Source organism: Accipiter gentilis, chromosome 12 (genome assembly GCF_929443795.1).
Source record: "Accipiter gentilis chromosome 12, bAccGen1.1, whole genome shotgun sequence".
NCBI lineage: Eukaryota > Metazoa > Chordata > Aves > Accipitriformes > Accipitridae > Astur > Astur gentilis.
Window position 1 is genome coordinate 24,795,926 of NC_064891.1, and position 70,946 is coordinate 24,866,871.

General features: G+C 47.9%; 2 protein-coding genes across 2 annotated transcripts; one reads left to right on the forward strand and one right to left on the reverse strand.

Moving 5' to 3' along the window:
* Positions 1-311: 311 nt before the first annotated feature.
* On the reverse strand, positions 312-37,035 carry CDS1 (CDP-diacylglycerol synthase 1). Its single transcript, XM_049815180.1, has 13 exons — positions 36,628-37,035; positions 27,823-27,950; positions 24,113-24,209; positions 19,464-19,561; positions 16,973-17,112; positions 15,490-15,548; positions 11,478-11,560; positions 9,924-10,011; positions 8,771-8,839; positions 7,809-7,961; positions 5,087-5,206; positions 3,005-3,108; positions 312-1,811 (listed from the first exon to the last, which is right to left on the reverse strand). Exons 1-13 carry the CDS (start codon positions 36,718-36,720, stop codon positions 1,682-1,684), a joined length of 1,362 nt encoding a protein of 453 aa, XP_049671137.1. The 5' UTR covers positions 36,721-37,035; the 3' UTR covers positions 312-1,681.
* A 19,178-nt stretch (positions 37,036-56,213) lies between these two features.
* On the forward strand, positions 56,214-59,944 carry NKX6-1 (NK6 homeobox 1). Its single transcript, XM_049815187.1, has 3 exons — positions 56,214-56,886; positions 57,536-57,708; positions 58,753-59,944. The coding sequence occupies exons 1-3, from the start codon at positions 56,277-56,279 to the stop codon at positions 59,002-59,004; spliced, it is 1,035 nt and encodes a 344-aa protein (XP_049671144.1). The 5' UTR covers positions 56,214-56,276; the 3' UTR covers positions 59,005-59,944.
* The last annotated feature ends 11,002 nt before the right edge of the window (positions 59,945-70,946 follow it).

A 70,946-nucleotide genomic window follows, 5' to 3' on the forward strand; every position in this document is an offset into this window, starting at 1 on the left:
ATAATTTAATTCTGTCAAATACCTGACATGAACAGGAACTACTTTAGACCAGATTTTGTTTCATAGCCATGTACAGGGGTGCTTTTCCATACACAAGCTGTACTCACACTACTATGGCCTAAGTGCAAAACAGAGTGCACGGTGGTCTTAGCTGCATGGTTCAACAAAAAGCAGTCAGATTTTACAGATACACCTTATCACCCACCCTAGTTATTTTCTCCATGGTTTTATCCTCAAGTAGCACCACCCATTTAAAATTTTCACCTTTTTGATATATATATATACACACCCTTTAATATTTTTTTAATATATATATATATATACACACACACACATATATCTGGCATCGGTACGTTCACCACAGGAGAAACTTATTTACAGTTAGTCAGAAAAATTAAATTGTATCAAGTTACAGTATACCAAAACAAAATTGGCATTTGTGCTTTCTGTTTGTAGAGGAGTAATTTTTGTCATTTCAAAAAAAGTTTATCTTTTTATTTGCATCAAGACGTCACATGATGAAAAAGTTAGAAAACAGCTAGGATTGAGAATTACAGAGCATCAGCTTTCCTCATATGCCCCACTAAGTCTACAGAATAGCCACTTTCTATAAAAATTCTCCATTCAAACACCTATGTGGTTACCCAAGCTTGCTTGAGGATCTTCTTAATAAATAATAACACAGAGCAGAAGAACCATGCATCCTGTCTTGCACTGTGCACATTCATGAGATAAAAGTTTCTGCCTTCACTGAGTAACACATTAATAGAACAGCAGTTAAACTTCACTTTTTACTCAGGACCTCAAAGTGCTTTTAAAAAGAATGAAATACCCCCATTCTACTTGGTAGTTAAGAGGCACAAGGAATAAGGCTTGAATTACTGTCTTCAGACACTGACCAGGCCGCGGAAACCCAGGGCTTAAACTCCAGATTCTCTCCAATCTGTTCACCGGGTTGGAGAATCCCATTTTCTCAGGTAATCTCTACTCTTGGATGTAGATGCTTGTTTATAATCTGTAACATTAACATAAAAAATAGTGGCTCCACAGCCCAAACAGCCCAGCTGTACTTCAGTAAAGGTAGTTCTCTCTTGAAAGCATGAAATAGTTTCATAAGAAAGCTGTTTGATTAAAAACAGAGCTAAGTTTAACCTTCATAGCAACTTAGTAAATACAGGTAGTCTGATACAGCAGGCATAAGTAGCTCTTTCACTGGGCTAACAAGTATTTTCTGGGCAGTTGTAATTTCAGCACAGGGCTACATAAAAGTGACCACCTGCCTCATCTGTTTATGCTTCAGTAACCACAGGAGAACAAAAAAGTATTGCTAAGATATACAATATTAAATAACTCATTAAAAACTAAAGGTGAATTTATTTTTTTTTTAAAATACAAGGCCTGTCAGGCTGGGCGCTGAAGGCAGACTGCTGCCATCCACTTCAGGAACTAAAATATACAGCATGTGTACTGTTACTTTGCAAGCATTTTCATTGTTTTAGGAGTAAGAGATCTTCTGTGTCCTAATAGGAAGTCATAGCATTCACATTCATTTCAGGAAACATTAACCTCTGGCGGACCACAAACTACTCTTCCTTTAGCTATTATCTATGTGCACGTTTGCAATGCTTTTTCACAGGCTTCTTGTAAATGGAGGTTTCTTCTAGTCCTCCGTTTTGACAAACTACCCTCTCAGAGATGGCTGCAGGATCCCTTTTTCGACGAGGTGAGATTTCAGGGTTTTATACACGCTTAGTTGTTGCTCAGGCTGAAGTATCAACAGCTGTTTCAGTAATTTGCTGGGATTTGGACCCCTGCCAATGAAAAAAGAATATTTTTTTTTGTGAGCAGGAGCTCTAAAGAAACTTTTCAACAGCTTTCCATTTTCCTCTTGCTGCACAAACAATGCCTTCCCTTTTTTGGGGACACCAAGTTACGGATTTCTCCCAGTCTATCTCTTCAGGATGCATGGGCGAGCATTACTGGCAAAGCATACTCCTTAGCTCAATTTGAACAGAAACTAAAAAGCATTTCTTGTATTTGCTGTCAAATGGGGATATTAAGAAAGCTTATGACAAGTAAGATTCACTGATTCATCCTTAATCACTATAATCAACATTTTTCATCAACAGATCTTTTTTAGTTTAGTATCTGTTGCCAGATAAGTTGTGTACTATTGAACTAAATGGAAAGTTGACTAAGTCGGTAAAGAAAACCACAAATTAAACCAAGCTTTTCTAAATAACAGCCTCATTTTCAGCTAGTCACTTATTTACAATCTACTTCTAAGATGGACCAAATACAAGGCAAAGTATCTGTTGTTAATTAGGTATCTAATAATTATTTAGCCATATGCATTTACAAAACTAAGGACATGTATCAATTTGGACATCCACAGCCCCTTGATCCCCTCCCTGCCCCAGGAACTAAAATGACTGACTGTAAGAGAATTGTCATTCCCATGATTTCTTCTTGAAAGCTGGTGGGGTTCAGGGAAGTTGAGCAGTATTTTTAAGTTGTCTCCTCTCATTAACCATAGTGTTTTCCTCTTACACAGAAAATCCCAAGTTAAGTGACTAAGAAATACTGAAACTTAGAGGAAGAACTGCAGTCTTATAACCTACAGGCTCTTCAGGAACCACACAGGGAAAGCAGATGCTGCAGCAACCCTCCTGCCCAAAACCCCATCCTTATACCTCCCTGTAAAGGAGGTAAATTCTAGTAAAACTTCTAAGAGGCTGTTATGCAAAACTTTCTGGTATTTAGGGTACACAGGTTACCTTTAACAGTAGTCATAGAAACGTTAAGGCATAGCTTGAACCTGGCACAAATCCTAGGCAGTGACATACGTTTTCTTAATAGTTCTGTATTTGAAATCATTGCATAAATCGGATTTTGAAACCTGCAATCTCTGCTACGCTAACAGTGCGGGACATTAATCATATGAAGGAACTATGGTGCAGCTCCTATGCAAGCTTAAGCAGTTAATATTGTAAAAAGCTCATACCTTATGAAGCTGGTGATATAGACATGAACAAAAGTGGCCATCAAGTACTGACAATCAAAGCGATCCATTATCCCACCGTGCCCAGGGATTGTATCTGCGAAATCCTTTTGGGTGTGAAGGATGGGGAGAGCCGGGGGGGGGGAAAATCATGGTCAGTGATTCCGATGAAACACACTCCGATGTATCGCTTGACAGCAGCACATTAAGGCCGCAATTAAGCTACAGTTTCACTGCATTGAGCCAAAAAGTGCAAGAGCCTCCTTTGCTAAAGTACTTTTTAACTGCAAAGGTGAGTCAAGGGGTGAGAAGAAAAAGAAGAGATGAAGCACCCTGTCCGTAGTATCACACAAGAGGACAGTGGTAGGTCAAGTGCAGGTTTGCCAGTACTGAGTACACTTGCGTGCCTATACATACTTCATTTTATAGCAAGCCTCTTAAGCTAAAGGCTGTCGTCTCTTGCCTCTGCAGAATCTAATTCTCCTCTTTTTCACTTTTATTGCTTTATCCTCTACTGGTAGCTGCCGCTGAAGCACTTGTTACCAGGGAATATATATTTGCTACAAGAGAAGCAGTAACCTGTGGACTCTTTCCACTGTCTAACACAGGCTTTGCAAGTCATACTGCCCATTCACCTGCTGTTTTTTTCACTGGTCTCTTGGTAACCATAGTTAAAAACCTCAATGTGTGCATACACTATAAATATAATTAACTGAATCAAAAAACCCTGTAGTGAAAAAATTATCGCTACTTAAAAAAAAATATTTCTGATCCAAACAAAGCTCAATACACTACCTTTGTGTTACCCAGTCTTGTCTGTAGAACAGGTTTATCAGTCAAACTACCCACATATATCTTTTTTGTCATCCACACTCACTTGTGCACTCACTAGGTGAAACCCCTGACCTTAGTCATGTGGGGCGGCTGCCAGCAAGTTAAACCAGTCCTGTGCTGGTGCCACTCCAGCACTCCAGGGCTGAGCAGGCATGGAGTGTCTAACCTAACCTACGTGCTGCCTTCAGTAATGATTCCACAATACCCCTGTCTTCCCGACAGTCCTTTTGTCACCACCTCGGGGGCCAGAAGTATTAAAAAAAACCCTACTTTTTAATGTTCTACTTTAAGAATAAGTGCTGCTTTTCAGAAGCATTTTTTTCCCCCAAAAGCCCTTCTTCACACAAAGTCCTTTGCTACCTGGATGTACAGGTACAACAGCGGATGAGGCTGTAGCTAGCAAAGTGCTGGACAAGCTGCTTGGACCGGCATAAGAAAGAGGGGTAAGTACAAGCACATGTATGGGGGTTCAGCACAAACAGAGAGGTTTATATGCTTCCGTACAAAGCATGTGCCAAAATTGGTGGACAAAGGGAACAACAAGAAGAACAACAAGCGGCAGGATAAGAATTACAGCAGTCCTACCAAGACATAAAGAAGGTCAGAAGAAAATTTGGGGCTGCCCTCTTCCCATACTCCTGCTGCCACTTAATACCAGCCAGGGACAACACTGCCACAAGCGACAGCACACACCTTGCAATAAACAGAGGTTAGCATGTCACATCATTTGCCAATACACACTTTTGTTACAAGGCGGCACTGTATTGGCAAAGGCAGCCAAACATCTCACGCTTTGGTCAACCTGACAAGTTAGCATCTGAGTACTACACAAACACTATTGGTAAAACACAGCCAGCCACAATCCAAAGGGCAAACGGCAGTCGGTGCTTCTTAGGCATCTACAGATTGCCTTTCATGTCAAGTATAGTATCTCACATCTTGCTTCTCTAAACCACTTCTGCAATGTGACTTGGATGAGTAATTATCAATCAAAATATGAAACCAAATTATTCTTAGATTTCCAACACTAAAGTCACATGTTGATGATGCAAAGTTTTAAGAATAACATGTACATATATCTGATAAAACTAAGTACTGCTGCTGATGCTAAAAAACAGCTCAAACATCATCGCACCTTAGTAGAAACACTAGGTACTACAATGAATGATTAAAAAACCCAAACAAACCCACCAATTTATCTAATTCAAAGAGAAAACCAAACAAAATTGGCTTACAGGAGTCGTTACATACCTTGATTTTGAAAGCTCTTTTAAATCCACTGGCAAAGAATCCTCCAAATGGCCCAATTAATGAGGCAAATGTTGACAGTGCAATGCTGTGCATCTGAAATGGGTACATATTCACTGTTTCCTACAAGAAAAATGATTAGCACTGTATTTCAATATGTTTGCTTGTAGGCATTTTAAGCTTAAATATTTTTAAATGGGGCTCGTACAGAGCAAATTTCTGCAAAGCTCCAGTTTTCCTGACACAAACTAATACTGTAGAGAAAGGAAAAGTAGACACACTGCAGAAAGCTGCTGAACGGTCTGGTCATGTGAACAGGATGAAGTATTTGGGGTTGCTGGAGCAGCTGACTTTAACAAATGATGTGGTTTTCAGCCAATCCTTTAGCTGATCATAAAGAACAATACTACTAATCCCGTAACGTATGATGGGACTCTCTAGTCTTTCCTGGCTCCGCTTTTCCAGCTCCATTTCCTGTAAACAAAGGAGCTTTCCACAAATTCCTAGTATTGCTCTAGTAAGTGACCCAATGCTCTCCACAAACTTGTCACCTTCACGCAATTCACTGTCACTTCTTTCAAGTGCTCTCACAAGATAGATATGAATTTCTCACTAGTCCATCATACTGTCACCTTTGTGTATGTACGGCAGTAATGGGAGATAAAAGGTTTACCCCCATTAATACTTTTTGGTTTGCATTTAAACAGATATTTTTCCTCTCAGCCTGTTCACAGACTTGAAATTTGTTTTGATCCTTTCAAGTTCTTACAGATAAGAGAGACTTCATTGGCAACAGGTATCTGTTTTCCTTCCTGACACAGATTAGGGAAAAGGGGGGGGGGGGGGGGGGGGGGTTGGTTGGGTTGGTTTGGGTTTGTTGTTTTGGGGTTTGGTTTTTTTTTTGATTGGGGTTTTCTGGCTTGTTTGGGGTTTCTGTTTTGGGGGTTGGTGATTTGGGGTTTTTTTTGTAACTCAGCTTTGAGCACTTTCAAGTCAATGGTACAACCTCCAGCCTTTGAGGGAATGCTATGCTGGCCTCATCCCTAAGGGCAGAGCACACCTCGCCTGGAAAGTCTTGAAAAATACCATCTGTAGCTGAAAAATCCTGTACGTTCTGTTTCTAATTTGTATGACAGCTGGCCAACACCAATTAACTTCTTGACTAGTTTGTGCAGTTATCTTAAGACACCTTTCTTTTAGGCTAAACTATTCAGTTGGTCAAACAGAAAAGTTTATGAGTTGGAATTAAGTCAATTTTGTTGAAAGAACATCTCAACATCTTTTGACACCAAGCAAAATGTCTTCCAAACATAACATCTGGTCATACTTCTGAGAGAGAACATCAGGAATTGAGTAACAGAGGGAAAACTAAAACCAGGCTGTTGCCCAAACAAGTAGATTCAATTTTACTTTCTATAAAGTGCTAAAACTAATTCTCTCCTCAAAAGGCTCGTTAGAGCCTGGACAAAGTACTCCAGAAGTGCCCATGGAACTACAATCTCTATTTAGTGTTAACTGATAGCTCTCTATTAGACTGGCACAGAGCTGGGCATTCCCATCTCATTGTCCTTTACCAAATACACAATATAGCTGGACACAGTAAGATTTTTCTCTGCTCAGTCCACATCATGCTTTTCTGCAGAAAAACCTTTATTAAATTTGCAATCAATGCCACAGTCCCTGAGGAAACAGTAAATTCATTTGGTGTGAAAATCTAAGAGTTTATCCTAGATGTAATCTTGCTTTTCCAAGTACCAACTGTAGCCATTAATTACTTTTAGTCTTAGGTTTGGTTGCTACAGTTTCCAGTTTGTGCTTTCTTCTTGTAACCACATCAACTTTTCTCCTTCAGTGTTACACCCATGTAACCACAGGTAACATTCATTGCCTTCCCCAGTGCTGTGCACTCACTCTCTGTGCTGAGTCACTGCACAGGAGAGGGCAGCACTGCAGAACCCGCTTGTTCTGCATTCATCCCAGTCACCTCCTCATTGTCCTAAAGGAAAGATAATGACAGACCTCTTTGTTTCTCTTTGGTATTCTCTCCCTGTTGGAGTGCCTCTGGAGCCTGTGACTTCGGAAGCACTGCTTTGTATGGTAGGATAATTGATGACCTATTTCCTGACAGGTAAAGATACAAGAGCTTACTTTAAAAGAATTTGCAGGCTGGGTGTGAGGAAAAGGGTTGGTGACTACATTACTCATACTACTACTGGAACTATTACTGGTAGTCCTTTTTTACTCAGCACAGAAATAATGGGATTAACACACAGGATGGTACGTGGTGAAGAAAGTACAAGTCTAATCCTACTAACAGCAGTCACACACTAGCTGAAAACAGAATGAACTTCTACAAGATTACTTAAGCTTGCTACTAATTTGGGCCATAACAAGCCTTGGCCCACTTTCCACAAAAATGTAAAGGTTGCTCTTCAAGAATAGGTTTGTCTGCAAAAATGCTTAAGTGACATCCATTGCCAGCACAAAGAGAATACTGGCCACAAGAACACAGGTGGGTTTCCTTGGGTTACTCCAGCAATGCATTTAAATTCTGCTTGGGTGACCACCTCCCCCGTCTGAGCAACAGAGAGGCTCATGGTACTGATTCAGTTCTTACCCTTCAAGCCTTACCAGCATTCATATACCTTCTTAAAAAGGTTTGGAAAACCATTCAAGCTGCAAAGTACGATTTCAATTTTAACCAAAGCCTTGATTTTTTCCTTACCCATCCCAACACAGCCTGAAGCAATGGTGGCACAGAGTACTTCTTCATCTGAAAGAGCTCTGAAGGTTCACACTCTGTCACAAATCTGTTGGTTTCGCTGTTATATTCCACAGGGCAGACAAAGTACTGATGTTGAGCCAAAAAGTAGGAAAACTGAAAAGAAAACAAGGACTCCTGAAATAGGCATTTGTTGTTACAGTCAAAAATCATACTGTAATGGATGACTTTGTCATCACAAGCTGAGGATAATGAAAATCTTTTTAATAACAAAGAGACCCAGAATGGAGTAAAATTAGCCTGTTTAAGTTAGAGAATGCCTCAACAAGGCAGACAAATGTGGACGTTCAATGCACTTAGTGATGATTTCCCAACTTGTTTTCCTTTTCATATCTCTCAAATTCATCTCTACTGGATGTTTCTGCATTATGAAATCCCAAAATGTTAGCCACTCATCATTTCTTTGCAGTTCACTTCTCCATTAAAACTTGAACTATTGCTTCTACCAAGTTTGGCTGTTACGAGTTCTGCTGACCTTGGTGATAAATTACTTACCAGAAGAGTTACTGTATGCTGTTACTATCTTCTGTGCACATGGTCAACATAAACTACTTCTCAGAAGGAATGTCATTATAAAGTATGTAATAAAAAAATACTACTTTAGAAAGATAAATAATGCTATCTATAAACTTCAATTTCAAAACAGATGCAACTAATAGATAAACCAATTCCAGCTATATTAACAGTAATGGCAGAAATGGTCACTATAACCTATTCAGGAGAAGTGCAAGCCTTGCCTAGCCTTTCTAGCTAGTTACGAAATGGCAGAATTCTCTAGCCAAAAAAACCCCTAACTCTTAGGTTTTCAGCAGTTTGAGATGACCAAATTTGTCAGTAATTTTAATTCAATAAAAACATGAAGTTGAAGACTGAACCTACACAAGGAAAGTCCTGTGTTTACTTACAATAAATCCAAATACAACTGTGGAAAAGAAGCCTCCAATGAACCCTTCCCAGGTCTTCTTGGGAGACAGCTAGGCACAAAAGAGATAGCGTTAGCCTCATCAGTTCCATCACTGAACCCTTTTTTACTCTATTTCTGGAACTTGTTTGTGAAAATCAAGCTCCTACTCGGTTTTGCAAAGATATGTGTGAAATACTGAATGTTAGCAGCCGCAGCCGCTGAACGTGACAGATAGAGAAGTATGGCAAGGACCTGTCCAAGACAAGGAGGGAAAGTGTCACAGTTTGGTTGGTGCCACTGGGCAGCTTGAGGGAACAGAGAGCTCCCTTCCCATCTGCTGCTGCTGCTGTCTGGAGGCTGCTGCCTGCCTCTGGCCACAGCTGACCCTGATTAAGCAGCTGAGCTCCTTCAAGCAGGAGACTTGGAAACCTTCGTGAGCATGCTATGGCTCTGTTAGAGACCTCTGCTAGCAAGTGCACATTTAGATAGCAACAGAAGCCTGGGCGTTAGACAACTACTGCTAGGGACGCCCCTCGGGAGACACTAGCTTCCTACATACAGACCGGCAAACTAATACAGCAAATAACTGCAGGCCTCAAGAGACCAGCGTAGCAAACTATTTTCTTGATCAAATTCTATCACATTTTCAATTTAGGAGCAGTTTAATATCAGAACCAAGTAAATACCCAAAAGTTAACATGGCAACATCATGAAAATAATAATTCATGGCTTTCTGTAGGGTCTTGTATATTCTACCAGAATAGGAAGATTACTACTTGAGCCCTTCCCAGTGCTACGTCAGCAAGGTCAAATGAGGAACAGGTGTCTACGACTTAGAGGCTTATTTCAAATTACAGTTTCTGTACAGTAAGTGTGCAGTTAAACCTGAATATGAAATCCAAAAATGTAGCAATCATAAATGATGATGCAATAGACTTGAACTTTATTATACTGCAATGTCAATAATACGTTCACATTAATCCCAGTTTCCACTTACAAATCTTCAGAAACAGGATAGTCAATTTGTTTTTTTAGCAAAGATGTGTATCATGCAGTACAGCAGAAAGTATTTTTTCCATGAACATTGTTTTTGAACAAGTATCAAAAATGCTATAAATTGTAAAAGGTTGTTAGTGAAGTGCATAAGTACATACCTTAATTAAAGGAGTTCTGCCAAAGAAGAATCCAAAAATGTAAGCGGTAATGTCATTGCAGATAACACTTGAAATTGGAACCAGAAACCTAGAGAAAGACATTAAAAGTTTCATGGATAAAAAGAAAAGCTGCCCAAACCTAAACACAGGACAGAAATTGAAACAGCAGCATTTCTTTCTGGGAAATTTTTCTGCAGTATTTAGAAGGAATTACATTTCATAACGTGCTCACCTTGTTGCGCTATGACCAGCATATTTAGCTATACTAGTTTTAGTCTTCAGCCAATCAAGACCATTACAAATCCATGTTAGTTCAAGTTAAAATATCATTTTGGTGCATGAGCTTAAAATATGAACAGGCTGGCTTTTTCCTATCAGGCTTGAAGACTGGTACCACAGTTAAGAAGAAATCAACAGATATAGACATGTTAATGTTATTGGTAACATCAAAGCAAGCAAATTCCTTGTAAAGTTTAATGATACCTAAATTTTAAAAAGAAAAGTTTTCCTTTTTTTCCTCTTCTCAGTTTGGAGCAGCCTGTGTTAGCTTTCTAAGTGTTCTTTGCATGCAGACAGCATGTGAATTTGTTACTCAAGTCTGTTAACCTCTTCCCCCCCCCCCCCCCCCGCCCCTTTTCGAAGCAGGGATGTATTAATAAGCTAAAAGTCAGATTTTGTGGCCATCTGCCAAATTGCCTAGCACCAGTGGAAATATGAAATAGTAGCTTAGCAAGGCAACCAGGTTCAGTCTTTGGCACATGATTATGCTTTGTCAAAGGCTTTGGGTTTTCTTTCTAACTATGAGCACATCTTTACTGCAATAATCTCCCCAGTTGTACATATCAGGAAAAGAAAAAGGAGAACATGCAGTATTGTGTCCTTGGAAGAACACAAATCATCTTCCATGTGCTTCCTCCTTCCTCCTCTTGTAATTTACCCTGTCCCTAAAGAAGTGGGAGGTGGGAAAACATACCCTCTCTTTCAGGAGTGGTGTTAAGTAATCAAGTTTAACTGCGTCATTAGAATTTAATATATCACTGGAAATGGGGCATTAAGATGGCCAAACAATATCCAAGATTTAAACTCTTAAAATATTTCAATTAATCTGAATTTATCTGAACAGGGGAGTGAGCAGGGAGGGTGGGAGAGAAGGCGGCAAGATTGGCTATTTCAAATTAAATGGTCCAACTTCAATAGCTCTGAGCAACCTGAAGCTCCCAAGTAACTGAAAAAGAATTGCTGGATATTCATCCATTCAGGGAAATGCTATGGAAACTATTTCACTAAGCATGCAAGCAATCCTGTTCCTTGCAAGTAAATGAAGTGGTTGTTCAAAACTACCATATTTGTGGCTGCTAACCTAAAGAGGTTTCTCCTTCCCCTCCTGTATCCTTTACCTCATTGCTCCCAACTCCCCTTCCAACTAGACTTTAATGGTCTTTTAATTTGTGCTGCTTTAACTGTTCCCACGATTATTCCATAAGCAGATCTATGTAAAAGAACCAACCTTTCAATGCAGTAGACTTACAAATCAGTTTATTACTGTCCCCTTACCAGATCATGCCTTCAAAGAGATTTTGGATGACAAGATGAGATTGAGTTACAGTGATCAGCAAAGTGACATGAGTCCATGCGAACTGTTAACAATGCAACAACACAACAGTTAGTGAAAACACCGATCCATACACCTTGATAAATACTGGCATGTCAGCTAGAGGAGCTACTTAGGAGCTCACAGGAAAGACCAGTTCTAGTGATAATGCAAGAGATGTGTGCATACAGTATATCACAAGTTACCTGGCTTTCTGAAGCAAGTACTGAAACTTTAACAGGTTTCCCCATCACTTACCTCCACCCGGAATTTTTTAACATGCAGTTTAACATCTGATTTAATAAGACATACACCTTCAGCATGAAAGCAGCAAAGAAATGTAAGCAATGTGATATTCTGTATATACATATAACAGACATGTTAGAACTGTAACAATAAAATGGCAATGAGCTACTCATGAAAGAGTCATGTTACACAGATGTGGATATCTCTCATAACGGAATACCAGTCCTCTTATGAAACATGAAAGTTCTCAGGATTAGCAAAACCAAAGTGTTAATTTTTCTGCACATGGTCATTTAAACAGTTATTTTCTTCACATTAGTGTACATATTTGGTGTTTATTCCGTAGCACCAGTGTGCAATAAACTGGTTTCCAAACAGCTTACCAATAAAGATTCTCAAATAGATTTTATTTTCCAAAAACTTTTAAATCAAGAACTGGTAGTTTTTCCACAAAACACCAAATTTAAGCACTCTACATGTCTGGGCAATTTAACACTCAGAGAATTAAATAAGTAGGACATTCCATCATCTCATGTGTTTTCCTATGGCAGCCAGCATCTACTTCCAGTTAAGACAACTCAAGAAGGCTGAAAGGGGGGGGGGTGCAAAAACTGACTAAAGGTTTCTGAAAATATTACCTGCTGATTAATTAAAGCATCTCTGCAGCAAAAGTTTTAGTATTTGTACAGTGTTATTGGAACACCACCTAAACATGGCCACCAGAGATGAGGAAAAGGCTGAGGTACTCAATGCCTTCTTTGCCTCAGTCTTTAATAGTGAGACCAGTTATCCTCAGGGTACTCCACCCCCTGAACTGGAAGGCAAGGATGAAGAGCAGAATATACCCCCCATAATCCAGGAGGAAATAGTTAGTGACCTACTACGCCATCTGGACACTCACAAATCTATGGGACCAGATGGGATGCATCCGAGAGTACTGAGGGAGCTGGTGGAGGTGCTTGCCAAGCCACTCTCCATCATTTAGCAGCAATCCTGGTCAACAGGGGAGGTCCTAGACAACTGGAGGCTTGCTAATGTGACACCCATTTACAAGAAGGGTCAGAGGGAGGATCCGAGGAACTACAGGCCTGTCAGCTTGACCTCGGTACCAGGGAAGATTGTGGAATGGTTCATCTTGAGTGCGCTTACATGGCATGTGCAGGACAAGCAGGGGATCAGGCCCAGCCAGCATGGGTGCATGAAAGGCAGGTCCTGCTTGACCAACCTGATCTCCTTCTATGAGCAGGTAACCTGCCTCGTGGATGAGGGAAAGGCTGTGGATGTTGTCTACCTGGACTTTAGTAAGGTCTTTGACACTGTCTCTTGCAGCATACTCCTTGAGAAGCTGGCAGCTCATGGCTTAGACAAGTGTACTCTTTGCTGGGTGAAAAACTGGCTGGATGGCTGAGCCCAGAGGGTTGTGGTGAATGGGGTGAAATCTAGTTGGTGGCCGGTCACAAGTGGTGTTCCCCAGGGCTTGGTGTTGGGGCCAGTTCTGTTTAATATCTTTATCAGTGATCTGGACGAGGGGATCAAGGGCACCCTCAGTAAGTTTGCAGATGACACCAAATTGGAAGGGAGGGTTAATCTGCTCGAGGGTAGGAAGGCTCTACAGAGGGATCTGGACAGGCCGGATCGATGGGCCAAGGCCAATTGCATGAGGTTCAACAAGGCCAAGTGCCGGGTCCTGCACTTGGGTCACAGCAACCCCATGCAGCGCTACAGGCTTGGGGAAGAGTGGCTGGAAAGCTGCCCGGCAGAGAAAGACCTGGGGGTGCTGGCTGACAGCCGGCTGAATATGAGCCAGCAGTGTGCCCAGGTGGCCAAGGCGGCCAACGGCATCCTGGCCTGTATCAGAAATAGTGTGGCCAGCAGGAGCAGGGAGGTGATCGTCCCCCTGTACTCAGCACTGGGGAGGCCGCACCTCGAGTCCTGTGTTCAGTTTTGGGCCCCTCACTACAGGAATGACATTGAGGTGCTGGAGTGTGTCCTGTCAAGAGAAGGGCAACCAAGCTGGTGAGGGGCCTGGAGCACAAGTCTTGTGAGGAGCGGCTGAGGGAGCTGGGGCTGTTTAGTCTGGAGGAGAGGAGTCTGAGGGGAGACCTTATCACTCTACAACTACCTGAAGGGGGGCTGTAGTGAGGTGGGTGCTGGTCTCTTCTGTCAGGTGGCTGGAGATAGGATGAGAGGAAATGGCCTCAAGCTGCGGCAGGGGAGGTTTAGATTGGATATTAGGAAAAATTTCTTTACTGAAAGGGTTGTCAGTTATTGGAACAGGCTGCCCAGGGAAGTGGTTGAGTCACCATCCCTGGAGGTATTAAAGCACATCAACAAGGCAGTTCAGGACATGGTTTAGTGGGCATGGTTGATGGTTGGACTCAATGATCTTAAAGGTCTTTTCCAACCTAAATGATTCAATGAAAACCAAATGGCTACTCTCCTTGTCTGTCCAAACACTGTGTTACCACACAGTGGATACATGTCTTCCCTCTGTTTTCCTGCAGTTCTTAGGTAGTAACACCCTAATGTTTTCTGGGCAGGCACCAAGTCATATGACTGACACCACTTTTTTTTCTGCCTTCTTTCCAGAAGGGGAAAAAGGGGGAGAGAAAAAAAAAAAAAAAAAAAAATTTAAAAAAATCATGGAAAATTTACCTTGTGCCAATCTGAAGACAAGGACTTATTTTGTAGGTTAGAAGATAAAGACCACCTCCCCTAGAAAAGCTGCATCTCCCTGTCAGGCAATTTCTCCCACAATCACGGTAAATTTTTTTTGAGTAAAAGATTTTTTTGTATGCTCATACAGGGCTCAGCTAAGTCCTAGTCTAGGATTAAGGATCCTCAATGGTAAAGTGCTACCTAAAGCACTGTGGAAACAGAAGGGTTAACTGCAGTCCCAGAGCTTTAGGAGATCTCTAAGGTTGCACAATGCTCTGACTGGTCAAGTTCTTTAAAGACAGAAGCTGTACTGCATTACTGTTTTACTGTTGCTTCTAATCATTCCTATATATAGGAAGTGGGGAGGTTCAGTGGGACTTTTGGGGTTTGTTTTGGTTTGGTTTTGGGTGGGTTTTTTGTGGTTTGTTTCTTTTTACCTGTGATGTTACAAAATCAGTTTTTGACCTATGAGATACACATAAGAAAAAGGTTCATGCTCTTGCTTAGCTACTATGTTGTTTATCAGGTGGACAAATAGAAGAGATGAGAACACCAGTTTCTTTCAATAGGTTAACGATCTATTGAGGCACAGCAGAGCAGAAGACCAGAACTGCTGTTAAGTGTCACAGAATAAATCTTCCACACAGGGGTTAAGATCAAGTTCCCTTCACAGTACTTCAGTGAGGCCTCTACAAAGTAACCCTTGAGTCACAAGAACCACTCCCACATTATGCTGAACTATATGGCTTCAGACCCAACTGGGAGGGAGATGCACACCCCTTTCTCCAGGAATCTCTTTGGTATCAGCCTAAGGAAAGTGTATCACATTGTATATGCACAAGCCCTCACCCATGACAGCTTGTATTGACTGAAAGGTCATATCCCGTGATATAATAATAAGCTGCAAGGTGAACAGATAGCAAACAGCCCAACACCACTTAATTTCATGTTACTGTCAGTTTAAGCACATTTTCCACACCCTTTTCCAAGCTATTTTATGAACATAGGGACATGACTGTTTCCAGTGACATTCATAATGTGAGTGACCACAGCAAAGTGGGTAATACACACCATGTAAAACTGCAGACGATAATGTTTCTTCACTAAACTCAAAACAAACATGCAGAAGCCTGTAAAACAAAGCAAGTGTAGTTTGTACCATCTTATATTTAATTACACTAAACTGTGATATACCAGTAATTCTCTTCCCTTGAAGCAGCTTTTAATCCCTCTGCAGCTGGGAGTGTTTGCTTGTATTCAGTTAAGTGTACCTATAGAATTATTCTCATTAGAGCACAAGATTTAGTTAACATCAGTAAAGAGCATCCATTTAATTACAAGGCCCCATCATAGACATCAATTTTTAGGGGAGGAGACCATCACCTTTAAAAAACGCTCAAAACACTCAAAAACCAGGTTGACAAGCTGACTGAAGGAAACGTTCTGGGGGGCTAGCAGAGCCCCTGGGACAACTTTGTGTGCCTGTAGGGGTCGGAGGCCCTCAAAAGACCCTTAACACTGGGGATAGACCTTCAGTGACCCCACGATCCCAATGCGACAGCTGCTAAGGGGCTCTGCTGCGCTCTGCCTCCTGCTTTTGCTCATGACTGGTTTGTCTCATCTCTCTCCTCACCGCCCTTCAGTGGTCATGAGGCATTAGTTAAGTTAGTTTCCTCAAGCCAAACCCAGCTGAAAAAAAGTCAAGTTTTGCAAAGCTGGTTTCAATTTTGCGATCTAAGCACCCAGTAGAATTTTTATCTGGTTTTAAAAAAAAATTAACGGTAGATAGACTCACAGTTCATCATGAAGATCAGGTTTCTTAACATATTTTACAAGTATTTGTAGCATAGCAGTCTCCTGTCCCTTAGGCCAATCCGAGTCTTCAACTGATTTAATTTTAGGCTAAAGTAATATTAACTGCATTGCTGAAAACACTGTGGACTATATTTACATGTTCATAAAGCAATACTCCACAAGACTGCCAGCTTATGTCTCTTCTTCCTAGAGACGAGACCTTTAAAAAGTCTTTCTTTGGATAAGGAAAAAAATCTATCCATGAGGCAAGCATCTGAATATCTTGCAGACAAAATAAAGTCTCAGTCATTTTGAATAATCAGTTTAAAATATATTAGTAAATCTTATTGCTGTAGACCTCCCAGAACTCTTGCACAATAGAGCACCAACCCAGCACAGCGATTACATATGCAAGTCATCTCCACTGACTGCCAAAATAGCGTTCACGTATTCAGGTACTGAGCCCCAGTTCTTCATAAATCGAAATTACTTAATGCTAACTTCTCTTAAACACTATTAGCTCAACTTTCTGAAGATCATCTACTTGTTTAGGCTGCTTTCTTCTTCTCAGTGAACGCAAAATTTATATTCATCTTTTCACAGGAAAAACGGAACTGCAAACACCTAATTTCCCTGAACATCAAGAGGAAAAAGAAACTAAAAGTGCATAAAGTTGGGGAACAATTTTTTTTTTTTAAGAGAAATAAGCACAGAAACAAATGCAGCACAAAGTTTCATTCTTGCAATTACCTTCACTTACCCGTTAAATAGAGCGCAAAAGATATAAACCTGTGGTAACGAATTAGAAATTGAAGCTGTTCTCTTCTCTGAACAAATGTAGCAAAGTAATCAGCTACAGTCTCTCCATAAAAGAAGTAGTTCACACAGAGCAAAAAGTACCTACAACATAAAACAGCTAGAAGTTATTTTAACAAAATAATATATATTAATTATCATTCTTAAAAACAAAACAAACAAAAAAACACAACAAAAAACACCACATAAAAGGAAAACCAGAAGGGTAGAAAAGACATGTGATAAAAATAAAATTCAAATATAAATCCAGTCTTATACTTTTGGGTTAGTGCCTCCTCTGATGAGCCAATTTTTGTAATTTACTTCTTCTAAAGCAACTGCACTAGAAAACCAAGCACATTTTGCAGGGTACTGTTGGAAGATTTGTTCATCCTTAACTACAGTATTGAATACTCCACACCTATGCAAGTTCTTTTCAGATATTCTAAAAGTAGAGAACAAGTATCCGCTATCATCGATAGCAATTCTGCATGTTCTTTTCCTGTATGCTAACAAGGGTAGTTTATGGTTTCTGCCTTACAAACAGGAAAAAAGGTACTTGCATAACGAATCATCTGAGGACAGTGAATCTGACATGGGGCTTAAGGATCTGAAGGTAACTAAACCTGTCATCTGGCCTGAAGACCCTCATCTGAAAGTTACTCCTGCATCTCCTGCTCCACTCCACCATGCACTTTGCCTTTTAGCTTTCTTGACCGACCAATAATCTCACAGGGTTAAATCCATCAACTAGCTAGTAAATGCAGCTATGACTACCAAGTTTTTCAAAACAATTTTGTGGGAGTGAGTCCACAACAAAGGTTCAACTGAGGTGAAATGTCACCTTCAGACATCTCTTTTTGAACGATCTTCAAAGAAATTCCTTTCAGTCAAAACAGTCAGTACACAAGTAATTCTGTCACAGGTTTTCATACAAGTTCAGTTACTCAGCTTCCTAGAGTTAAGTCACAAATGGGATCCTCAAATGCCAAGGCAGCACTCAATAAAAACCAATAAATAGCAAATCCAAAACCACTAGGAGACGCAACATACTAGGCAACATGCTCTTCGGCTTATTACCAAAGTCAGCCACAGAAGATATAAACTTGTGATTCAAGACTGGATCTCCAGATAGTCTTAGAATGATCCATACTCATTCTCTTCCCCCTAGCAAATGTTAACACTCACTTTCCAAGGCTTCACATGTCTAAATAAGCCAACTAGTTGATGTTCGGACAACTAACAGGATTCTCTCATCTCCTTGAGATGTCTTGGTGTTTAGTCTCAGTGGCAAGATGTTGGACTGAAAGGAGCTTTGATGTTAACTAGTGTGGCAATGCAGAGGAGTTGATTTTTGTGCTCCGCATATGAAAGTGACGGTGATCAACTGCCAAAGTAGGCTAAGTGGTAGAGCGCACACTTCCTCCTCTAAAAATTTGGGGAAGACCACAGAATCATTCATTCATGAGTCTGCTCTAGCTGCAGGACCAGAAGCCATGGAATAAAGCAGACTATAGATAAGTCCCCCGGGTAACCCAGGAGTGACCAGAGGGGAACTGATTAGCATTTACAGAAGAGACGACAGCTGGAATCCACCATATTACACAGTAAAGTTGCTTCTAGAAGTGAAGAAGAAACATGGCAAGAGACAGGGAATAACCTAGCTATTTCAATTCCTTAAAAAACCAAACCCAACATGAAACCAAAACAACACAACGTAAGTCATGTCTGAAGCATTACGTCCTTAAGCACTTTAGAGACTACATGTGCCCAACAGCTTACATAATACTGACTCCAATCAAAAGCCTTTATTTTTCCTCCCAGAGCTCAGAAGGAGCTGATGTCCCCAGTTCTATCCAGCCTTATATAAGCTAGACATTGTCACAAGTATCTGGGATTTGCCAGAAAAATTAATCTCATCTTTTGGCTTTCAGAAGATCCCCCAACACTGTATTTATGCAGTCCTGTGATTAAGTGTATGATTGGAAAGGATTTAAAACTTGTATGTTATTATTTTAATTCTTTGTGTGTGTGAAGAGGAGCCTTTAAGATACCTGTTCTATATATTTCTTGTGCAAGGTTAACAGCCAAGAAAGAAAAAAAAAAAAGAAAAAAAGCAGTTTAGGTAATACATATCAGAAAATTATTTGGCTATGCACATTTTTAGATAGCTTACACATGCTCAATTCTGTCTTAAAGCATATATGCATGCATACATATATGGGTACATATATACATATTTATAACAAGGAAAAAAATTGAAGTAATAAAAGGCCAACTGACTTGTCCAAGTTCACAGGTGGAAGACAAATACAGAATCCTGTATTAGAGACAGATGTCAAGTTTTATGTCTGCACATGACCTACAAAGCTATCATTCCACCATGACAGGATATGAAGAACACGAAGATTTAAGTTTCACATCCCTACTTATTGATGTTCTTGCTTGCTACTCACCAGCTGAGGGATCTAAACCATGGTAAATCGTATGAGTGGTAGACTCTGTAACCTATAGTAATGATTTCGTGGTAACACTTCACTTGGATGCTTAAGACCTAAAATAAGAAAAATAAAAAGCTATGTAAATATGCTGCAATTGTTTCTTAAAGGCGGTAAGTAGTACTGCAACCTGCATTAAGGGGAGGAATTATTCTGAATTCAAATTCCACAGAAAACAGACAGCTTTAAAGCAAGTCCAAGGAAAACTAAAGCTCCATCTAAACCCCCCCAAAACCTCAAAACCCCTAGGTATGCTGAGAAAAAACACATTGGGTTAGCTGCAAGAATATGCTCATGAAACAAGGGAAAGCTCCTGACTTTTCATTAAAACAGTTTGGCAGCAGCAGGTCAAAAGTACTTCCTGTAAAGAAGGCTCTTCTATTTCTTTTGGCTAAGTTTTATCTTCAAATTTAGTTTAAGAAATATTTTCTAGCCCAAATGGAAAAAACTAGCTGTTCAACACAACTTGGACACCCAGGTCTTCCACTTGCAAGCATCTCATTAAGGGCAATTAGCACTGATGATTAGAAGCAAAGCTCGTCTAACCCAGGTCTGAATGTCACACCCTCCACAGTCTTTATTTTGTTTTGCTGATCTCACTACTTCGGCGCTTGCCCATGCAAGTCTGGTTGTATGTCCTGTAAGTCTTTGGGCTCCAAAGGACTCTCTGCCAGTCCTGTCTAATCCACAGTCACCAAGCAAATTGCCCTGCCCTGATATCAAATATTGCCAAACACAGGTAATCAGTAATCCCATGCAGAGGCAGGAGTAAGAACCTACCCACACCAATCGCGCATGTCGGCATGCTAGACTTTGAAGTATTCTCTTACCACCTGCATTCATTAATAAATTTCATCTTGCTCAACCTGCGAACACAGTCTAAAACAGTCTTACGCCACCTCAGTGAGTTAATTTTGAAGCTCCCCTATCTCATGTTCTTTCTTCTACTTAGCCTACGTTAAAAAATTTAAATGCTATACGCAAGAGCAACATTAAAGGATTGCAACTTACAGTGGAAAAGGACACTGGGGTCCAAAGGCATGGAAGCTTGTGCCTGTTACCTTGGTAGTAGCCAAATGTAAAACATGCCTCCCAACTTTTTAGAGGAGTCTCAGGGCTTGTCCTCCAAACTTCACTGATTACCCCTCCTACAAGACTCTGAGCATTTTCAGTCTCAGTATTAAGATGTGGCTTTAGCATGACAAATCTTGCTTAAATACAAGCTATTTGATTCCAGTGAAATGAAATTCAGCTGGGTTTTTCCTCCATTCTTCCTCTTACGTAGTCTCAGTTGTCAACTTTATGAACAGTTTATTATATTGGAAGACAGAGGTTTTGCTTTATGGCACAACAGAGGAAGAACTCTATTCCGATGCTATACTAATTACTTTTTGGTTCATGTCTTGTTAGTTTTGCCCATGATTGCAATCTCAGAGTACACGATGAATATACCAAATCACGCTGCAAATTGATTTGTTCTTTTTTGTTCCTTATCATCATTTTCAAGCGTAACAGACTACTAAAGGAAAGATTGTGAAAAAAATCTCTCTCTACAATGACCTACACTTTAAAGGGGCTTTTTTTGTTGTTTCTTCACACACACAAAAAGAAAATCCTCCACCAATGAAACAATGAATTACTAGTTTGCCATGTCATTCACCTGAAAACAGGACATATAAACCAGACTAATTCAGATGTAACACAGACCGTAATACTTGTGAAACAGCATTGCAGTCTCTCAGGACAATACAGGCAAAAAAAGGGAGTTTATGAGCTTTGGAGGAAGGGGCAGGCAACTCAGGAGGACTACAAGGATGTTGTGAGGTTATGCAGGGAGAAAAATAGAAGGGCCAAAGCCCAACTAGAACTGGCTACTGCCGTGAAAGACAATAAAATTCGTTTCTATAGATACATGAGCAACAAATGGAGGGCTAAGGACAATCTCGATCCTTTATTGGATGCAGGGAGAAACATAGTGACAAAGCATGAGGGAAAGGCCGAGGTACTTAATACCTTCTTTGCCTCAGTCTTTAATAGTAAGACCGGTTGGTTTTGGGGTACCCAGCCCTCTGAGCTGGAAGACAGGTCCAGGGAGCAGAATGAAGCCCCCATCATCCAAGGGGAGATGGTTAGCGACCTGTTACACCGCTTAGACAGACCCAAGTCTATGGGGCCAGATGGGATCCACCCAAGGTTACCGAGGGAGCTGGCAGAACTGCTCACCAAGCCACTTTCCATCATTCATCAGCAGACCTGGCTAACCAAGGAGGTCCCAGTTAACTGGAGGTTAGCAAATGTGAAACCCACCTACAAGAAGGGCTGGAAGGAGGATCTAGGGAACTACAGGCCTGTCAGTCCGACCTCAGTGCCAGGGAAGGTTGTGGAGCAGATCATCCTGAGTGCCATCACATGGCACAAACAGGACAGGTGATCAGGCCCAGTCAGCAGGGGTTTGTGAAAGGCAGGTCCTGCTTAGCAAAACTGATCTTCTATGACAAGGAGACCCACTTAGCTGATGAGGGAAAGGCTGTGGATGTTGTATACCTGGACTTCAGTAAGGCCTTTGACACTGTTGCCCACAGCATTCTCCTGGAGAAACTGGCTGCTTGTGGCCAGACAGGTGCATTCTTCACTGGGTAAAAAAACTGGCTGAACAGCCAGGCCCAAAGAGTTGTAACTGGAGTTAAATCCAGTTGGCAGCCGGTCACAAGTGGGGTTCCCCAGGGCTCAGTATTGGGGCCAGTTCTGTTTAATATCTTTATCAATGATGTGGACGAGGGGATCAAGGGCACCCTCAGTAAGTTTGCGGATGACACCAAGTTGGAAGGGAGGGTTGATCTGCCTGAGGGTAGGAAGGCTCTACAGAGGGATCTGGACAGGCTAGATCGATGAGCCGAGGCCAATTGCATGAGGTCCAACAAGGCTAAGTGCCGGGTCCTGTACTTGGGTCACAACAACCCCATGCAGTGCTACAGGCTTGGGGAAGAGTGGCTGGAAAGCTGCCCGGCAGGAAAAGGACTTGGTGGTGTTGGCTGACAGCTGGCTGCGTATGAGCCAGCAGTGTGCCCAGGTGGCCAAGAAGACCAATAGCATCCTGGCCTGTATCAGAAATAGTGTGGCCAGCAGGACTAGGGAAGTGATCGTCCCCCTGTACTCATCACTGGTGAGGCCGCACCTCAAATACTGTTTTCAGTTTTGGGCCCCTCACTGCAGGAAAGACATTGAGGTGCTGGAGCGTGTCCAGAGAAGGGCAATGAAGTTGGTGAAGGGTCTAGAGCACAAGTCTTATGAGGAATGGCTGACGGAACTAGGGTTGTTTAATCTGGAGAAAAGGAGGCACAGGGGAGATCTTACCGCTCTCTACAACTACCTGAAAGAAGGTTGTAGCGAGGTGGGTGTCAGTCTCATCTCCAAAGTAACAAGTGATAGGACAAGAGGAAACAGCCTCAAGTTGCACCGGGGGAGGTTTAGATTGGCTAGTAGGAAAAATTTCTTCACCAAAAGGGTTGTCAAGCATTGAAACAGGCTGCCCGGGGAAGTGGTTGAGTCACCATCCCTGGATGTATTTAAGACATGTATAGATACGGTGCTTAGGGACATGGTTTAGTGGTGTACTTGGCAATGTTAAGTTAACAGTTGGTCTTGATGATCTGAAAGGGTCTTTTCCAACCTAAATGATTCTATGAATACAATCCAAAAGGTTTTTCACAGGATGCCATGAAAAAAGTAAAAGCACATCTTGACAGTTAAACAAACTTAGAGTCAAAAATCAAAGCAGTTACCCAGAAGTACCAATTTCAGTGTTTTAGAAGCCACATCCCTGCCTGTCACTTGCCATGACCATGAAAGACAGTTAAACCATTATTAAATAAAAATACCTGCAATAAAAATGATGGAAAGAAGCAGTAAAGTCTGACTGGGTTTGCAGGGTGTATGATTATTACTATTATTATTAATAATAATAGTTTCACTTCATAACCTAAAAATGCACTTTATCTCTGTACCTTGGAATGGGATGTAGCTCCACTCTACAGATAAACCCAAGGCCACAAAGCAGCCCCGTAGAGAAGTAGCGAATTAACGGAGCTTGCCTGAGGAAAGCCTTTCAGTGCCAGTCACAGAAAGAAGACCAGAGCTGCCTGCTTTCCTCAGCCTCAAAAATGAAACTGTGGTGTCTTTCGGGGGTTTTTTTGGTTTTTTTTTTTTATTATTGTTGGGGTTTTTTTTTCAAAACAAACCTCAAAGTATGTAACAGCAGGTGATGGGAACTGGACAGTAGGTGATGGGAACTGGACAGTAGGTGATGGGAACTGGACAAGGAAATGGATGACAGTAGTTTAGTAAACTTCAAGGCAACAATCATTCAACTTCTTAGAGTTACTTTAATTCCTACTTTAAAAAAAAAAATTAATTACAGCATATAAATCCTTAATCCACAAGGCCTAGTTGTGAATCTGTCCAATGTTTTTCAAAAGTATTTACATTTACACAAATAATAGAGAAATTGCTCTAAATTGTCTGTGCAGTTTGCTTCTAGCTGTCTTAGGCATGATGAATGAAGAGATCAAGTAACTCTTGTATGGCAGAATGTATTTAAACAAACTTACCAGAAGCATCAGCATAAATGATCCCAGGTATATGATCAGAAAAAACACAGAAATCATAGCTAGAGTGAGAATTCCACGAATCCACCAATTTTTCCATCTATTTAAAACAAAAAGAATAAAAAGCACACAGTTATAAATGAAAATAAATGCCACTTCCTTTACTATCTAGAGATTAAAGTGTATTAGAAACAGTGGGAGTTCCAGAAACTTTCATGCTTAATAAAACACCTAGCAAGAAACACAGAATCAACCAATTATCCAACTAAACAGGGTACACAGTAAAAGGAATTAAAGGTAGCCACCTTTCTTCTTCCCCCATGCTCCCCCCATCCCAAATGTCATTTGCAATTAAATGGATCAACCCCATATTGAAGCTGCTGTGAAAATACATCAGGACCCTCAAAAAGCATCACATAATCAGCAAGACTGATGGGCGCCCAGCCATGTAAAAACTTACATAGGAAAGAAAGGCTGCCAGGTAAAAAATCATATGATTCTTTGTGGAGTAACAGTCAAAAAACCTCAGGTGATCACCAACTATTTTGCCAGGTAGAGGGTTATCTATTGAAAGAGTCCTGTGCTTTTGTAAAGCACTGGAACCAGGACAGGAAAACGTCTGACAATGAGGGGTCAAACTAGCTGTGCACTTTTACCCTTATAGATCTTTGCAGCTGCTTGTGGCTACTTAAGGAAATCAGAATAGAAATTCCTGTTACCATAGAATCATTTAGGTTGGAAAAGACCCTTTCAGATCATCAAGACCAACTGTTAACACTGCCAAGTCCACCACTAAACCATGTCCCTAAGCGCCGTATCTATACATGTCTTAAATACATCCAGGGATGGTGACTCAACCACTTCCCCGGGCAGCCTGTTTCAATGCTTGACAACCCTTTTGATGAAGAAATTTTTCCTACTAGCCAATCTAAACCTCCCCCGGTGCAACTTGAGGCTGTTTCCTCTTGTCCTATCACTTGTTACTTTGGAGATGAGACTGACACCCACCTCGCTACAACCTTCTTTCAGGTAGTTGTAGAGAGCAGTAAGATCTCCCCTGTGCCTCCTTTTCTCCAGATTAAACAACCCTAGTTCCGTCAGCCATTCCTCATAAGACTTGTGCTCTAGACCTTCACCAGACATGCTACAGCACCTCAATGTCTTTCTTGTGGTGAGAGACCCCAAACTGAACACAGTACTCAAGATGCAGAATGCCTTCTTTGAGAAAATAAGAGTTGTCTTTAAAAAAACCCAAACAACTGGGAAGTCTTTGCTACTGGATGGTTTTGTTTGTTTGTTTGTTTTTGTAATTTCTAGAGTAACCAAAATGTTATTTCCCACACACACACCCACTACCAACACCCTGTCCCCAAAGGCCACTATTCTGAAAAAAAATCAAGAGCCTAGTTCATTTCAAAAAAATAAATTAAAAAACCCTCATCACCTGCTCCACTCTGCCATGAAAATGTTTCTAGTGGTCAAGAGTCTGTATTTTATTGTTCATATTACTTTTCAGTAAGTTTTTCTCCTCTTTTGCCTGTGTTTTTCCCTTCAGGAATTTTGCCTCTAAAAGTACACTGAGCCAAATAATCATAAGTTACCGCTGAACACTGAAAACCCTACTATAGCTTAAAGAAATTCTGCCTAATGTTCCATTTTATATCAGTCTTGTGTTTCATTGCTGCACCAGGAGATACACCTGATTCAGGGGCCACTGTTAGTTTTGCATCATACTCCAGTTTTAATGTAAACTTCAACTATATCAACGTGATTTTCAAGGATGTTATTCATCAGCAGGTTAATGGCAGCTAAAGCCACTTAACTGGATTTGCCCTAAGTATCAGAACAAAGGCACAATGGGCTTAATCATAACAGATGCTTTATGTTCCTCTATGATGTGGGCTACAGAATAGCAGCTTGCTCCTAGTGGCATACGTATAGCGAGCAAGACTTTTAGAAGAATTCAGCTTCCCTTAAGAATAATGTTAAAATACCACGTAGTAACTTCAGGGTGTTGACAAGCATAGCAATGGAAAGATAGCTTCAGTAAGAAAGACAAGCTCCAGAATCTAGGAAGCCACTATTGTATCCTAAATCCCTACTGGAAAGCTATGGATACTATTTCCTCTAAAGGCCAAATACAAAAAGACACAGTATTTCTGCGAGTTACAGTGCAACTGACTCACGTTATGTATTATGACAACAGCTCTGGTGGGACTGCTAGTTACTAAACTAGTGGGTCATTTTGAATCTAGCATTCATAAAGCACCAAGAATTTAATTTTGCACTCAAAGCACCTTTGTGCAAACACTCCAATAAAGAATTTCAAGCATGTGAAACAGGAAAGGTTTCACCTGCGTCTCTTAGTTGCAGGCTTTGAGGTATCAGCATGAAAGTGCCCTTTGGAACAAGTCTAATTTGGAGACCTAAGACTTCCACAACATTTGACATGGTAAGAGAACTCTGAAAGTGATAGGAACTAGATACTCTTCGCAGTGTGATGGCAGTAGAGAATGTCACATTCTGCTCACAGCTGTGCAGTTTAGAAACATGCTTTTTGAAACCTGGGAACAATATGTTTGTTTATAGCTCCCAGACATCACAAAAGAAACATATAACAAATGAGAAAAGGAGCAAGTAAAAAACCTGTAGTTTCATGCTGCTATTGGAGATACCTACTGGAGATCTTTTTTTTTTTTTTTTTTTTTTTTTTAACAAGCACTTGAAAGTTTTTAATTTAGTCTGGATTGGAGGTCCTTCCTCTGACTCCTGCAAGACCCAAGTTGCATCTAAAATATACATTGTATTGGTTTGCCATGTTGAACATAAGTTGTATATGATACCAAAAAAGGACCTAGTAAAATGAACGTGCGTATGTGATCTATCACACACCTAAATGCTCTTTCATTGCATTAGTGAAAAAAATGTAATGCAAATTGCCACCTCCAAAAGAGTTTGACTGATCAAGTGTTGTAGAGGGACTGTATAAAAAATTATACTAGGAACTTTATTCGTTAGCCTCCATGAGTACGCAGGTCCCCATGATTATCTGTCTATCTATACACATAAACACACCCTTGCATTTGCTAGCCCTTAAGCTCCTGTGAACAGGGGTTGAAGGCAGAAACCTAGGTTTGAAAGGAGATAGCAGGAAAAAATTAAACATTGTTTAAAAAGTATGAAAATAAAAGCTATATTGTATTTAACTGTAAATAAAAATTATTTAGAAGTGGAAATGCTGTCACAAAAAGCTAGCAAAGCTCACCGAGAGAATTGATACTTCTTCCCTTTTCATTTATGCACAAATACCACCTACCCTTAACCTTGGATATAGGAAATCAATTTATTATAACCCCTGGAAATAGTTGTTCTAGATATCAAACCCAATGACTATTCTTTAGCCCATTTTATTGCAATGCTCAGACTGAGAAATGGCAAATGTTTACGTAAACCGTAGCTAAACATTGCAGCAGCTGACTTGGAAATGCATGCAATGGGCAATCTTCAGGTATATGCAAAAAATATTACACTGAAGGGACTATAAAAGCATAAATGAATCAATGATATCCAGTAAAAATTTATCCTTGAATTGTCATGTGTATCATATGATATTTAAAACTCCAGTACAATCTGTAAGAATTAAAACTGCAACATAACCTGTAAGAATTTGAGCCAGCAGCTATCAAATTTGAGAGCTGTTTGTTTTACCATACCTGGCAGACAAGCCTGACAAAGCCCTTTTGAGGATTTCTGGAGTGCTGTCTGTTGGTGGAGGAACATCAGGAACATCTGAATCGCTTCTAAGATCCAACTCACCAAGTCTTTCTTCCAAATCCACTTCCTATAGGGAAAAAAAAAAAAAAAAAAAAAAAAATAAACACAACATGGAAGATTATCATCTCAGAAAATAGTATTCAGAGCCATAAACATTACTTTAGGAACTGATAATATCTACATTACTTTCTAAAAAGACAACAATGCTGTACTAGTGAAACTGTAGATGTTGTAGGAGACAAATGTATTCCAATAAATGTTTATAAGAAGGCCAGTACTCAGATGTTGTGACATTACCTGTTGTGCTCAAGGAACTTCACATTCTAGGCATTTTTTCAACCCACGTACATAAGCATGAGGATATATGTTTCCAGAAATACTACAGCTGACAGAGAACACATGAGTTTAACAGAAATCCCCAACCCTCTAACACATTCCCTTACCTACATCTCAAACTAACCTTTTATGGAATAAGGATAAGGGTCTTCTGGTGGTTTACTGTCACATTAAGAAAAAAAAGGAAATGGAATACATGAAAAAACAGTGCCTTTGTACAATGCAAAGAGGTTGCTAGCGCAGTCTCATACAAAGGCATGCTAGGACTTGAACCCTCTAGCTCGAAAAGAGTGACCCAAAAACAAACTGTGAAGTCACCAAGTGTCCTATGGACACAGTATTACTCAGAATAATTTCTTATATGACTCCAACACTGCAGTCGTTTCTTCAGTATTCACCAATGACCACTCAGGAAGACATCATCTAGACAGACTGTGTGTCTAACCCAAATGCAAAATAGGCAGTACATATTTTGGTGACAATGTACAAATTGCCACCAATGGTCAGAGTAGACTGTCATGACTATTTTTCCCTCAGTTAAAGCCAACACTAAGGGTGGTGTTGATTTAGTTCACTCGTCATAACGTTACAAACACAACTGCAGGGAGTCAGAAGGCTGCGCTCAGCCCTGGTGCAGCAGTAAGGCAGAGAGCTGTCTCTAGTTCAGTGCCTGGCTCTCTTGAGACCTGAACTTCCTCCCGACCTCCCTGACTTGCCTCACGTCCTTACAATCCCAAACAGCTTCCAGCCCGCCCTGCCACCTCAGGTTCATCAGTTCTTAACAGCTCTTGGGACTGTGAAGTAACTGCACTTGAAAACTTTTTTCACCGCTGCTGTATTGCTATTTCTCAGCCCCCCTCTTTTTCCAACTTCCTCATCGCAGATCTTGGTTCTTTCTCCTTAATCTACTTCCATGAACATGACTGCTTTTCTTTCCTACTTTTCCTTAACAATATTTTCTTCCCTTGTTCTAAGTAGTTCGGGCATTTTGGAAGACAGCAGAGGTATATCCTCCCTCTTGCTTCCTCCACGAGACACCACAGAACTAAGGCGGCCTCCAATCCCAGCCATCGCGAGGTTACTCTGCTTACAGGCCATAGCCTTTTCCTCTCAATCCGTTGGCCTTTTCCAGGAAGCTACACTTCACTGTAAGCATTGCCTCAGTGACTGACCTTTGCAAACGGCCCTTGATGCCCAGAAGCTGCGCCGCAGCGGCGGCGGGGAGGGGCTGGGGGTCTGGTCCCGGCCCCGGCCCCGGCCCCGGCCCCGGCCCCGGCCGGGAGCTGACCAGGGTGCTGCTGCGGGCCGGCTCGCCCCGCAGCCCCTGCGGCGCGGGGCTCTCCCCTCGGACCCTCCGCTGGCCCCAGCCACCCTCCACGGCGCTCTCTCCAGGGACGCTACTCCGAGGGACAACACCATCCTCTTAATTTTTAAGTTGTTTTGACCTTTTCAGAACCCGAGACCGTGAGCTGGCACTATAAACATGCGCAAGGGAAACGGGTAGCGACGGGAAAAGCGATTCTGTTTTTTTAACACGTTAGGCCTGTGTTTTTCTCATTCCTTTTATGTCCCACACACGTGCCCAAGACGAAATTCTTGAATGGATTTTACATCATTTGCTTCTTTGAAAAACATGATCAATGCTTTCCCTATTCCTTGAAACCCCAGAGTTGAATAATTATTAGGCGGACATTGTCTATAACTGATACAAGTAAGAAAAGCAAATATGCCAACTGTGGTCCAGACTTCGGAAAGTCTGTAGAACACCTGAAAAAGCACATAAATAAATAAAACATTACTGTGCTTGCAACCCTGTTATTCAGAGATGTTTCTCATAGTGTTGTACCATAGCTGAGGAAATCAACTATAGATGAGATTGGGGGATCCCAAAGCCATGTTCCAACTACTCTGACAAGTGCTGGAGTGGCAGCAAGCTATCTGTACAGTTCTAGAAGACACTACTCACTGTGCAGATCATAGGCAGTAATGCCAGCCCTAAGACCATGACTTAGTGCCTTTATTATTTATCCCTGCTTACACATAGCAGAGGTGTTCTCTCTTTTAAGCACTCTGAACTAAGAATACCCCAAAATTTTTTTGTTCCATTTTTGGGCTTTTGGTATTGCAGAAGATGTTTCCATACTCAACTGGTGTTTAAACATAAAAAAAAAATAAAATAAAATAAAAATTAAAAATTCATAACTAGTTTTATCCCTCTGATATTTAACACACAACTGTCACTTACAGACCTCATCAGAAGCAATGTTTTAGACTTGCTATTTCCAACATCTGAATTCACAGGTGCGTGGCATTTTTCAGAGTATCTGAACACCTTCAGGAAGGAGTCTGTGTTTATACAATGTGTTTTTCAGTAGCTCATGCTTCATACTGCTGCTACTGGGAGCTTGGCTGGTGCAACCTGCAAGCTGCATAGAACTTGGTGCATTTGGTCATCTTTTAGCTTTACATTGCTACAATAACCAGTGGGAGACAACCTCCCAAATATCTTCAACTTCCCTTTGTAACATACCTCAAAAGTTACTTTGAATACTTTATTTTCCATTTAATTGCTATAATGGCCACAACCATTTCCTGAATAAGGCGTTTAGTTTATAAAGTCAGAAGCCAAAGAGGAAGTTGTTCACTAAAACCTACTTAATTGTCTTCTGCATCATGAAGTACTTAAAGAACCCCATCACTGGGGGACAAGTCTTTCCTGCTAATTGTTTTCTTAATTATTTTACATGATTGATTATAAATGTTCCAGTTCATAGCCATGAATAAGAACAATCATTATGGAAGTAAATACTAAGCTAATCACTATCAAAGTCCTCAAAACAAAACAAAACAAAAAAACACCCAAGAGTCTTGCTACTTCAGCTTGACCTTGTAGAAGCAGTTTTGGAGTTCAATATAAAACCAAGCAGCCCTTTCCTCTCCTGTTCTTCAGGTTTGGGATTTGGCCAAGCTGAACACACAGTAACAACAAGGTCCTGCAAGGGGTATTAATTGAAATGCCATGGGTTTCATACCATCAGCAGGTATTTACAAGGTTTTCAAAGGTTAATTGAAAACAGCGTTAAGTTGTACTGTCCTAAGTGACTAAGACACCTTTCAACCTCAACTCCAAATTAAGTGTTTGATCGAGGTGTTTTCATTTTTTTTCCAGAGTTCTCAAACTGCAGGTGACAGAGCCTTGTACATGCAGAATGTGTGCCACTCCCATCTCCTTGATTCACATCCCAAGTGTCTGTAATGGATAGATGTTGCAATAAGGTCACTGCCTTCCTTCTCTTCATTTGAAGGCACATGTTCATTCAAGAGAACCTATCTGATCAGCTCATAGAATACAAGTCCAACAAGGCTGAGATGATGCAGGTCTAACGACTACAGGGAAGAAGGCAAACATGACAGTTATTCACACGCTACAAACAGCTCAGCGCATAATAAACATGCCTATCTAACACACTACAATGCTCGTCAGTTTTCATCATTTCCAAAGTACCGCGAGACAAAGGTTTCTTTAGTCGCAGGGGTTTGTTTTGTTTTGGTGTTCTTAAAGACAAGACTTTCATCCTTAAGCTAAATCTTCTGTACAAGACCACAAATACTTGGCCATACAAAGGAGGAATTCAAACAGTCAAGAGCCTGAGCCTCCTTAACAGGAGTTCAGAACATGTGACATCTTGCCACAAATTAAGCTTCCATGTGGATTTCTGCTTGCTGGCTACTTTGCAACAGCCACCAGAATACAGCCATGTGTCATGCAGAAAAAAAGAGACATGTCAACTTTTCATCATCTAAAAGGACATAAGCATCTGAATTGTTGTTTTGTACCACACGTCCTCCACTACAATTAACACATGCCGAGTGAACCACGCACACGAATTACTCTAGTTACAAAGGCACTTGCAATATTTTACTTGTACTGCATTTTTTCCAGGACACAATAAGGAACTCCCAAGTAGAGAGCAGCTATGGTTTTTCTTGGAGAACGCAGCATATACACAAAGAGCAACTGAGAAAATGAAGACATTTTCCAACATCTTATGTGAAAAAAAGTTAGCAAGCAAACAAACTTAATTACTGTCATTTTACCTGTGTGTTACTTAAGTTTTCCCCTTCAGCTTTGACTTGTCTGCAGTCTGTCCCACAAGGTTTACAATGAAGTCAATAGTTCAGTTAGACCACATTGTAGCATATTTAATTAGATGTACCTTGATACCTTCCCCTGAAGTCAAGATATCAAAGTGTCAGAAGATCCTGAATAATGAAACCTTTTTTTCCGAACTCTTAAAGCCTGACATATGCAAAAACACAAGTGAGATAACTGCACACACTGAATCAAAGACCAAAACCTACAGAACCTTTACTGTCTGCATTAGTACTAATTCACCACTTCCAAGAAAACAAGAGGTTCGGAAATGGTCAACTGTCCTGGTTTTAGCTGGGATAGAGTTAATTGTCTTTCTAGTAGCTGGTATAGTGTTATAGAGGAGTGCCCGGGCCCTCCTCACCGGAGCTGCGCCGGTGCGGGAGACGGCAGGGGCAGGCCTGGGTGCGCAGCGAAGTGGGACGCGTCCCTGCGCAAGGACAAGCAGACCCTGCTGAACCTGACGAGCTGTCCAGAAATCACCCGTCTGATGAGACTTGCTACAGTGCAGCGTCATCCTGGCTCTCTGGTCCGGTTCAGATGATGACAGCATTGGAGCACTTCTCAACTCTAGCACGCTGCTGTCGGGTGATCAGGAGAGCAAACACTACCTTCACTTCCCAAAGCCTGCTGTATTCCTCTGGCTGCCCTGTTACAGTGCCCATCCCGCTCCACCATGTTCATATTTGTCCTGGTTTCGGCTGGGAGAGAGTTAACTTTCTTCCTGGTAGCTGGTAATAGTGTTATGTTCTGGATTCAGTATGAGAAGAATGTTGATAACACACCGATGTTTTCAGTTGTTGCTAAGCAGTGTTTAGTCTAAAGTCAAGGTTTTTTCAGTTTCTCACGTCCAGCCACCAAGAAGGCTGGAGGGGCACAAGAAGTTGGGAGGGGACACAGCCAGGACACCTGACCCAAACTGGCCAAAGGGATATTCCATACCATGTGATGTCACATCTAGTAGATAAACTGGGGGGAGTTGGCCTAGGAGACAGATCACTCTGGGGAACTAACTGTGCAAGTGGTGAGCAATTGCATTGTGCATCACTTGTTTTGTACATTCCAATCCTTTTATTGTTATTATTATCATTATTAGTTTCTTCCTTTCTGTTCTATTAAACCGTTTTTATCTCAACCCACAAGTTTTACCTTCTTCCTTCCAATTCTCTCCCCCATCCCACTGGGGGCGGGGGGGGTGGGGTGGGCGCTGTGTGAGTGAACGGCTGCGTGGTGCTTAGTTGCTGGCTGGGGTTAAACCACAACATTAGTAAAGAATGCAAACAACTGGAATTTTAAAAGAAGCATGAACACACACAGATCAATCTCTAAAACTTTAACTGACTTATACGTATTAAGTATTTGAATGCCAAACCATTCCTTTTGCTCCCAAGGGCCACAGAGTATTTATGAAGGCACCATGACAAGACACTCTTAGGACAAAAGTGTCCAGGGCAAGCAGCAGCAAATAAGAAAGGGACAACCAAAAAAATCACTCCTGCATGCCACAGGACAACGCAAAGAAACAACAAATTTATGAAATGGCAAAGCCCTACAGGGCAAAGGCATGTTCAAGGGAATTTTGAAAAAAAGTCATCAGCTCAACAAGCTAGTGAGCAATTGAAGACACCGAGACTTGCAGAGCTTGGGAACTTCAAGAAGGAACTTCACAAAAGGGCATACCGTATTGCTTCATACAAAACCAGGGAAGTTAACTTTTATTTGAAATGATATGGATGTAGAAATGGCTACCAGTTGTTTCCAGTTAGTGGTAAAAACCTGTGCAAATGAGAAAAAACCCAGCTTCACATAAATTCAGTAGGAAATTAATATCTACGCACATAGTAAGCCTAACATGAGAAGTATCAGATTACATACTGAAAATAGGACTAAAAGTAGAAAAGATAAAACCTTCCAGACATATTTAATGTTCGTGGAGTTCTTCAGCAAACACAGAGCATTTCTCCACTTGGGCAAATGAAGTACTTTAAAGCATGTCACCTTTACATATCTGGAAGTCTGAGTTAATTGGGTCAACAAGAGCAGAAGCAGCACAAAGCAGTTACCGTATGAAAAGAGACAACCAAGTTTTCTCCTTCATTACAAGTGAGGAAGAGGGTGATGTTTCTGAGCTGTGTACCAGGAAGCAGCGGAAACCCACCGCATCATGGCCATCCTGAGTAGTTATGAACAAAAGAACGAGCTTTGGGTCCAAATACGCAATTACCACGCCAAATAGGTCATCTCAAAATGGCCAAAGGATAATAAGCGATCCACTTGTTGTAAAGGTCAGACGAGGTAGAGCAGAAAGACAACCATCTAAGAAGGCGTATAATGTGGCCTCTGTGAATCCAGATGACCAGATGCTTCCCATCAAATCACCTACAGCAGACATTACCTGTATACTCATATTCAAAACAGAGACCCAAATTGTGACCCATTGATAGAAAACTCAGTACAAAATGCTGGTTTACCTTTATAGTTACCAACACTGAAGACAGCTTAATATATATAATTGATCCTTAACGTTACTTGTGAGCCACAACAAGAGTCACCGGTGCTATGCACATTGCAGATAGGTTGGACAACTCTTAACAGGAACAAGAAGAGTCCCCCAAATAATCCATCAAAAAGTCTTCTGTGTGGTGGAAAAGGCTTTCCATATGTAACAGTTCAAGTAAACATAATAAATGTAGGTGTATTGAAATGTATCTCCTGTAACCGACATCCTAGCTGCATACACAACAGCAGAGTCCTTCCTGTTCAACATATCTGAAACTGCATGAAACACTGGACTGTTGAGCAGCTAAAGTAATACGGCAGTGGGCCTATAGGCAAGCACAGCATTTTCATCTCTGGAAATCACGCAGGTAAACCAAGAATAATATTAGCAAGTTTTAGGTGCACACTTTTGAGATCCAGCAAAGTAGAGGCTTTGAAGAGGAAGATTTCTTTGAAGGCAGCTCACTGCGCGCCTCAGAAATGAACTTAGCCTACAAAATAAAGCAAACCTGAACAACGCTACAGAAAAACAGCTTTTTGAGCACACTGCTACAGGAAATCATGTTTAAAAGTTAATTCTCATCTAGAGACGAATACTCTCTGCACAGCTATAGTCTAAACATTACCTCATTTGATCGCAAGCCCTCAACGCAGCACAGTACTGCAAATTTTCAAGTTCATTGGCTTTGAGTTCACGCAACCAAAGCGCAGAATAAAAACCGACTATCGACTTTCACTTCCCAGTTCCTTGCCACAACACCTAAAGCAGACTGCACACTCTGCATCTTCGAATCCATGCAGGTTTAAATAGTCACCGATTCGGGAGCCCTCCACCATGTATTGCAAACTCAATGTAGCCATCAGAAAGCTTTTTTTTCTTCTTTTTTTCTTTTTAATTCCAGTTACCAAAATGAGAACATCTCTTTCATTTTATTCAGACAATTAGCAACCATGATGTGCTTAGCTTTTGTAGAGATAAGCCTTAACTCCACAGCAAACAAAAGAACAGCACTGTGGCTGTTTTGCCACTATAATGAACCTGATGCATAGACATAGTATTTCGAAAACCTCCTGCCTTAGCAGAAATGTTATACTGTAAGTCCTTCCCGGGCCAGAGGTGAATGCCTATCACTTAAAAGGCCATAAAACAGAAACAGTTTCTGGGCGAGTGCTGACACAGCCTTTAACCGGCACAGATCACCATTCCGGGTTTGCTTCCGTGCTGCCACTGCACAACCACGCTGAAGCTCGCTCTTTGCCTGGCCCAGCTACTTCGGCAAGGGGTGAACCCCAACACGCAGCCTCACAGGTCAACGGCGTTCAGCTTTTGCTGCGGGCCCGGAGACGAAACGGGACGCTCTCCTTTCAGTCTCGCCGGGGGGGGGGTGGGGTGGTGGTGGCGGCATTGGGGCAGGACACGCGTGGGCCCCTAAGGCCGGCGCACCGGGCGCTGAGGCCACTTGGCGCGCCGCCCGCTCCCCGCTCCCGCCGCGCAGGACGAACAGCAGTGCTACAGCGCGGGGAGGGGCGGGGGAAGGATGGCTTTCCGAGGCGAGGGGCGCGGCGTGGCGCCCCACGCGCGTCGCAGTCGGGGCCCGGCTGATCCCAGGGGGGTTGAAGGGGGGGGGGGGGGGGAGGTTGGAGGGGGGGGGCGGCAGCGCCGCTCCCCGGCCCCCGCCCCGCCCCTCCCCGCGCGGAGCGGGAGCGGCGCGCGCCCGCGCACCTGCCCCAACGGCCACCGGCCTCGCGCCCTCACCTTGTCGCTCCCCGCCTCCTCCTCCTCCTCCTCCTCCTCCTCCTCCTCCTTCTCCTTCTCATCGGCGGCCGCCCTCCGCCGCCGCGCCGACATCGCGTCGCGGGAGCCCAACGCCCACCCAGCGGCGAGCGGGCGCAGGCGGGGCCGGGCCAATCGGGACGGGGAGGGCGCGGAGGCCGCGCCGCGGAGCCCGGCGGCCGCCGCCTCCTCCTCCTCCTCCTCCTCCTCCTCCTCTTCCTCCTTCTCCTTCTCTGCGAAGCCTGGCGCTATACCCCCCCCCCGGGGAGGGGGGCGCTCTCGCTGCGGACGCCGCCGCCACAGCTCGGGGGCGAGGCCGGACCCCACCGCCCCGGCAGCGGAGAAGCGCCCGCGTCCCCGCGGCGGCGGCGGCGGCGGCTGAGGCGGAGAAGGCGGGGCGGTGTCGCCCAGGTGCGCCCGCCGCTCCGCCCCCGACACTGGCCCCGCCCCCGGACGGCGCAGGGGGCGGGGAGGGGCGGGGCCGCGCACAGACTGGGGGGAGCGCGGCGGGGGGGAGCGACCGGCCCGGCCCGCGTTTCTCCCGGCCCGCGGTTCGCCCGGCCCGTTCACCGCCCGCCGCGGTGGTTCCCGTCGGCCAGGGGCCGGGTGGCTCGTGCGGCGGGCACCCGCAGCCGAGGCGGACGCCCGGGCCGCCACCCACTCGCGTGCCTCCTCCCGCGCCTCCCCGCAAAGCCCTGCGACACGGGCGTGGACCTCAAGGTTGTTTTCTCCCGAGTGCCCCAACGGCCCCGGGCGGGCATGCTGCGTGCCTGCTGTCCATCGGTGAAATCCCCAGGGAGGCAGGGCAGGCATCTCCACGCAGCTCTGTGTGGACGCCGGTGCTGCAGCCCACGCGGGCATTGCTGGTTGCCTGTGGAGCCCTTTGCTTTCCTCCGGGATGCTTAGGTCCCCCCGCTGTATGTCCGTGTGAAAAGGCAGGTTCGGTGCACGCCCCTGCCCCACCGCGGCAGCACGGTGCCACCGGCTTGTACCGAAAAGTAACGCACCTGCCTCAGGGCTCACAGTCAAGAAAAACGCTCTGCGAGGGCAGTTACACGCGCTCCGTAATAGATTTTACACTGCCAGCTCTATCTTCTTCTTAAAATAGCCCCTATTTACTAGACAGGCAACCCCAGGAGCTGTGCGGGGAGCGGCTGTGAAAGGCACACGGTGCCCGGGCCCTCCTCACCGGAGCTGCGCCGGTGCGGGAGACGGCAGGGGCAGGCCTGGGTGCGCAGCGAAGTGGGACGCGTCCCTGCGCAAGGACAAGCAGACCCTGCTGAACCTGACGAGCTGTCCAGAAATCACCCGTCTGATGAGACTTGCTACAGTGCGGCGTCATCCTGGCTCTCTGGTCCGGTTCAGATGATGACAGCATTGGAGCACTTCTCAACTCTAGCACGCTGCTGTCGGGTGATCAGGAGAGCAAACACTACCTTCACTTCCCAAAGCCTGCTGTATTCCTCTGGCCGCCCTGTTACAGTGCCCATCCCGCTCCACCATGTTCATATTTGTCCTGGTTTCGGCTGGGAGAGAGTTAACTTTCTTCCTGGTAGCTGGTAATAGTGTTATGTTCTGGATTCAGTATGAGAAGAATGTTGATAACACACCGATGTTTTCAGTTGTTGCTAAGCAGTGTTTAGTCTAAAGTCAAGGTTTTTTCAGTTTCTCACGTCCAGCCACCAAGAAGGCTGGAGGGGCACAAGAAGTTGGGAGGGGACACAGCCAGGACAGCTGACCCAAACTGGCCAGAGGGGTATTCCGTACCATGTGGCTTCATGCCCAGTATATAAACTGGGGGGGTTGGCCTGGGAGGCGGATCACTGCCCGGGAACTAACTGTGCAAGCGGTGAGCAATTGCATCGTGCATCACTTGTTTTGTATATTCCAATCCTTTTTTTATTATTATTATTGTCCTAGTATTATTGTTATTATTATCATTATTAGTTTCTTCCTTTCTGTTCTATTAAACCGTTCTTATCTCAACCCACAAGTTTTACTTTTTTTTCCGATTCTCTCCCCCATCCCACTGGGGGGGGAGGGGCAAGTGAGTGAGTGGCTGCGTGGTGCTTAGTTGCTGGCTGGGCTTAAACCACGACAGTATGGCTACTGACAGTCTAGCCGTGGCAACAGCCAGCTGCCCCAGAGCATTCCCATAAAGACACTCAGTCTAGATGTCACCTCAGTGTCCACATACTGGCTTACTGTGTCTGTAAACAGCACCTCTTGCAAGGCAGTGTCTGGCTGTGTCTGCTGTCATTTATGTTACCCCCATGGTGACTAGTTTCACTGAGCTTGATTGGCTTTATTTCATTATTTGGTTTTATTATGTAAACAACAGTATTATTATTATATCCCTCTGAAGGTATGCTTGGCATGTTTTTAATGACAACACCATGGTTCGGGAAGTTAGAGTGAGCTGCTGTGAGTAGGCACGGATTGTGGCGTTGATAAACTGACTCAGACCTTGCTGCCGAGAAGCACGGACCCTGCGGTGTTCAGGAAGAACAGCCGTTTCTGTGAAAATGTTTTACCCCTTCACAGCTGACAGTGTCAGGAGGTAGCATGCCTGCAGCATCCCCAAGCACGTGCAAAAACCTGGTGTCCTAAGAGAAGGGCTGCTCCAGCAGAAGGCAAACCAGAGAGCCAACACCAGACCAGACAGGCCACAGAGGCACAGTTTCTGCCGTTGGGTCCTTCATGGACAAAGGCGACAGCAGCAGCTCACTGCAGATCAGCGATAATGGCCACGTGGCCTGGATCCTCCAACGCTTTACTCATACTAAGTATAATTTTAAATGTGTTTCTCCAGAAGTGAAGTATTATAGGGGAAAATGGAGTCAAAACTCAGCTCTCCTTCCTGAGAATATGCGAGGGTGGGAAACAGCTCCCCAGCAGGGAAGAAACCTAAACCATACAGGGTAAGCTGGGTGCAGAGTGGATCCCGATGGGTAATGAGGCATCCTTTCCACTGTCTCTTCTTTCAGTATGTTTCTACTATTGAGTTTTCCCTTGCAAGCGTTTCTCCAGCAAAGCTTTCAGAAGAAACCACGGTTTCCCTTACTTCAAGCGCAAGATGTGTGTTTACTCTGTTGGCCCTGCAATGCAAGTAGCTGTCTAGAAGAAAGCATAAAAATTGATTTTCTCTGCACAGAGAAAATAAGAAGTGGTTTGTCTGGTCTCCGCAGCTTTGCCACCCATAGTGGCTGCGGGGCGTGGAGCAGACATCCAGGCTGCTTTCCCCAGCGCGCAGATCCCATACGTGGGTCCGTAGCCTGGGATGGGGTGGACGCTGACTGCCCTACCGCCACCATGGAGCAGCCGGGTCTAGCTGAAGAAGTATATGCCTTGTTACAGACCTTCCCGGTAAACCTGGCCTAACAAATACAGGGCTGAGAATGATTAGATGCTACGCTTTTGCCACAGAAAAGGCCCTTCTGTGGTCAACAAGACAGAGACAATGCTTCAATGCCTGCGTAAAGGTCATTAAGCATATCTTTATGTCCCATCCAGAAGAGGAGTAAGAGCCTCCATTTCTCCTACATCTTTGCTCCACCCTTAACCTAAACAGTAAAGGGGAAAAGAATTCACCTAGAAAAGCTCTGAGGAAAAAATATTTGTTTAGCAAATGGTGTGATGGAAGAAAGTAACGATAATGGCAAAGGAGGAAAAGGTGAAGTACTCGAAACGTATTAATGAGCAGATGCAAGAAGATGAGTCACTGCATTCCGGGAATAAGAGAGAGAGCAAGCAATGAACAACTGGTGATGGTGGGGTGTGGGAATGAGCAATCTTCTAGGCAGGGCCACCAGGAGAGAGAGAATTAAAAACAAGGACCAGGCTCTGGCGGGAACCCAGTCCCAGCTTCGCTCCTTCTCTCTCCCAGCAAGGTGCTCCTGCTGCTGCCACGCATCTTTTCACCCGTGGAGTGCTCAGAAATGTGAGGAGGGTCAGCAAAACAGCTGTATTGCAGCAAAGCGTTTCAAGCCTCTCCAGCCCAGAGAAAAGAGGCAAGGGGCTCCCAGAAGAGCTGCGAGGCAGCTTAGAGAGCAAGCAGCGTGTGGGAGCGTGGTTGTCCCACTTCTCGGTCACAGCCCCTTGCAGTCATGGGAGCCCAGTGTGTCTCTTGAGTTGCAGCTGGTTAGACTGGTTGGGTGGGAATTTTCCAAGTCGACACCCTGTTACTCAGGTTCCTTTGGGGCAAGCAACTACGCTGGCTGGAATGTAACATCACTTCTCCAAATGTTGTGACCCTGCGTGGTTTCACGATGTGTGGCAGAAACCTCTATGTTCTCTGCGCAAAAAGATATCAGCATCTCAGCTGCCGGCTTTTCTGATATGCAAATATTATCACCTCTCTTGTATGGAAGTTCAGTATCTTGATGTGTGAGGCCTCAGAGGTTTTTGTTGCTCTGTCTTGCCTTTGCCTTCTCCTCGTATTCCCACACGAACTTAGTGGCTCAAAGCTGCTAGCAAACGACCCAAACCTCAGCGACCTGGCGCAACGTTTTCTGCAGCGTGGGAAAGCCCCTAACAAGCACATCCCTGCACTTCCCCCGGGGACCCAAAGTTAAGACACATCACCTACCACAGCCACGCTCCCCTCTGCCTCACGCTCCGCTGACCCACAGCAGGCAAATCTGCCTCGCCTGCTTAGCCGGGAGCTGCTTCTGCTGTGTGCCTCGACCTACGTACGGAAGGGGGAGTTCTCCGCAGGCAGATGCAAAACTAAAGCCCTGACATTAAAACAGTTATATAAGCCCTGCGTTAAAGCACTTACGTAAGCTGCATACAGCGTCCTGACAGAAGAGCAGCTGGCTGAGGGCTGCTGTTGTCTCCGCTGGCCAACAGAAAGTCGCTTGTGCAAGGAGAAGAAGCGGAGCGGGGCTGCTTCGTTGCTGCTGCTGCGGGAGCAAATGGAAGGAACCGGTCCCCTCTCTGCTCGGAGTCTGAGGAACAGAAGGTACTTGGCTCAAAACGCATGCTGGAAAGAACAGCACGTTTGCAGACGTAACACTGAGGAGCCCTATTGCTGTCAGTCTCGGAGACAGAAGTTCTTTGCAGATTTGGGGGTTTTTTGGAACGGATTTCTACTAACGCACAGAACAAGTGAGACAAGTGGAAAATGTCGATACCTGCTGGTCAGCATAGACAGCAATGTCAAATGATGTAAACAATGGCTTGGTATCCCCTCAGATAATATTAATTATGAATTATATTGTGATGTGCTGCATTTAATCAATTTATAATCTTTCCCCACCCCTAGATCATTATAAAGAGGATAATCCCAAGCCAGAAAGAAGCAGGGAGAACAGTGATACAACAGCCTCAGATCATGCTGAGTGTTTGTTCTCCAAAGCACAAGGCAAGCTATTAATAGCCTGTGCTCCCCTGACAAAACCGAGAGCTGCAAAACACTGCCTGGCGCTGCCTTGAGATGGTGCGTGGGAGCAGGACGCTGGAGCCCAGGTGCTCGGAATATGCTCAGAGCTGAAATTCCAGGTCAGAAGCTCGTTATTACACAACATGTGCACTCGGAGACGAATCCTCCTCCAGCTCTAAGCACTAGACTCAGTTGCTGAAAAAAAAAGGAAAGCCGCACCAGAGTACAGGAGGGTATGAGTCAACCAAGAGACTGCTTTTCTCCCTCTAAATGAGTACAGCATGAGCTCTAATACTGTCTTGCTGCGTTTAACATGGGTCAAAAGCCAACGATGCTTTGCCAAGGCATCCTAAATAGAGCATATATATCCATATTTTAGTAATTCCACTGACAACACTGAATTGTTCTTTCGTGTTTAGTTAATATGTCATGTAACCTGTTTACATTTGCTAGTCTGGCATAAAAACATCATAGGCCATGGTATTTGTGGTTGAGAATTACGTGCTTATTGCTTGCACATTTGAACTTTATAAAAAGTAGGCCACTTGTATGCCAGAAAAAACAAAACAACAAAACAAACTGACCTCATTATTTCCAAATTAAGCACCAAAGTCTGAGGAACATAATCTAGTGACCACTGTGAAAGGTCTGGCTGCAGAAACCTTAGCCCCAGGCAGCTGTCACCTTCTCTTTGGTCCAAGTGGCTGAGTGTTGCACAGCTACCGAGTTATTCTTGATCCTTTCTTCCTACCATAATCCCAGGGATGCTCTTGCTTTTTCTGAAAAAAGGGTTCGTATGCGGTGGGTGTTTGGCAAGCTGCTGCTGTTTTCATGTAAGATGTGAAATGAATTCTTGAACTTACTTGTTGCGGCTGTCTGAACATGCCATGAATCTGCAACACACCCTTCCTGTGTGATTTCACATGCACTGTATGTTATATTACCCACGCAGATCTTTAATTTTAATAGAAACCTCTGTTTGTAATACCATTATTTATCGGCTTGCAACTCTTCACTGCTGGCAGGGGTACCTTTTGCAAGGAGTGTGTGGGCATGGAAAAAGGTGGGGACAAGCCTGCTGAGGAAACAGACTGGCTGATGCCGGGGGTAGAGACTATACCTTTGCAGCTCCAGCTGGATAAGGCTGAAGGGGTAATTGTTTAAAGGGGCTTAAGGCACCACTCTGTCAAAACCAAGTGACTGCCAGAGAGAAAAGAGGAGCTGGCTCCATTCTCGACAAGTCCCATGAAATGTAGCACTGACAGAATCAGCTGTTCCTCACTGAATTCACTCTGAAGTCTTTGGAGAAACTAGCTTACTCCCTGGGTGTTTTGGGCAGGACTAAAGAGCAAACCACTCTCCACGAAGTTTTATAAGATGCTTTTTAAAAGGCCTCACTAGATACACAACAGTTCCTTCGGGTGACTCCACAGCTGGGGCTGCTGCACAGCTGCTCACCAGCACCTTCAGAGTGGTACCAGCCTGGTAGAGACTCAGGGGGTGCTGGGACACCTGGTCCCTCACAGGACAAGGTCAGGAACCCTAACCCACAGCCTGCAGTGGCCAGGGCAGGAGGGAGGAAGAGGAGACCTATTGCCTCCTACACAGCCCCCACCGCTCTGTTTGGCAAAACCTCCCTGACAGGAGAAACTTGGTCAAGCAAACTCATTGTGCCCGGAGCACTGCCCAGCGGTTTCACTGGAGGTGGAGACCATTTATGTTAACGTAGGTATGGTTGGCACCAGCCTTAACATCGCAAGTGCCTGCATGTAACAGCCAGCTGTCTTCATCCACAAGAGAGAATCCCTTCTGCATGAGCTCAAGGGGACTGTGCCTGCGCCCAAACTTTATTTTCCCTCTTCAGTCTCAGGTCATCCTGATTCTTGCTATGTAACTAAGACGACCACAAAGCTCTCTGATGTCTGGGCTCTCAGGGAAGGGGCTTTCCTGCTGCACTATGAACAACCCCCATTTTGTCCTGTTGCAGCAGACACGTGCTCCCCCCCATGCTGGATACGAGGCTGAGCCTCAGTCCCATCAGTGGGTATTATTTTACCATCTTCTTACACCAAGGCAAAAGCTGTTCTGCAGTTTCAGCAACATCTTCTCCCATTCTCGGGTCGGAGTAATGCTTCCATGTGAAGTACTTGTTTACTTGATTTGTGGTGCACAGAGCACAGCTTGCACTTTTCTCTGCTTTCTGTCACTGGATTTGCTCCCCTCCTTTTTATACTGCTTTCAAGAAGTTTTATGGCATTTCATTTCATCGAACTCTAGTATTACCTACCCTATTACTTTTCAGTTCATATGAAAAGTTCATCTAAGGTATGAGCAGGCATATCACCATTGATTTTTAGCGGTTTATGAAATATCACTCTGGTTTGCCAGCAATACCATCTTACTGTCTTATCTCAAGGGACAGGCGGAGCATTATGGCACACTCAGAGTGTATTTTATAAGTGGCAAGCAGTCAGCAGGATGCAATTAAGCCAAGTATTACAGTCACGATCTGGAAAGGTTGCCCTGTAAAGTCCTGGTTTGCTGCCATTTTGTTGTGGTAGTCTTCAGATTGAAGTACATCTTGTGCTTTACAAAGGTGCTCCTACATATTCACTTAGGTGAATTCTCCGAGAGTTATCTTCTGGTGGTATAGTCATAAAAATACACTAGAAATTACTAACTGGTTATTCCTTTGGCATCTTTGCCATCTTTCTCCAAATCCTGTGGACTGGAATTGTGTTACACAAAATTCTGAGCTTTTTACTAGGGAGATACAGGCTGAGAGAAGTGTCTTCCCCTGGCCTAAAAAAAGCCAAGAAAATGTGAGCCACAAAAGACAGAGACTCATGGCCTCTTCTCTTTTTTAAGTGTTCAGGATTGTGGTTGAAAGACCCTCAGCAAATCTTGATTAGTGACTTGTGGATGTGTGCCACAGCACTCCTGTTCCTGATCTCATTTCTCCCTAAGTTGCCAGCACACACAGGCACAGCTGTCGGCAAGTTCTTCTTGTGCCTCTTTTTCTTACCTGGAGGTGCCAGATTTATTGGAAAAGTACTTGATCCTGATCAGACAGCTTCTAGAGACATGCTCTGTGCACTAAATGGGCCAAGAGAGCTGGGGTCAATCAGCCCATCATCCCCCAAGCCCCTCAGCTGGCTGCCTGCCTCATGCTGAGATCACAGTAAAGGAGGGATCTGCAACACCAGAAGGATCGGGTACTTGTTGCCCAAAAGAGGCACCAGTTCTGCTTCTTAGCATTTTTGGCTCCCTCTGGGGTTCTGACCAAACTGGCCAGTCCTCAGTCAGGTACTGCCGGAAAAGCAAGAGCTGAAATGGGAGTGGAGAGCAACTAGAGCAAGTGGCTTTCTACTGCTTCTGCTGTTGTGCCAGACAGCTGCCTGCTTATCTGAAGCCTGCAGTGCAAAACCAAAACAAGAGAAAGCAGTGCAGGACCATATCTTCAGGCTCACTCACTCCCTCTTCAATCCAGTTTTTTTTTTTCATGCAATTGCAAACTAAAGAAATTCCCTGTTCACCAATACAAGAAGACTTACTTTCAGCCAGCTGCTGTACCAACATGCTCAGAAGGTGCTTTCCGAACAGCATCCTTCACACCAACATGACGGCTAACCAAAGCTAATAGTGGAAGAAATTATTTCAAAATAGCTGTCGTGGTTTAACCCCAGCCAGCAACTAAGCACCAAAAGTAAAACTCCTGGGTTGAGATAAGAACGGTTTAATAGAGCAGAAAAGAAGAAACTAATAATGATAATGATAACACTAATAAAATGACAACAGTAGTAATAAAAGGATTGGAATGTACAAATGATGCGCAGGGCAATTGCTCACCACCTGCCGACTGACACCCAGCTAGTCCCTGAGCGGCGATTCCCTGCCCCCACCCCCCCTCCCAGTTCCTAAACTAGATGGGACGTCCCATGGTATGGAATACACCGTTGGCCAGTTTGGGTCAGCTGCCCTGGTTGTGTCCTGTGCCAACTCCTTGTGCCCTGGCTGGGCATGAGAAGCTGAAAAATCCTTGACCATAGTCTAAACACTACTGAGCAACAACTGAAAACATCAGTGTTATCAACATTCTTCGCATACTGAACTCAAAACATAGCACTGTACCAGCTACTAGGAAGACAGTTAACTCTATCCCAGCTGAAACCAGGACAACAGCAAAACGTCAAGAACATGCCTGGTGGTATAAGAGACAAAAATCCTGGGTATCTTACTGCAGCCAAGCATTCCCTGTTGCCCTATCCCCAGTACCACTAGAATTTTATGCCAGCTGCAGAACATGACTCCTACTGACACCACTGGTTACGACAGATGAGAAGGAAAGCGTGAATGTGAACAGGAGCAGGGGCCGGTAGAGATAAGCGAGAAACCTGTAGGAAAACAACAGTTTCCTCTGTAGAGCAAGAAATGGCAGCATGCTTTATCCCAGGAGTCTTTGGCAATGCCCCTGCGAACTGAGTTGGGAAGTTGGCTCCGAACTCTCATGACAGGAAATTGCCCCTTCTGGCTGCAAGCTTTGGCGGTCTGCGTCTCCTAGAGAAAGGAAAGCACAGGGAAAAAACCAAAACCCTGAACAACTCTCCTCTCCTAAGGGTTTGGCTTATTAGAGAAAAACCTGACCATCAGCCTTCCTGCTTCCGTCAGCAGCTCCCAGGTTCCACAGCATTCGCCCTGCCTTCCCCATCATCACACCTCTGGAGAGCAGGTCCAGCCATCTTGCGCTTCCCCACGGCCACAGGGCCAGACTGGCAGCCATGAGTGGCTGCGTGCCTGCCGCCTCTGTCGAGCAAGGTGCTTCGTCCTCTCCCCTGGAGAATGGGGTTGAGCCTGGCAGAAACCATCACGCCCCTGGTGCCTCCGAAGGTGCCACTCAGCTCTCGATGATGTAGCACTCACAGCCCCTGTAACAAAACGCCATGCTGTTGTTGGAGCTGGGGAGGTGACCTGGAGTTTGCAGGGCTGGATGGTGCCGCACGCCAATGGGGGGGAAGGAAGGAGGGAAGTAATTCCTTTCCTGCTGCTCAACCTGCTGCCGGGCTGCTCTGCTCCAGCAAATCCCAAGGAAAGCAATGGTGCACACCTAAAGCAATAGTGCAGCCTCCAGCCCTGGCCCCACCCAAGAAGAGACACTCTTGCCCCTTCTGTTATGGCACAGCAGCTTCTGCTGGCGTGGGGCAGGCAGAAGCATCATGTCCTTCACGATGACACAAATAGGTTTCTATCTTCCCTTCTAATAAAGTTACAAAGCACGCAGACGGCCTCTGTGCAGGACATGACACGGTAAGGTTTTATGGTGGTGGGAAAGAGAGCACAGGGTCTGCTCTGCTGCTCTGCTGGGGCAGAGGGACCGGCCCAGGCAGTGCGTAGCGACTCCCCTCGTTATTTGCCCGTGGACTGAGACTAGCCGGCTGCTTGTCCTCTTGCCATTGGTATGTGCCAGGCCAGGGCCAGCACGCCCAAGACAGCAGGGCTTTGCTGAGCCAGCCTGGGTTCAGGGCAGAAGTGAGCCAAGGGGCTTGGAGCAAGGGAAGCTCCACGTGACCTAAGTGCGTTACGGTGATTCACAAGCAAAGAGCTTAGAGGTGGCAGTACGGATAAAGTTCATTATTGAGATAAAGGCCCTGTAGGCCTGTTGAGGTGGTTTTCCAGCAGGCCGTGAGAGAGAGGCTGAAAGCATCCAGCTTCCACCTAGCTCCTCGTGCCCTTCCCTGAAAAGGGCTTCTCCCTCCCAGCCTTGCTCCTCAGGAGGCTCGGCCGGGAAAGCCGTGCGCTCGAGGTGGTCCTTGCGGCTGCGGGGCTGGAGGAAAGCTTGCCTTCGCCGGACCCCTGGCCTGGGTTGGCGTCACCGGGGCTGGGGAGGGATGGGGAAGACGGGGAGGATCCGCCTTGCCCTGGGGACGCAGCGCTGTGGTTTCCAGCGCCGGAGAACCGGCGGCGAGCCAGAGCCGCCGGCCGGGGAGAGCGCTCCTCGCTAGGTGGAGCTGCCGGAGCGAGCACGGCGCTGGGAAGCCAGCTGCAGCCCCGGGAACCCGCCGGCTCCGCGGCGACCGGCCGGAGCTCCCCGAGACGCGCCGTGCCCCAGCTCTGCGCCCTGAACCCTCCCGACGCCTGCACACCGCGATCCTCCTCGACGTCTTGTTACACCGGACCTGAAGGGAAGCAAGTAAGGTCTTTCCTCCAACGAAGTCGCCTTACGGAGCGTACCGCTCTCGGTGATTTTCTCTGCCGTTTAGCCCGAATCTGCTAATCAATGCAGGCCTGTCAGCCTTCCATGTGGTGCAAAATGCTGAAATACGACTTTCTAAAAACCATAAAAATATGCACATAATGATAGCTACTGCCGCTGCTTTCTCCCTCCCGTCCCCATTTAGGTCATCAATTTAATGATTTCCAGTTCCCTGACACTGGACCACCCTGTGCCAACAATTTCTAAGCAAAGCTCTCTCTGCTGATTTCCACGGGGGGCTGCTTAAAGATCGATAGCCAGCAATGGCCTATCGTACATATATTTGTCTCACGGAGTGAAAGAAACTATATAAAAGCTCCAGCTACGCCAGTTAAATTTCCATACGTTTTTGCTGTTAATGTGAAACCGAAGTAAAGCCAGACGTTAGTTTTAGCCTTACAGCATACCTGGTTATCCACATCAAGAAAGTGCTCACATTAATGCCAGGGTAGTGCCTGGACCCACACCCAACAACGGCAGCTGGGGGGACACTCGCTGCCCTGCACGTGCTTGGGTGGCTCGACTGGGGCCAGGGGATGATGGGTGAGCTTCTGTTGGGTCTAAATTAGTATCTTTATCCACACCGCATGGGCACATACACTGCACAGCAGGAAATTTCTGTGCAGCAACGTACAATGGAAAAAAAAAAAGGAAGGTAACTGTGGAAGGGTGGCACCTTCACAGCCCTTAGGCAAAGATAAACGAGGGAGATGGAGCACCAGTGCTCCTTGCCCCTGCTGTTACACATCTGGCCTACAACACTGTCCATTTCAGCATGACTGTGAATAACAGGTTTCTAAAATAGTTTCCTTGCCTGTGTCTGATCAGCCACGTGCATCCAGTCCTCATGGGGTTGCTCAAGCCCACCTGGAAATGGAGCAGGCCACTCAAAAGCAATCACGCTGCAGACCGAGGTGGGCAGAGGCAGCAGCAGTCCCCAGCGCTGCTACTCCCATTTCCAGTGAAAAGAAGGACCATCCCGACTGCAAGGACTGCAGTCCTTCGCAAGCACGTGGCTAGAGGGAAATACCTTGTCTGAATGCCACGGCACATCACAGGCACATCTGTGCCAGCTGCAGCTCTCGGTAGCACCAAACAGGAATAGGCAAACGTGGCAATGTTGAGAAATCTGTTGCACGCTAATTAGTTAGGATAAACGGAGACCTGGCAATCAGTAATACCGCACAGCTATTGCTAGCAGGGCTTTGGAGCCTGGATGCCAGCGGAATTCTGGGTGCACCTGCAGCGGACCCCTGCCACCACATTAAATAGATATACGTCGCTTCCGCACAGCAGCGTTAACAACAGAGGTGGTGGGCAGTCTTTGGAGCTATAAGCCGGACAAACTTCAGGTAAGGCTTGTACAGGCGAGAGGGGAGCGTGCAGCGAGGGCAGAGCCTGAGCAGGGAAGGGGTCTGGGGGTGGGAGAGGCGTTCAGGGCAAGACTGCGCCAGGAATGGTCTCTGGAGAAGCTGTGGATCCCGGACAGATGGACGCTCTGCATTTGTAATCCTCTCCTCCTGGCTTTTCCCCAGCAGGGGTCAGGCTGGACCAACGATCACAAATCAAAAGTAAGAGCAACTACTCTGCTCCAGCATCAAATATTTTCAGTGCTCCAGAAAGGAGAAAAATATTTTGCCTTAGTGAGGATATGGAAAATACTTGCACATCTCATTTAAGAAAAGCAAAAGAAACACTGAAATGGCAACAGAGGTGACTGTAAGCAGCAGCCTGCAACACCCTCCTAGTCCTCGCAGCTGTCTTAAAAAAGCAATGACCAGGTCCTGTTTCTACTCAGTCTCATTACAGTCTCAGCCTCCGTTCCCAGTTATTCTGGATACACTGCAGTGTAAATGGAAACAGAATTCGGCCAGGATGTGGGGACCACAGCGTCAGAGCAGCAAAGTGACATAAGCGTGTCCTCAGAAGTGACTGGAAGACCCCGGGGAAGGCAAGAGCTCGCAGCATCCACCACCGGCTGGAAAGGGGAAGCTGTTACCCACAGAAACCATTCCTGTGCAGTCAGACAAAATGAGCAACACAAAGCAATACCAGTCCTAGGCTGACATCTCCAGCACACCCCCCAGCTAGAGCTGGCAGCGTCTCATGGCCCTTGGCGCTCTGAAGAGCAAACCAGGCGGTCTGCAGCGGGGTCGCCCATGAAGCCTCTGCCTTTGGCTGTCGCCAGAGGTCTGCAGGCAGACACTCTGGGACAAGAATGCTAAAAAGCAGGTGAGATGTATCCAAAGGCCTGGCTCCTGAAAAAATTTCTGGCCAGCTTTGCCTCAGTTTATCGCCTAGTGAGAGGACACAGAGGATGGCATTTCATGCATGGAATTTTAATGATAACTTTATTATATTTTAGCGTATTATTGGCTTGTGATTTTGTAGTCTTACAAGAAATTTCCGATTCCATATCTCCATTAAATGTCTGATTCATTTTCTTGGCTCGTGGTAATGCCTCAAAGCTACATCACTAAAGAATCAGTGCTCTGCATTAGATAAATATAAGACCGAGTCTGATTAACCTATTAACTATTTTTAATTAGCTTTTACTGTTCTTCAGCTATTCCATGTTTTTGAGGAAGCAGAAAGAGAACGAGAGCCCGCTGCTACTATAGAGCTGTATAGAGCTAGCATATGGACCGGGATTATTCATCATCATTGGCAGGCACTCTGCTGTAGGGAATCTTGCAACAACATCACAATTTTCCTGCTAGACCGAATGCCATAATGGACACATTTGCAGCGTGAATTATGGGCAAGATAGAAAAAAATTAAATCTTTATAGCATTTTTATGCTCTGTCTTCCTTTTTGGTAATCAGATCTTGATTAAGAGTTGGAATTAGCACCCAGAAGAACATTAGGCTTTCCTGGCTCAGTTCCTTTCCACCATGTAGGGCAGGCAACAAATGATTCAGTGGCTTTACAGTGCTGCTACAACGGAAAGGTGTCTAAATACCTATCCATCACTTTAAGAAAGTAACCGACTGCTTGCTTGCAAGGAAGAACACACGGTAATGGCAAAGCAGTTTATTTGCTAAATAAAGCCATTACTCGATTTAGTTCAGACAGACCCTTCTCCCAGTCACGATGACTTCCCGGGGCAAAAGCTGGGCAAGGTGGGGTCCCTGGCATCAGTCCCCGCTGCTGGAGGGCTGAAAGAGCTCTGGGCAAACCCTCCCTTGGAGGCACAACCCCGGGCACAGCTGGACACCGCAGGTGACACGGGGCAGCAAGCTGCAGTTCGGGTCCCCGTCTCGTCAGCCTGAAGAATATCTGACCCCGCTATGCCAAAGCACTTCGGACCTTTTAATTTTAGGTGTTCTCATGGGGGGGGGGGGGGGTTGGTGGGGTTTTTTGGGGGTTGGTGTTTTTTTTTTGCTTTCAGGTATGCTAGGACCATTCCAGCCAACGTGAATTTCAGAGGCGCAGCTGCTCCAGCACTCGTACTCCCTACGCCCCGACCGAGCAAACAAGTTAACTGCCGCTTTTTCTGACAACGCTCCTTCTGTATACCTCCTAATCCATACCTCCTCTTGGCCTCCGCTTTGTGCGGCCGGGGTCTCCATCGCAGCTTTAGCCCCCTGTCCCCTCCCCGCCGCCTCCTCCGGCCCTTGGTCCCTCGCTGCCCGGGATCTCTCCGCAGCCGCTGCCCCTGCCGCCCTCCGGGGGGTCCCTCCCCGACACCCCGCGGCCTTTCCACGGGAGCTGCTCTTCCCCCGCGGCTTTGCCTCCTTTCGGGTGGCCGCTCGCCCCCTGCCCCTGCTGCCCCGTCCCGCCGGCCGGGCTGCTCGCTCCTCCTCTGCGCCTGCACCCCCCCGCTCGCTCGGCGGCTACTCTCTCTTTTATTATTTGACTTGGTCGTTGCTTTAGCTGCAACGAGGCGGTGAAGCGCTTACGGTGAGCCCTAGTGAATTTGGCGAAACGCGGCCGGGTATTAACGTGCAGCCCCCGGCTGCAGCGGACCCGTTCAGTACCCGCCTGTGCTCAAGGAGTAATTCGGCGGCGGCGTTTTCAGGCTGCGGTTTGTTCGCCCCGTTAGCGACGTGTGTTATTGGGGTGTTTTTTACTCCCACCCCTGCCTAGCGTACTCACGGTGCCCCCCCCCCCCCCCCCCCAGCATAGCGCCGTCGGAGTAACTTTCCCTGACTAGGGGCTGTGCTTAGGGAAAACAAAACCTGAGTCTGCAAAGGGAACTAAATGCCAATATTTTCAACTGTTTCTGGGTCGCAGTTATTAAAGCCACGGAAAGGGGGTAATGTGGACGGCTGGTTTTGAATCCGAACCGTTTCTCAAGCACGGGTCAGCCCTGTTGGCGCCACCTCACCTGTGCTGCTATTTTTAGGAAAGAAGTTGCACGAGGCGGCCCCCAAACAACCGCTCTTTTTTCCAGACGCCGCCCGTTCATTCCAGAAAGAAGGAAGGAGAAGCAGTTTGTGCGGGAGGGGCTGTTTTGTTCTGCTTTCCCTAGAAAACAAACCCAGAGGTGCCGGGCAGCGAGCTCCCGCTTCGGCCGGGAAGGACGCTGGGAGCGAGCGGAGCTGCCGGCGCCGCTGCCCGCCGGTCGCCGGGCGGGGGAGGCTGCGCCCGGCGCTGGCACCGCCGGCTGCCCCGCAGCAGCCCCGAGCGGGACCGCGGCCGGCAGGACCGCACTGCAGAAGCAGGCGCAGGGCGGCCGGGTCCGTTCCCGGGGACTCAGGCCCCGGTCCGTCCGTCCGTCCGTCCGTCCCCGCCGCCGCCAGCGCGGAGCCGCCGGTGAAGCTGCCGCCGCTGCCGGTGGCCGCCCCTGGCAAAGCTCCCTCGGGGCGCTCCGAGGAGGGAGGCAGCGGGCCCGGGGCGGCGGGAGGAGCCCCTGTCCTCCCCCGCCCCAGCCACACCGGTGCAGAACCCCGGCCTCCGCACCGTCTTCTCCGCAGACGGGAGGAAAAGCAGCTCCCCTGGGTGCTGCCCACACAGCGGGGCCGCCCCGCGCCTGCCCCGGCGCTTCCAAACGCCGTTTAATTTTTCTCGCCCCAATTAAAATGCAAATCGGTCACTTTCAGAGGCAGGGTCTCCCCCTGCCCACGCCCGCTGCCCGAGCCGAGCCCGTAGGCGCTGGCGGTGCGGGGCTGCCGCGGCCGAGCGCTCGCTGGCTCCTCTGAAACCGGCAGAAAAGGACCTTTTTGGTTTTACTTTTCGAATATTTGAGAAGTGACCCAAGGAGCAAAAAAAAAAAAAAAAAAAAGCAAAGCTGGAGACTTAAACGTGAGCTTCTCGGAGGCGCAGTTTGTGTGGCTGTGCAAAAGTTACGGCGAGGCGAAATGCTGCTGTACGCGCCCTTTCTCCGAGTGTATTTTTTCGCGGCTTTGTAACTTAAACTAGAACAATTCCGAGCAACAGGGGATATTTAGAAACAGAAGCAAACACCGTCGCAGGTCGAGGATCAACATGCTTCCCCTTTATCTAAGATCCGTAATCACAAAATCACCCCCCCAAACTCACACCTAAATTCCACACCAGCCCCTTTTTCCACGCTCGAGGAAATAGAGCTCCCCAGAGGCACACGGACTCGGGCACAGACAGCACAGGGTAAAAACGGTTTAGGGTGATTTTGCACCGCTCTTCTCTCCGTGGGACGCTCTTTTGGGGTCACAGGGGATTTTTTCCGTTCCAGCCCCAGGCGACGGGAAGAGCCGCGAGCAGTCGGGGGCGCCGGGGACAAGTGTCGAGGGGGCCCGTTACCGCAGGCCTCGGGTGTACAACACCGGCCAGTGGCCGGGCAGGAGGCACCGGTGGCCCGGCGGAACGAACACACAGTTCTGATGTGCAGCGGGTACAGAGAGAACCCACGCGGGTCCAGAACCGTGCGAGGAGGGCCGGGCCGGGCCGAGCTGTGCCGCCCGCCACCGGCCCGCTGCGGCCGCACGGGGGAGGCGCCGGGGCAGGCCCGGCCGGGAGTGGAGCGGCTCAGCTCCCCGGAGTCATTCCCGGGCCAGAGACAGAGAGGGTGAGAGAGAAAGAAAGGAAAAAAGCAGATAGTAGGAAGGGAGATAGAAAGAAAGAAAGAAAGAAAGGAAGGAAGGAAGAAAGAAAGAAAGACAGAAAGAAAGAAAGAAAGAAAGAAAGAAAGAAAGAAAGAAAGAAAACAGAGGGAGCAGGGTATGTGAAGAGAGAGAGAAAGAGGGGAGAAAAAAGAGAGAAAAAAGAAAAAGGAAAAAGAAAAGGAAAAGAAGAAAAATAAGAATAAAATCAAAAGAAAACGGGAAAAAGGGAAAAGGAAAAGAAAGCCTGAAAGGAAAGGGGAAAGGAAAAAGCAAAGTAAAAGGCAAAGCAATGGAAAAAGGAAAGGAAAAAGTGAAATGAAAAAGGAGAGGAAAAAAGAGATGAAAGGTCAGGAAAAAGGGAAAGGAAAAAGGGAAAGGAAAAAGGGAAAAGAAAAAGGGAAAGGAAAAAGGGAACAGAAAAAGAAAGGGAAAAGGGAAGGGAAAAGGGAAGGGAAAAGGGAAGGGAAAAGGGAAGGGAAAAGGGAAGGGAAAAGGGAAGGGAAAAGGCAAAGGGGAGAGGACAAGGGGAGAGGGAAAGGGGAGAGGGAAAGGGGAGAGGGAAAAAGGGAGAGGGAAAAAGGGAGAGGGAAAAAGGGAGAGGGAAAAAGGGAGAGGGAAAAAGGGAAAAGAGAAAGGGAAAGGAAAAAGGGAAAGGAAAAGGCAAAGGGGAGAGGGAAAAGGGAAAGGAAAAAGGGAAAGGAAAAAGGGAAAGGAAAAAGGGAAAGGAAAAAGGGAAAGGAAAAAGAAAGGGAAAAGGGAAGGGAAAAGGGAAGGGAAAAGGCAAAGGGGAGAGGACAAGGGGAGAGGCAAAGGGGAGAGGGAAAAGGGAGAGGGAAAAGGGAGAGGGAAAAGGGAGAGGGAAAAAGGGAAAGGAAAAAGGGAAAGGAAAAGGCAAAGGGGAGAGGGAAAAGGGAAAGGAAAAAGGGAAAGGAAAAAGGGAAAGGAAAAAGGGAAAGGAAAAAGGGAAAGGAAAAAGGGAAAGGAAAAAGGGAAAGGAAAAAGGGAAAGGAAAAAGGGAAAGGAAAAAGGGAAAGGAAAAAGGGAAAGGAAAAAGGGAAAGGAAAAGGAAAAGGGGACAGGAAAAGGGGAGAGGGAAAAGGGAGAGGGAAAAGGGAGAGGAAAAAGGGAGAGGAAAAAGGGAGAGGAAAAAGGGAGAGAAAAAAGGGAAAAGAAAAAGGGAAAAGAAAAAGGGAAAGGAAAAGGCAAAGGAAAAGGCAAAGGGGACAGGAAAAGGGGAGAGGGAAAAGGGAGAGGGAAAAGGGAGAGGGAAAAGGGAAAGAGGGAAAGGAGAAGAGAGAAGAGGGGGAAATAGCAGCGAAGCAAGGGGGAGAAGAGGAGAGCAAGGCGAGACCCAAGTCGGCGGCAAGGCGGGCGCGGCGCGGGTGGGCAGGGCCGGCCGCCGCCCCGCCCCCGCCCGCCGCCGCCGCCGCCGCGCCCGCTGCCGGCCGTGCCCCCGCTAAAGGAGGCAGGGAGCGGGGCGGCGCGGCAGTGCGCCCCGAGCCTCGCCCGCGCCCGCAGCCCCGACAGCCGCGCCGGCAGCCAGCCAGCGGGAACAGCGCCGGGAGGGATGCGGGGCGCCGGGAGGGAGGCAGGGGCGGCGAGCGCGGCCGCCGCGCCGCTGTGAGCCCCCGACTCCTCGCAGGCACAGGGAGAGGACGTTATATACGTGCGTACGCCCGGACCCTGCGCATATACACGTATATATATATATATATATATACACCCGCCGGGGGCAGCGCCGCTTTTCTCCGCCGGAGCGGCCGCTGAGGCGCAGCCCTGATGCCCGGCGGGGCGGCGGGGCCGCCGCTCGGGCGCGCAGCTGCCCGCTAGAGGCGGCGGCCCCCGCGGGCTGGATGCGCGGCGCCGGTGCGGGCGGCACCCCCGGGCCGGCCGCCGGGGCCCCGCGACGCTAGTGGCCGGCCGGGCCCCCCGCCCCGGCCCGGCGGCGGCGGCGGCGGCGGCGGCGCGGGGATGCTGGCGCTGGAGCAGATGGACGGCGCGCCCCGGCAGGGCGCCTTCCTGCTGGGCAGCCCGCCGCTGGCCGCCCTGCACAGCATGGCCGAGATGAAGGCGCCGCTGTACCCCGCGTACCCCCTGCCCGCCGGGCCCGCCTCCTCCTCCTCCGCCTCCGCCTCGCCCGCCTCCGCCTCGCCCTCGCCGCCGCTCGGCTCCCCCGGCCTCAAGGCGCCCGCCGTCTCCGCCGCCGCCGCGGGCGGGCTCTCGGCGCTGGGCTCGGCCCCGCCGCAGCTCTCGGCCGCCACGCCGCACGGCATCAACGACATCCTCAGCCGGCCCTCCATGCCCCTGCCGGGCGCCGCGCTCGCCTCCGCCTCGCCCTCCGCCTCCTCGGCGGCGCCCGCCGGGCTGCTGGCCGGGCTGCCCCGCTTCGGCAGCCTCAGCCCCCCGCCGCCGCCGCCGCCCGCCCTCTACTTCAGCCCCGGTGCCGCCGCCGCCGCCGCCGCCGTGGCCGCCGGGCGGTACCCCAAGCCGCTGGCCGAGCTGCCCGGCCGGACGCCCATCTTCTGGCCGGGGGTGATGCAGAGCCCGCCCTGGAGGGACGCCCGCCTCGCCTGCGCCCCCCGTGAGTACCCAGCGTCGCGGGGCAGCGGGGGGAGCGGGCCCGGGGAGCCGCGCCGGGCGTTCGCTCCCGGTGCCGGGGAGCCCCGGCGAGACCCTCCCGGGCCGCCCCGGCGCCGGCCGTGGCCGAGGGGACTGGCTTTGCCTCACTTTCTTTTTGTTTCTTAAGTTTGCTTCGCTTTCTCCTCCCCCCCCCCCCCCCCCCCCGCCCGCCGCCTCGGGCGGCGCGAAACCCTGTAAACTGTCGGCGAAAAGAGGAGCCCTCTCGGGGGGCGGCGGCCGCGCTGCCGCCTGCTTCACCGTCCCCGCTGGGGACTCCCGGGGCCGGGGCTGGGTTTAGGGGCGCGCACAAACTTTCCCCGAGCAGGACTTTCCGTTTCCGCCCGCTCGCACTGGCCGCAGCTTTTCTAGAAAACACTACCGTTTGCCCGCTCCGATTTTCGATCCTTAAAGGAAAAATAAACCGGGGGAGCCGGCAGGCCGGCGCCGCCGCGCTCCCCAGGCAGAAGTTTTGTTACAGACCCCCTCGCGGAGAGACACCCCGTCCTCCCCGTCCCCCCCGTCCCCCAGGGCCGCTTGGGAGCGAAGCACTTTCCCAAATCCGTAGATTAACGTGTCTGTCCCTGCCTTCCCTTTCTCTCCCCCCCCGCCAGATCAAGGCTCAATTTTGCTGGATAAGGACGGAAAGAGAAAACATACCAGACCCACTTTTTCTGGCCAGCAGATTTTCGCCCTGGAAAAGACTTTCGAGCAGACGAAATACCTGGCGGGCCCGGAGCGAGCCCGGCTGGCCTATTCGCTGGGGATGACGGAGAGCCAAGTCAAGGTGAGACGAGCAGCTCACGCACGGAGCGGTGCGGGGCTGGGGCAGGGCAAGGGGCCCCTCTCGGACCGGGGGAAAAAAAAGGCCCCGCCGCGGAAACCGGGTCGGTCGTGGGCGGCCGGAGATGCTGCGGGCAGGGGCCTTCGTTACCTTCAGTACTGGTGGGGCCGAGAAGGATTTTTAAAGCCTATCTTATTTAAAAAAAAAAACCCCAAACCAAACCCAACCAACAAACACCCAACCAAATAAACCCAAGCAAGCCTGAGAAGCCCGGTGCGTTCAGCGTCTCTGGCCCGCACCCCGTGCCCCCCCCCCCCCCCCAAAACCGCCTGGCCCCGCTCCGCGGCCCCGAGCCGTCGGGCAGGGACCGCGCACCCCGCTCGCACTGTCCCGCCCCAAACTCCCCGGTTTTTCTTCCAGTCCGAGCTGCGGACGAAGTGGAGGTGCGAGGAGTTGGGAGACCGGGCTGAGCCCTCCCAGGGGCATGCGGGGAGGCGTTTGCTCCGCGGGGGGCCTCTCGGCGGTGCTCACGCTTTCAGACTGCTCTGGAGACCCTCCTTTGTCACCGCAACTATGTCCCAGTGGCTGCGAATAAATTATCGCCGCCTCGACAATGAAAATAACCCCCTCCCCAGGCAGCACCCTGCCGGAGAATATAGGGAGGGGGGGGGGGGGGGGGGCAGGGGCGGCCGGGGAAGGATTCGGCCCGAAACGCGTGTTTGCCCCGGCTGGGAGGAAAAGCCAGGGACGGAGGGCCCCGGGCCCACGGCGGACCTCGGGGACGGGGGGCGCTGGGGGCGGCGGCTCGCCGGCGCTGGGCGGGACCCGGGCCGGGCCGGGTGGCTCGGGCTGCGGGGAGCGCGGCGCGGCGGGGCTCGGCTGCTTTTCGTTGACGGGGAAATCGCGTAAGGGCTGGCGAAGCGGGAGTCGGCACCGCACGCTAGGGACGGGGAAGCGCGGGGCAGCGGGGCGGGGGCGGGCCGGGCCGGGCGGGTGGCGGTGGCCGGTGGTCGGTGGCGGTGCTGGTGACGGTGGCGGCGGGGACAGGTCTGGTTCCAGAACCGGCGGACCAAGTGGCGAAAGAAGCACGCGGCCGAGATGGCGACGGCGAAGAAGAAGCAGGACTCGGAGACGGAGCGGCTGAAGGGCGCCTCGGAGAACGAGGAGGAGGACGACGACTACAACAAGCCCCTGGACCCCAACTCGGACGACGAGAAGATCACGCAGCTGCTGAAGAAACACAAGCCGGGGGGCGGCGGGCTGCTGCTGCACCCCGCCGAGGGGGAGGCCTCCGCCTAGCGCGCTCCGCCCGCCGCCGCTTTCGGAGATGTACAGATCTATTTTTCTAGACTCTACGCGCCCGGGAGGAGGAGGGAGGAGGAGGAGGAGGAGGAGGAGGAGGAAGAGAGGCCGGAGGGGGAGCAGAGAGGACTGCGGCGGAGCGGGCCCGCCCGTGCTCCGGCGCCGCGTGTTATTGTAGGGTCGCGGGCGGCGGGGAGCGGCGGGGGCCGCCCCGGCCCGGGTCCCGCTCCCGGCGGTGCGGCGGCCGCCTGTTGCCGGCTCTTTGTAAATAAACCGTGAGTCCCCGCGACCGTAGGCGTTCCTTACTGTGAATATTTAAAATGTAAAATACCTTCTTTTTTTGTACAGCGGGGGCCGGGGGCGCCGCCCCCCCCCGTCCCGCGCTCCCCGCCGCCGGGCGGTACCGGGGGGGGGGGGGGGCACCCCCGGAGCCCCGAGACGGGCGGCAGCGGGGTTGCCGAGGAAAAAGCCGCCGTGGTTGCCACCGGCCCCTCCCTCGGGCCGAAACTGCAGCGGCCCCGCGTGCTATTTATTAGTATTTTTAAACCCCTTTCTGTTGCGGTCGTCGTGCAGAAGGAGGGGGGGGCGGAGGGCGAAGGGACAGGGTTTGCTTTCACTCGCACCGTTTCCGATCAACCGCGTGTTGGAAAAGTAGGTGGTGGGAATTGTCACAACCACTTTCAGTCAAAATATAAAATTCATTTAGTTGCTGTAATTGAATTTAAAGTGTGTTTTCTTTTGTATCATACGGAATACTATAGAATGTAAATTGTTTTCTTTTTTTTTTTTTAAGCTAATAACGATGATATATCGTGATATAGCATCTTAACATTTATTAATTTATATTAAAAATAATTCGGTTTGTAAAGAGAAGAAAAGCCCTTTGCAAGACCAGTTAAATGTAATGCACTTTCTGTTTAAAAAAACGATAAATCAATTAAACCAGTTTAAAGACGTCTGCTGCCTTCACTAAAGGGTACAGATAATCTGATCTCATCAGAGATTAAATAATGAAACCACGGTACAGGAGGAGAAAAAAAAAAAAAAAAAGAAGAGATAATTTTCAGGATCTTTTGTTCAATCTCTGTAGTAGGTTTTTTGTTTTCTTTTTTTTCTTTTTTTTTTTTTTCTTTTTTTTTTTTTTTTTAACGATGGAGGTTGTTCACTTTGCTGTGGGAGTTGAAGAAGGATACAAATAAAATAAACGGCGGCTTCTTTGGGGACGGGGCTGGCGGCTCCTGCCCGCGCCGGTCCCTCCGTGAACCGGGAGGCAGAGTTTCTACCCGGCCCCCGGAGCGGTTCGCCTCAGCCTAAATTAGGCTGTATTAACTTTTTAAGCGGCGGGCGATGCAAGATGTTATCAAGGGCAGAGTGTTACCATTACTATGGGCAAGAAACTGCTTTCCGAGAAGAAAACGGCGAATAAAATAAGAGCCTGGCTAAGGGTCTAGGGTAAATAGTTAGACTCAATACCGAAACAACTGGTTTAAATTGAAACTCGTTATCTAGACACGATCATTTCCATATCTAAACAGACCAGAAACAATCGCTTTTTTTCACCGCTGCAGCAGACCAAACAGAAGCGTTGACATGACAGAGAAAAGGGCCAGCTATTCTGGAGAAAAAAAATAAATAAATTAGTATTCTTCCGTAAATTTGTGAATCATTTTCTCCCCGGGGCGGGGGGAGAGAAGGGGGAAAAAAAAAAAAAAAAGCGGAGCAGGGTTTTATTCCGCTTTCGGCTTAGACAATGCCGCGGCCGAGAGGAGGGAGCGAGCCCCGGCCCTCTGCGGCTGCCTCGGCGCGGCTGCCCAGGCTCTCCCGGGCCGGGATGCCGGGGGCTGCCCCCCGACCCCCGACCCCCCCAGTCTTTCCCGACGCGTTGTAAAGGCAGGAAGGGAAAGGCCGGGCGGTTTCCGGAGCGCCGACTCGACCCTGGCGGCTCTCGCCCTTACGATTTCCCCGCGGCTTTTTCGGGGGCCATGGGAAAGAAATGAAAATACCGCGGGGCCCGGTACCGCCGGGGCGGGGCCCGGCCGCTGCCCGGCTTCAGCCCGGTCGGTGGCAGCGGAGCCCGGCCGGGCCGCTGCGGCCGGGGGACCGGGGCCGGGCCGGGGCCGCCAGCTCGTCCGCAGCGCTTTCCGCCGGCGGCCGCTCCGCCGCCGCCGCCGCCGCCGCTGCCGGCGCCCGGCGCGGAGAGCACCCGCTCCCCCGGCGGGTACCGGCGTCCTCCCGGCTCCGGCGGGCAGAACCGGGCCCCGGCCCGCGGCGGCCCTCCCGTGTGTGCCCCCCGGGCTGCCGCGAGTACCGCCCGCCCCGGCGCACCCCGTCCCCGTTTCCAGTTGACTGAAGCACCGACCGAGGCTTTCCAGTTAATTTACTTCTGCACGGAGACCCAGCTGGCCACCGGTTGAAGTTGGCACCGTCAAAGTGGAATCGCAGGGGGAAAAAAAAAAAAAAAAAAAAAAAAAAGAGCCCAGCACTGATCGCTTGGTTAAGCTGGTTTTGTCCGGGGCGCTGGAGAAAAGAGCGGGTTATTCGCATGAGCTCACTGCCCCCCCTTTTCGGGGCAGGTTTTGGAAAGCAAACCCGGCTCGGCGGAGAGGCGCAGCCTGCCTCCCCTTCAGGAGAGGACTTTGGAGGAGGCGACCCAGTAACTTCACGTCGGGATCGCTGCCACGGACATCGCGGCGAACAATTAGGGGACAAAATGTCAGCGGGCTTCACGGGGCGTGAAGCTCCCCCCGTGCGTGGGGCCCGGCCAGATCGGCCGCAGTTTCAGTTCGATCCTTCAAACCCGCAGGAGTTTGTTGCGTGACGGTATAAACTCACGGATAACGACATTAAAAAAGTACTGCACAACCATAGCTAGAGAGACAGGCGGGCCGGCAGAGCCGCTCCCCGGCAGCCGCCCCGCCCCGGGCCCGGGCCGAAATCTCCGCGGGGAGTAAGCGGCCGCGCACACGCGTGGGGAGCGGAGGGCGCCGGCTGCGCGGCCGCGCAGCCAGGCTGGGGGGGTCCTCGGCGAAGCGGTGGGAGACCACCGCGGGCTGGTCCCGACAACTCCCTTCGCAAACAGCTTTTGGGTTTCCTTTCTTTCTGTAATCGAGCCCTTGGGTTTAAACCCCGCTCCCTTCCGCGTGCGGGTGCGGGATTTCCCTGCTCAGGGGAAATAAAGGCGGCTGTTTCTGGGTCTACCCTGCCTCGGTCCCTGCCATGTGCCTTCTCTGGGGCGCGGAAGACACAGCGGGAGAAACTCCCGGCTCTGCAATCCCCGGGTGCCGAAAGCATCCCTCCCTGCTTTTCCAACGCCGCTTCTTTGCCGAGCTACTTTCGCAAGGGGAACCCGCTGCGGTCCCTCTCCAGCCTCAACGAGCACTGCCGGGGGAGGAGGAAACTTTTTTTTGCCCGCAGAAACGCACCAGGCAGGGGCAGGTCCCCGGCTCCGCGCCCTGCAACGGCCGTCGGCATCGGGGGGCCTCGGGGAAGGATGGAGGGTGGGAGGGAGAGAGGGAACGCACGGAAAGGGAAAAGGGGGCCGGGGGCCGGCCCCGCCGCCCGTACCCCGCTCCCGGCCGGCAGCTGCAGCCCGCCGGAGACGTGCGTATAGATGCGGGACGTATGGACGCGGGCAGGATCCCGCACCGCCGTGCCACAGGGCCCCGAGCCCGGCAGCCCAGGCTTCGCCCCGGGGGACGCGGGTTACAAGGGGAAGCCCGTGGCCGGCCGGCGGGCAGGAGCGGCTGCGGGGGAGGAAAGGAACGGCTTTCCCCACGCGGGATAACGAAGCGGTCCCTCCCCTCCCCTCCGGGGCGTGTGCGTGGGGGGGTGTGTGTGTGTCCCAGCCCGTACGCCACCGTCACCCGGCCTCCCACAGGTCCTACACCAGCGCCGTGACAGCCCCGAGGCCTTCGGGCTCTTTGATCCCGGCAGCAACTCCCACCCAGAGCCCCCAGCAGAGGCAGCAGGCGAGGCAATGCCTGCACCCCGGCCAGAGGGATGCCCGGACCGACAGCCACGTCGGGACAGCCCGACCGTTTCAGCGAGTGCTGACCTCTCCCACCCTTTTCCCTCCCCCTCGCCTTTTACGAGCTCCCGAAATCCCGTTATCGTTCACCACTTCTCAGTGATGTTAATTTGTAACGCTTCCCACATCAAGCACACGCCGTTTTCGCCCCCGCTCTCCCGCTCTTTGCCTCCTCGATGTCGTTTCGCGCAAGATTTTCGTTGTATCCCTGCCGGCCGCTCCGGGGCTTTGCTTTCGGCACCCCCTCTCTCGGGACACGAGTTGTGCCGCACCCCAGAGACCCCGGGGTTTAAAATGCGGGTGGTAGGCTTTCACACAACCCCCACCCCGAGGTCCCTTCCCGTATCGAGGCCTCTGGGGGAGAGAGAGAGAGAGAGAGAGAGAGACGGGCGCCTGCAGAGTGCTCCCGCGTTCAGAGCCGGCGTGGCTGCACGCTAATTAAAAAGTAGGATTAACTGCTCCCTCCTAATTGCAGCTCCGCATTTACCTTCTGCACCGATAGGTAGTTTCCAGATACATGTTTCTGGCAGCGTTTACCAGCTGTCTCGAACAGCGGTTACAAGTCTCCGGGAGGGACGCAAACATCTGCCGGGGAGCGGGAGGCGGGCGGCGGCGCTGCCGCAGGGACCGGCGGGCGCTCCGCACCGCTCCGCTCCGCACCGCACCGCACCCGCCGGGCGCCCGGCAGCAAGCGCGATTTCTACGAACGAAGTTCTTTATACCACAAGGACAGGGGCAGGCAGCACCGCACCGCTCCGCATCCCCCGCGGGTTTAACCCCTGCCCGGCGGCCCGGGGCTGCGGGAGGCGCCGGGCGGAGGCAGAGCCGCCGGGCCGATCGGTGCCCGTCCTGCCCTCCGGGGCCGGCGGGCTGCGGGGAGAGCTGGCCCTCCGGCAACAACCCGCTGCCGCGCACCCAAGTGCGTCCCTGTAATAACGTCCTCGATCATTTATTAAAAGTCGTGTCAAGCGAGCCCATATAATTCATCTTTATGCAAATCCATCAATGTCAAGCCATTAGTGTATTGCTCGGGTTTTTTATTAAAGTGCATTCTTTTTAATTCAGCTCAGTAAAATACGAGCCCTATTGCTCAAGAATTATAGCAACTATTAGAGTAACATATGGGCAACATGCACTCAGAAAATAAAAATCAACAGATAAAGTGGCAGGGTCACAACGGGGAGCAAACACTTAACAAAATGGCAGCGGGGTAATAGATTTTCCTCCCGCGCCCCCAGCTCTGGGGTGTCAGGAGGAGCCCGCCGGCGCGATCGCGGGGCGGCCCTGCCCGGAGCCCGGAGCCCGGAGCTCAGAGCCCGCAGCCCGGAGCAGTCTCCGCCCGGCCCCGGCCCCGGCCCCGGCCCCGGCCCCTTCTCCGCGGGGTCTGCGGGAGCGCAGCGCTGCCCCACCGACACGCACCTCCGCGCCGCATCCCCCCCCCCCCCCTCCCCCCGCAACGCTATCCCGGATTTAATGAGAGAGTTGCCCACATCCTCATCACCCCAGCATGGTAATTGAGCAGATCTATTAACTTGTTACACTAGATTTGTTTAAAGAGACTATTACACAGTCATTTAATCAATTTGTTACACTGGAGGTCCTGACTTATGAGACACTTGCCGTATGATTCCTTAATGACTGAATTAATTTGTTTTAATAAAACCAACATTGTGTACAAGCACATTTCGAGAAATGTAATTTTGGAGACGGAACAGTCCAATGCTTCATCTGATTAGGTCTTTTCTATGGTTTATCAAAGTCGTGAGTTGCCGTCATAAACTGCGTGTATGGGGTATTTTTCTTTTTTATAGCGTCATTAATTTAATATGGATCATTAGTTCTTTATACACATGCATGTTCTGACAAACGTACCCAATGAATAATGCACCTAATGTGTTTGGGCTCAAATGCATCACGCCGTAAACAGAAACCGCCGCAAACCCGAAAAATAATAAATAGTAATAACAACAATTAATGTCGCAGCCGCCCTGTTCTCTCCCACCCCGCTGCGCTCAAGGCCGGTTTCCCAGCGGAGGAGCCGGGGCGCTCCCCCACCGCGGCGGCATCACCAGCCCGGGCTCGCTACGGCGGGAGCGCCAACAGCTTTACGGGGAATTAAGGTTATCCCGAGAGCAGACGTAGGACAAGAAAATCGGGTTTGCTCCTGATGGAAACTGACGCCTGCGGAATAAATGTAAATAAACACGAGGGGCCCCAAGAAAAGGAACTTGATGGTATCGATTATGTAAAATAATCGCCGCATTACAAATGTTAATGTACTATGGTAATGTACTGCAAATAGCCGGCGTTTAAGGTCCGACTTTGCGCAGGAGAAGGAAGGAGCCGCCTCGAAAAACGCTGGGCGAGCCGGCGGCGACGAGAGCCGAGCAGACAACGTTCACGACGATCGTGTCGCTGGTGACGGTGCTGACGACGTCCCGCCGCCGCGGCCCCGCGGCCCGTGCCCGGAGGCGGCGGGGCACCCACGGGCGGGCTCGCCGAGGCGGCGCCCAGCCGCAGCGGCGGCGCCCAGCCGGAGCGGCGGCTCCCTGGGGGTTGGTGAAGGAGGGCAGCGAGGAGGGCCGAGCCTCCGCCGTGCGAGGGGCCGGGAGAGCGGCAGAGCGGCCCCGCTGCTGCCGGCTGCGCACCCCGGCGTGCCCCCCCGCGGGGCAGCGGCCGGGCGGGCAGGCGTTAAGCGCAAAACCGACTTCTGCACAGAACGGGCCGGCGCCTTAATAGCAATCAGAGGAGGCGTCCGGACGGCTTGCTTTCATCTCAATTCTTACACGTTGCCTTTGGAACTCCTCGCTCCGGTAGTGTGTTTTTTTTTTTTAAAGTCGTTTCCACCAGTGACCTTGAGATCCAGCGGGGCACCTACTTCTTTTGACACACGGGCTTGTATTTCCCGGACCCCAGTGGAACGGCAAGCTCAGCCCGACACACGGCACTGCTGCTACAACGGGCACCTCCTGCCCCGGGGTGAGCAGCCGTGAGAGCGGCGATCAGCCTCCCGCCCTCCTCTGCAAACGGTAACGCCAGGTACAGAGCCCACCGAGCAGCGTTGGCTTGCACCCCGTTATACTTCGCACACAGCAGAACTTAAAATGAAAACCCAACCCCGAGGGGCTTCCTGCTGAGCAAGTATAACGAGATGGTGAAAACGCATCTTCGGAGCCGTGTTTCCTCCTCCTCCTCCTCCTCCTCCTCACACGATTTGTCGCAGATCCACAGCCCTTTATCTTCAAAGCTACACCTTCTACCCCCTTAAAAAAGCCAGGCAGCACATCCACCAGTGATGTATGCAGCAGGTGTATTTAAGCAAATGGATTCGACCTTTTGCCCATTTTAACAGATGCTGCTCCTGACCACCCCAAAAAGCTTGTTTAAAGTTAACAACATTAAGCGTTGGAGGTCACAAGGCCAATTCAAGGTCATTTTAATTCTGGCTAAAGGTTAATTAGATCACTGCATTAAAGCAAGAATAGACTATACTCAACTTTACTCTAATGAGGACAGACAGGTTTTTTTATATACCTCTTAACTGCTGCCTTTATGATAAGGATATAGGGTATATATCAGGGGAGAAATCTTGCTGTCAGTTCCACAAATCAAGTTACAGGAGCTCCTCTGGCTTTACACTGGTAAGGCATAAATGCAGTGCTTGGTCCATTTTAATTCTTTTTTCCTTTGTGAGGTGAGGCATCTGGGTCTCCCGTTGCTCTTTTTCCCTGTCCGTACCACCCCCCCCCCCCCCTCCAGCCTCCCCACCCCAGGGAGCCTGGAGTTGTTCTGCTCTGCTTTGAGGAACACTGGCCTCGATGTTCAAACGTGCACGGTGGAGGCATGATCATCGGAGCCACCAGAACTCGTGGACAGCGAGGGACTTGCCTGGGAACGATATTCAGATGCCAACTCACAGAGGCAACAAGCCTCGTTTGAAAAATATCACAATATTGTACTTACGAACGCTGAACCAAATGGCAAAGTAGTTTCTGATCTGGCAAGTGTTACTGAGCTTTCATAATACTTTGCACTCTGCACCAAAGCAAATCCAAATTTATGGAAGAGTTTATTTAGAAAAAAAAATCTGGATGGATGAGGCCATGGACGTAAGAGACCCTGGTTCAAGCCTGATTGTCCCTTCTGAGGAGAAGAAGCAAGGACCTCTACCTGTTTCTCCTTCCTCCCAAGCAACCCCCCTGCTGCTGGGCTGCTCTGGTGTGGACTTCTCTCTGGATGGAGCTGTTCAGCTTTGAGTCAGGAACTACATCAGAGCTGAGCACAGAGGCCACACATCCCTTCTTTTTAGGTAAATACCCTTGCTGCTGGGCCTCTAGCTAAACATGACTCTTAGCCCTCATCTCTTCCCAAATTGGATGTGTAATTCCAATCTCCTTCAGAGAAACTTTCTAGGGGAGAACTTAATCCAAATGACGGTTTCTAGAGGAAAGTTGTGGCTTGACAGATATTTTTGCAGCAAGAATCTCTTTTGTAATGAAAATTCCTAATCAGTTCAGCATTTAAAATCATGCCATAACATCAGGCTAGAAGTAAGGGTTCATATTAATTATTAGACTATAGGTATTGGTTGAACCACTGACACGCAGGGATAATGGTCTGACTTAAAATCCCAGTAGGATCAGTCCACCAGAACAATTGCCCAAGACTGCCAGGGTTGAACATGCTCTAAATGTCCCACTCTGACTCGCTGCGGGAACATGACTGGAGTCACCGGGAAAGGCGAGCCATCCCAGGGCTGAGAGATACAGAGACACAGCAAGGTGTCAGTGCACCAGGAAAGTCACTGGAGGGAAAGAAGTGAAGAAGAGGGAGCTGGAGAGCTTACGTGCCAGGCGGAACAATGGAAAATGTGAATTGCCGGTTCGCAGCCCCTGGTCACTAACGCTATTTTCAGCTTAACAGCAGGGACCGTGAACAGCACGATAATACCTAGTGAGGTACCCACAAGAGGAACAGCCTGAAAACAGCCCCTTCTTTCACATACTTCTGGGTACCAAAGACATTTACTGAAATCAGGATCAGGTTGTTGGCTATTTATGATTAGTGAAAGGGCTACATTTATTGGAGAATTTATTTATAATGAATAATTCAACCAGTTTTATATGGAAGAGTTTCATTTACTTGGGCTGTTCACTTGGGAGGCAGTGAGACTGCACCACCACGCTTTTTTTCAGCCAGCCTTCACTTCCTAAATTTGGTTGTTTTGCTACTGAAGTTACAATATAATCACCAAGTTCAAAGCTATTTATCTCCCCCTTTTTTTTTCTTTTTCTTTTTTTTTTTTTTTTGTCTCGATACAGCAATTTCGGACACTCATGGCTTCCAGACCCCAGCATAAAGTATCAGTAGGAGAGAGAATTGCCCTTGCAGCATTTTTGGGGTTTGCCCTGTATTTTTAAATGTATTGCTTTATTAAAGCAGTGTTATTCTCAGCACAGGCTGCTGGCCTCCTGCTACCACTGCATGCTACATCACTTGTTTCCTTGGGCTCTCCTCCCACAACCACCCATTGGATCTTACCCTGAGACTGCCTGCACAGCCTGCAACCGTCTGTGTGCAGACCCTTTGCGGAGCAGGGTTAGCTCCCGACTGGGCCAGCCACCTTCTTCCCCAATACTTCCATCAGGACTAAGTCAAACAAGCACTTGCCCCACTTTCTACTTTCCCTATAGTGCACCGATTCAGCACAAACCACAGATTACACCTTCCTTGGACTTTCCCTCCCCAGTCGCCTTAGCTTATCAAGAAGCCCACTTCAATATTTATTTTTTTTAGCGATATGATGTTCCTAGGCAATGGCCCTCTGGAAGAGGAGCTCTATCGACTATCTTCTTGCTCATGTCCTGAGGAGGTACTTATGGAAAACTGTTGCTTGATTTCTCTCTTGATTTTTAGCATTTTTTTCACAGTACAAGGTTTTCCAAAATCTCACTAACTCCCATACTTAAAAAAAAAAACTGATAAAATTAATACTTGTAATGGATGATTGTGCAATAAATAAATGAGTAAGCCGAGCAGCCGTGAACCTGATTCTCTGCTAGGAGAAATTACCCTTGCTCTGTCAGGTCACCCACTGAGGACCTTGGCAAGTGTCTTCTCCCTGGGGCTGACAAGCTCCTGACCAGAAAGTCCTACAATATCTTTGTAATTCTGGCAGAACTGTGTCTTCCATTGGAAAAAAAAATGCCCAGGTCTTTTATATACATATACATAGATATATACATGAAAATATATATTAAAAAAATAGACATGTATGTAAAATAAACTTTTACCTATCTAGGCATATCCCTGTTTGCATCTTTATTTGAATAGCTGTTAATCGCTGACATTCCCCAAGGAGGCCACCAGCAAGAATGTCAGGGGCCCTGCTCATAATCCAGCTGAATACCTGACTATTTAAGGTACTCTGGAGCTGCATGAATCAGAAAGAAAACAGCTCCCCCTACCCATTTTATTAGAAGGCAATAAAATCTGGTGGTGTCTCATTAAATTTAATGAGCCTTCATAAAATAACCATTACACTGTGGAGGTAATGAAAAGAATAACTATGATGGTTAGTAAATAAACCAGCAATGGTGATACTATTAGATGTCCCAGATACCTACCAGGTACCAAACAGGTAAATGACTCTCGGAATGAATCATGCTACCTTACACCCCTTTGCACCCATTAGTATCTTCCTCTATATCAGTTTTGTGGAATTTCTTTCCCCTTCTTCCCATATGACATAAGCATCTTTGATGCAGTGCCATTTGTTTTTATAGCGCTAGGCTGTACACGTAAAACCCTGAACAAATCAGCACATAGATAACCTTAAAACCTAGATGCAAACTCCCACGAGTGGCCACGGGTTCTGTGCCTCCCCATTTCTGCAGTTTCTTCTAAACTAGCCACCACTTCTGAAAATGTCACTGCAGAAGTTTCTGGGACAAAATCCTCATTTGGTATAAATCGGCGCCATCCCATTCTGCACATTCTCTAATCGCAGCGACAGCTGCAGGCACTAAGGTTTACAAAGGTGGCCCAAAGTCCAAGTCTTTCTTACCTGGCTCATGCATGCTGCTGAAATAAAAGAGTTAAGCTAATTACGGGATCAACTCCACTGAGAGTTTATGACTGCCCATAAAAAAGCAAGAAGAGGGGCTGAGTAGAGGCTAGCATAAAACTCCAGAAGGTTGCTGTGGGAAATGCGACTTTTGCATTTCCCATGTCACCCGAAATGGCACAAGGAAAGGTTTCATGGGAGCAAACGAGGAGACTCTGATCTGCAGGCTTATTTCTATACCCGTGCTTCCTTCTGAGACTCTTGCTCCTACCGAGGTCAGCTGTAAGATTATTACTACTTCAGTTGCTAAACAGACATTACGTGTGGGTGCGATGTGTCAGAGCTATATTACAATATCTGCAGTGTCTATTTCTGGATTTAATTGTGGAACCCAAATACAAATACTGAAGCCTAATCTTTGTCTACGTTTTTTTTTTTTTACATGAACGCATCATACAGGATCCAAAAGAGACTGAGTAGTAACAGGGCAGAAGTTGTACTCTTCCATGTAGACCATTTATCGAGACATGACTTTTCCTGAAGCCTACAGCTTTCATGTCCTGGAAGGACTTAAAATGTGTGTGTGCTTCTCTTCTGGGACATGCCATGTACAAAGCTGGACTGTGAGATTATTAATTTTTGTTTGTTTCTGTATCTTGTTTCCTGAAACAAGCACAGTGGCCAACTTCCCAGATCTCTCCCCATCCAGAGATCTTATACTGCCCTATGCAAACCAGGGGCAGAAGTCTAACCTAAAAAATTCTTGAGGATGCAACGTCCAAACGACTCCACTGGATCTTATTCCCCACTACTGCCTGGCTGCTTCTCTGAAGGGGATACAAACTT

Bases quoted from the DNA above. Each gene is read 5' to 3' on its own strand.
- CDS1 (XM_049815180.1), bottom strand. From the start codon at position 36,720: ATGTCGGCGCGGCGGCGGAGGGCGGCCGCCGATGAGAAGGAGAAGGAG. The intron at 10,012-11,477 runs GTAAGGGGACAG...GTCTTTCTCTAG, and splicing joins CTCTTTGAAGGCATGATCTG to GTTTCTGGTTCCAATTTCAA. The intron at 8,840-9,923 runs GTATGTACTTAT...TTTTGTGCCTAG, and splicing joins GCAGAACTCCTTTAATTAAG to CTGTCTCCCAAGAAGACCTG.
- NKX6-1 (XM_049815187.1), top strand. From the start codon at position 56,277: ATGCTGGCGCTGGAGCAGATGGACGGCGCGCCCCGGCAGGGCGCCTTC. The intron at 56,887-57,535 runs GTGAGTACCCAG...CCCCCCCGCCAG, and splicing joins CCGCCTCGCCTGCGCCCCCC to ATCAAGGCTCAATTTTGCTG. The intron at 57,709-58,752 runs GTGAGACGAGCA...CGGCGGGGACAG, and splicing joins TGACGGAGAGCCAAGTCAAG to GTCTGGTTCCAGAACCGGCG.